Source organism: Oratosquilla oratoria, chromosome 22, assembly GCF_046742065.1.
Source record: "Oratosquilla oratoria isolate Oo_2021 chromosome 22, ASM4674206v1, whole genome shotgun sequence".
Lineage (NCBI taxonomy): Eukaryota > Metazoa > Arthropoda > Malacostraca > Stomatopoda > Squillidae > Oratosquilla > Oratosquilla oratoria.
Window position 1 is genome coordinate 58,324,080 of NC_134798.1, and position 55,000 is coordinate 58,379,079.

Below are 55,000 nucleotides of genomic sequence, written 5' to 3' on the forward strand. Positions count from 1 at the left end.
TCATTGACAAATTAATTTGTTACATAATCACTTTTTCGAATGGGGCAAACATAGTTCACTGAGCTGATCATGTCCACCTTATTGGTTAGCAACAAATCAAATTTTGTGGGAATGTCCTCTCCTCTTACCCGGGTCGCGTCCTTAACCCACTGAGTCATTGTATTCTCTATTGGTATACTTAACAGGGTATTTCCCTGGGAACCTGCTTTGTTGCTTACTTCCCATTCTTCCCAGTTGACCTCGCTGCAGTTAAAATCTCAAATAAGGACTAAGTTCCTACTTTATTCAATAGTTTTCTTTGAGAGAAGAACTGTGTCCAATAAAATTTCTTGATATTCAACTTTATCCCAAGTTCTTGTCGTAGGGGGTGGGGGGCCTGTGCTGCCATGAAGTCTCTTTTATTTTGCCCTTTAGTTCTAATTTTCAGGTTGATTGTTTCAGCCTTGTGTGTGTGTGTGTGTGTGTTGTTTGTGCACGTGTTGTTTGTGCACGTGTATGTGTGTGTGTTGTTTGTGCACGTGTGTGTGTGTTGTTTGTGCACGTGTGTGTGTGTGTGTTGTGTGTGTTGTTTGTGCACGTGTGTGTGTGTTGTTTGTGCACGTGTGTGTGTGTGTTGTGTGTGCACGTGTGTGTGTGTTGTTTGTGCACGTGTATGTGTTGTTTGTGCACGTGTGTGTTGTTTGTGCACGTGTGTGTGTGTTGTTTGTCCACGTGTGTGTGTGTGTTGTTTGTGCACGTGTGTGTGTTGTTTGTGCACGTGTGTGTGTTGTTTGTGCACGTGTGTGTGTTGTTTGTGCACGTGTGTGTGTTGTTTGTGCACGTGTGTGTGTTGTCTGTGCACGTGTGTGTTGTTTGTGCACGTGTGTGTGTGCTGTTTGTGCACGTGTGTGTATGTTGTTTGTGCACGTGTGTCGTTTGTGCACATGTGTGTGTTGTTTGTGCACGTGTGTGTGTGTGTGTTGTTTGTGCACGTGTGTGTGTGTGTGTGTGTTGTTTGTGCACGTGTGTGTTGTTTGTGCACGTGTGTGTGTATGTTGTTTGTGCACGTGTGTGTGTGTGTTGTTTGTGCACGTGTGTGTGTTGTTTGTGCACGTGTGTGTGTGGTTTGTGCACGTGTGTGTGTTGTTTGTGCACGTGTGTGTGTGTGTGTGTGTGTGTGTGTGTGTATACCTGCAATTATGTCCTGCAGGGGGGAGATCAATGATCTTGGCGCACCACCGCGTTCAACGGACGGTACTGCCTTGCATTTTAGTTTGTCGTCAATTTCCAAATTTGATCAGAAATTACTTCACTGGACTTGAACACTTTCCTACCTGTTCTATAATTGCATTCCATTTCTCTATTGCCCTTCCCGAAAATCACTCTGTATTTTAGTATTTTTCCCTTGATGTTTGTTTAAGTTGGGCCTAGTGTCCTTTTGTTGCAGTATGTGTGCATGTATACAAGCACGCACACACAGACACGCACGTACAAACACACAACCACATGGCATGTATGTAAAATGTCTGAAAATTGAAAGCAATGGACTTGTCATCATTGAAATAAAAAATAAGTTAAAGGAAGAAGTGACTTGACAGCAATATTCATGTCACTAAAGAGAAATATAAATCTGGTTTCAGAATAGAGAAAAACATGTGCTCATTAGAACAAACAAGGGAAAAAATCAATATGTCTTAAGAATGTAAAGCAATAGAGATTTTCATATAAATACATCAAATCCTGGAACAGTTTAGAAGTTGGAATATTCCAAGCAGAGTTCATTATCAAATTCGAAACTTAGTTGGAGAGAGAGAGAGAGAGAAAAAAAAAAAGACGATCAAATCTCATTTCCTGTATATAAATATGTAAATACCATTAGGTAAAAGACACATTATATATATATATATATATATATATATATATATATATATATATATATAAATATTTATATATATATATATATATATATATATATATATATATATATGCAAAAAGATCACAACACCACGTGATCCAAGAGATTCCCTGTGGTTATCAGCAATATATATATATATATATATATATATATATATATATATATATATATATATATATATATATATATATATATATATATATATATATATATATATATAAATTCTAATCCAGCCGAAATTGAAACATGCAACACTATTATGGTCCCTACACAGGGTGAAAGATATGAATAAGTTCAAGTGCATAGCCTACACCCGAAAGAATCGCCAGAGTTGCAGGTAAGTCGTACGGTAAGAGACAAAAATACAAAACATACCATCGTGAAAGCATCAAGGAGAAAGATGGTACTTGATTGTGATGTTCAGATCACTGAGAGGGGAAGGGAGCGTAAAAAAGAATAGGCATCATGAAACGATGGAAACAATTTGAAAAAGACCGGATAAAAAAAAAGAAGAAGAGGAAAACAGATTTCCATACAATTACTTGAATTCCTGGAATAACATAGAGGCTCTAGATAAAATAGCCCCAGCTGAAACCATAAAATAATTTAAAATGAGACATGGTAATTGGAGAATAAGAGACGGGGACATAATCACACGAACTTGTACTACAATTAGGTAATGTTAAGTAAAGACTCACGCATACACACAATAGCCGTCGATCACGAGTCCAACACGTGATCCAAGACCGTGGTGAATTATATATATATATATATATATATATATATATATATATATATATATATATATATATATATATATATATATCCAGTGTTTTGATAAAACAACGTCGTGGGAGTTATGTCACATTGACATATGTATTGATACTTACGTACATACAAATACATACTCGTGTATATATATATATATATATATATATATATATATATATATATATATATATATATATATATATATATATATATATGTGTGTGTGTGTGTGTGTGTGTGTGTGTGTGTGTGTGTGTGTGTGTATGTGTGTGTGTGTGTGTGTGTTTAGTACACGCATATATGAAAATACTGATACTTGTTTCACCCAATAACATTTTACTCGTATTTCTTTTGGATCAGGGCGTTTCCCTCACCTGGTGAAAAAAATCACTTGACGGTACTCAGAAAATACCTAGTATCAAGAAGTCAGTTTGCTCTGGTGGTTTAAATTTTACCAAAAGCGACTTTTCCCCTTTACCGATGGTCTCATCCTTATACGTATTTCAAAATCTGAGCAATGCGTCAAGATCCTCGAATCAACTTAAATGTTACTGGTTGGACGTAAAACCAGCCAATCACAACGCAGCTTACAAACGCCGGGTACACTGTTGTTCTCTCGCTTGTTGGCGGCATAAATTCGTGAGCGCTTAGAGAGAGTTGTTCAGAGTAAGTCGTGTTGCTGTTTTGACAGTGGGAACTGCACTTCTCCAGGTTTTGTCAAGTACCAAGTAAGTGTGATAGAAAACATGTTATTTGTGGACAAGACATGCACATATCCTAGGAAGGGATATGTTTAGTCCTGAGTTAGAAATTGTTCAAGGGAATGGTTCTTGTGGATTGATTTTTTGGAGGACATTTATCCTGACTTTTCATGTGTCTGGAGTTGATGGAAAGTATTGGATTCGTCCTTTCATTTCACACTAACGTTAACATTGAAGTGGTAGATATTGCTGTCGAGTATTCTAAAACATTTCTCTAACATATGGTGGCACTTGTCATTTGAAGATGAGTACAGGAACAAATCCAACTCGTTTAATCCTATCTTTTGTCGTCATTTTAAAACCAAAACTTGAGTTACTTTAAATATTCTTAGTTCACGCGATATTACACCATTGAAAGTGGTTTATATTGGATGTTACCAGATCTAAAATGCTTTTGGATATACATTTACTAAATGGCCATCGTAGACGTAGCCATCGAGATATGGTGGCGAATGCAGTGAACGTGAAATTTACGTGATCATTTGACTAAACCTACTGTAGAATAAACTATATTTACTGTTGGAACCTACCGTAGAATCAACTATATTCGTTGTTTGAGTCGTCTGAGAACGCAATAGTAAATGACTGAAGACGGATAAGTAATTTTCAGTAGTTTTAGTTTTTGTGCGCCTCTGCTGTGGCTGCGCTGCACCGGTAGGTAATTATTTTGACGTTGTCTTGTAAGTCTGTAAATAGTTAATTAGGTAATGATTCGTAAAGAAATAAGATGATTTGTTGCACTTAGCACCTAATGTTCACTGTAACGATTAAATTATTGCTAGTTTCCTGTTGTATTTGTATGTAAACTGCATATTAGTGACGATCAGGTTTCTGCCATAGGGGCAAGGTGAAGGTAAGCTTTATTCAGTGGAGATGGAAGACAAGGCAGGCTCTCGTCAATTAAGTGCCAGGACAATGTAACATATTTATTATTTTTATTTATTGATTTATTCTTAAAAGGGTGGGGGGATGGAAAATGGTGACTTGGTGAGTTCCCTCTCCACAGTAGGAAAAATGGTGACTTGGCGAGTTCCCTCTCCACAGTAGGAAAAATGGTGCATGATAAGACTCAAAGCTTTGTCCGAGGTATTAGTGGTTTTGCTGTCAAATGTGGAGGTGGCTTTTACAGTTATTTTCCTTATTTATGGGAGAATAATTTTCTTGTTTCTTGTAAGATATATTCCAATGACATTTCACTATAGAACTGCCTAGAATTATAATGGCCTCAATGCTAAGAATGGTAGAATGAAAGGGGACTTACCAGAATGGTATGGAACTTGTCAATAATATAGCAGTCTTAAGGATGTGCATGCAGCCATCTTAAATAGTCAAGTTTACTAATTTGTGGGTCTAGTAACTAGTAAATGTTTTCACATGGGAAGGTTAAAATTGATCTAATTGTGGACCAAGCACAATTTTCTGACATCTTGTGACATGCTTGAACAGTGATAAGTGCGTCAGATATAAATGTTGCTTGTGGAACCACTTGACTTCACTACTTTGATTGGTTTACACATATTCACTGGAGGTCCTCGCATATAACAAGTTTAATATAGTGAAATGAAATGGCACTTGCATCCAAGAGCAGTATTCTTCATACAACACCCATTAACTGAATACGGGTGAATGGCTCGGTCTTCAATGCTGGAGAAAAGCCGTCATCCTTTCTCTCTACAAATTGCCTTCGTAAACTCTTGGAAAATATGGCGTGGAGTACAGACTCCTGGCAACCAGAATGCCGTTCCCTCTCCTCCGGCTCTCCTCCCTCATCACTGTCTTCCACTGTCCTTTCTTCCCCAGGTCCTCTCTTTCTTTCCCTCCTTCACTCTCTTCTTCCCCCTTCCCCTGTATCTTCCTCTTTCCTCCCCTCTCTCTCCCCCCTCCCTCTCCTCTCGCTTCTCTTCTCTCCTGTCTCTCTCTCCCTTTCTTTCTTGTTCTTCTCTCCTCTTTTCTCTCCTTTCTTCTCTTCTATCTTTCTCTCTCTTCCTCCCTCCCCTCTCCCACTTTCCTTCCCATCTTTCTCTTTATTTTTCTTTCCTCCGTCCCTCTTTCCTCCTGTCTCTCTCTCCCTCCCTCCCTCTTTCCTACCCTGTCCCTTCTCTCCCTTTCCTCCCCCCCCCCCTCTCTCTCTCTCCCTCCCTCCCTCCCTCCCTCCCTTTCCTCCCCCTCTGTCTCTCTCCTTTTTATCCTCTCTCCCTCCCTCCCTCCCTCCCCCCTCTCTCTCTCTCTCTCTCTCTCTCTCTCTCTCTCTCTCTCTCTCTCTCTCTCTCTCTCTCTTTCTCTCTTTCTCTCTACTTTCCTCCTGTCTCACTTTCTTCCTTTACTCCCCCCTTTCTTCCCTTTACTCCCCCCTTTCTCTCCCTTTCTCTCCCTTTCTTCCCCCCTTTCTCTCCCTTTCCTCCCCCCCTTTCTCTCCCTTTCCTCCCCCCCTTTCTCTCTCTCTCCCTTTCCTCCCCCTCTCTCTCCCCCTTTCCTCCCTCTCTCTCTCCCTTTCCTCCCCCTCTCTCTCCCTTTCCTCCCCCCTTTCTCTCTCCCTTTCCTCCCCCCTTTCTTCCCTTTACTCCCCCCTTTCTCTCTCTCCCTTTCCTCCCCCTCTCTCTCCCTTTCCTCCCCCTCTCTCTCCCTTTCCTCCCCCTCTCTCTCCCTTTCCTCCCCCCTTTCTCTCTCCCTTTCCTCCTGTCTCTCCCCTTCTATCTCCCTTTCCTCCCCCCTTTCTTCCCTTTACTCCCCCCTTTCTTCCCCCCTTTCTCTCCCTTTCCTCCCCCCCTTTCTCTCCCTTTCCTCCCCCCCTTTCTCTCTCTCTCCCTTTCCTCCCCCTCTCTCTCCCCCTTTCCTCCCTCTCTCACACTCACTTTTCTCTCTCTCTCTCCCCCTCTTCTTTCCCCTGTCTTTTTCTTCTCCCCTCTTTCCTTCCCCATATATATTTCTCACCTTTTCCCTCTCCTTCCCTTCCTTGTGCAATGTTTCTCAGTTGTTCCTAACTCCTGTCATCACTATTCTTTTTCTCTGCCTTCCTAATTTTTACCTTTTATTTATGCCATAGCTCATCTATTAATGATTCAATTTATTCAAAATTGATGAATTTCATTGTATTTGTCATTATTTTACTGTATATTAATTTTACATTAGCCTTGTACTCAACAATATTCTCTTGCATTACAGATATCCTTGAAAACATGTCCTCCAAAACTGAGAACAAAGGTAAGAACATGCACATATTTTTGTAATCCATGCAGTTAGATTCAGGGAGTTTGTTTTTGCTTTATAGACTTGTTTGTGATCCATCTCAAACTGCTAATATATTTGGTATTCTTTGTTTAACCTGTAAGTGCAAAGTGGATCACAGAACTAAGAATCAGTCGATCAGTTGTTGTCTTGAGTTTCACTTAGTTGAAAGCCTGCAGCTCAATAGTTGCTGGTAACAGTCCTTGGAATGTCACAGATACCTCTGGGAAGAAACTCGGGACTGATTTCGGTGTTGTATATCGCTGTTAGAATGTTTTTAGGTCACTGACTGTAAGTTGTAAGCAGAAGAGAGCAGTTACTGGTTGTTAGTTTTCCATATATGAAAGTTTAAGAAATACAGACGAAGTTGATGTAGAGATCATGGGCCCAATCCAGAGACAATACATGCATCAAATGGAGGTGAAGATGTTGACTTTTCAGAAGTGTGTAGCTTTGCGGTCATCTTGGAGGACCACTTGCGGGTACCTTTCATACATTTATTCATTCCTTCACTATTCTTTGAATTGTCCTATGCCATATGAGAGGACTGTATATCCTTGGGAGATTAATTATTGTCTTGGGTTTCACCAAAAAATTTTCAGCTTGAGAAAGGTCCTCAGGCCCTCCTAAAAATCTCTCTGGGTTTTGTGGGTCTGTTTTTGTCACTGGCTGAAAGTGGTAGGGGCAGGGGAGCAGTTGTCAACTCGCCTTGTTTGAAAAAGTAAGAAATACAATTAAAGTTTAGAGACATTAGGGCCCAGTCAAGAGTGTCAGTACCTTAGGGCTATACCTCCTAATGGAGGTAAGGGTTGGCAAATTTTGACAGTGAGCAGTATCCATCTCTGCAGAATCACCACTTGCAAGTACCCGTCATTGGTCCCTCCTTAGAAGAACTCATGATTTGTGGTTGTCCTGCAAGATGGACAGCAAAGTTGTCCATTTTGAAACCACATCAGCCCCATGTTTCCTAAGGAGGTTCAGACTAGGCCCAAGATCTTCTGTATTTCATAAACTTTCCCACTTGTGGAGGACTGACAGCCAGCAACTGCTCTCCTCTTACATTTTTCTGCCGATGACAAATGGTCCCACACCAGTACAACACTGACAGTAGTTTAAAGTTTCTTCCTGGAGATGTCTGTAGGATAGCCTAAGGAATGAAACAGGCAATAATTATTGCCTTCAGGTTGCTTTACTCTATGCCACGTGACAGGCTGGTAAACTCTGAAGCCAGGTGTACTTAGAATCATAAAGCAATGGAAAATTCTCCAGGGTATGAGCCAAGGTGGAATTTTGACCAAAGAAATTGTGGAGGGGGTGGTGTTTAATGAACACATATTAGCTGAAGCCGGGCCAGAAGAGGTATCTGAATGAAGAAATGTATAACCTACACTGTAGATCCTACTATCAGAGAAAATGTATGAAGATGCATATATTATGATCGCTGATCAACTTCAGTGCTGAAGAAGATCACAGACAGTGATCATATATGAATCATCATACAACTTTTCTCCATCAGTGGGATCTACAGTTCACCTTACCAATGTATTAGAACATTTGACTTGCTTGTATATAACCTTAAGTTATTACCTTGCATGTGTTATGCTGAGTGACTGGTGGCAAAGTATAGGGTTATAACAAAAGAGGAGATAAATGTAACATTGAAAGAAGTGAAAGCTGGAAAGAAACCAGTTGGATGGTTGTCATGTGGAATAGACAAGGCTGTAGTAACTATAGTGGATCGGCTGGCGAAATTGCATGTGTAAGAAAAGAAACTGTTGATGGATAGGACTGCATGCATATATGTACTTGCAAGAAGGGAGACAAGAATGAATGTAGAAGTTTTAAAGAGGTCAGTATGTTGAGTGGTTGGTAAGTTGTATGAGCTTTTACTTATTGAGAGGGGAATGGAGTAATTGGGAAAGATCAATGTGGGTCGAGGGGTAGAGATTGCATAAATTGTTTGGTAAGGCAGGTATGCAAGAAGTTAAAAAATTTGGGGGTTTCTGTAATTGAAGTAGTACAATAGGGTAAGTAGGGAGGCTTAGTTGAGTGTTGTAGATGTAATAAGGGAAGTTTCAAAGGTTGTCGGATGTTTTTGAAGTTTTTACATTTGTAGGGCATGTGTGAGGGTTGGGAAAGGTTTATGGTGAATGTGGAGCTATGTTCAAACTGATGTCATGGTTGGTTTAGTGTATAGATGGGGTAGTAAAGATGATTAATACAAAAGTGCTTAGCAGAGGTTTGGGGTTGGTGCTTGAGGTTGGAATGATTATGGGATGTAAGCCAGCTGTTTGTGGACAACATTGACATTACACAAACCAGTTTTACAAAATAGCCCTTAAATTTGAGGTTGGAATGATTATGGGATGTAAGCCAGTTGTTTGTGGACAACATTGACATTACACAAACCAGTTTCACAAAATAGTCCTTAAATTTGACTGGAAGAGCATAAATAGGATATCTGAAATATGAATGGGAGGCATGCTTTACTTGTTCTTGTTTCACACATTTGACAAATTGTAACCTTTTTTAACTTCATTGGCATGGCATTAAGTCTCGTCTTTCTTGTTAGCCGAGATCCAGTGTGAGAAATCACGCGGTGGCATGAGCTATGAGGTAATTTTGGCTAAGCCTGTAGCAGAAAAGCCAGATTCTGCCAAGGAGTCCTCACCACGGCCAAAGAGTACAACTGCAGAGGAAATCCAGCTCAAACTCCAGCAGGCAGAAGAACGCAGGAAGGTAGGTGACTAATATCATTTCCTTTTACTTGGTAGACTGTGCAGATGAGATGTGTTGGATTGTATAAAAGGTAGTAGCAACAAGTAGAAATAAAGTGCATAGTGGGTTTTTGTGGGAAAGTCTCATGTTAACTTTGAACATTGTTGGCACAGAATTTGTCCAACTGTACATGTGTTCATATTCAGTTTTCAACCTTTATCTCATGCCACAGTGAGTCTGACAATAAAATGATTGAGGTGCACCATCACTATTTAAAGATGGATTTGCTAACTTAAAGGAAAGCCTTTGTACCTACCCTACTACTCTGTACTTGGATGTTGACTGCATGTTATCATGCAGTAATGATTGCATGGTAACCTGCAGTCAATGCTTTAGGGACTGTTATGGGGCACCCCTACAGACTGGAGCCACATATCATTTGTCTTCATTTGAGAATTCTTTTCTCGTTGAGGAATTATGCTACTTGGTATTATAGCTGCCCTTCCAAGATTAATGTGGGTGAAGGTGAAACTAATGTGGGTTTGTGAGTGCAGATGGACTTGTTAGTGAGAAAGGTTTGAGAAGTTGGGAGAAATGTGAATGTAATGGTGTTGGGAGATCTCGATGCTAGTTGGGGATGAGCCAATATATAGAGTAGTGGGAAAGTTTATGGTGCCAGAAAAGAATATTAGTGAAGAGACGTGTTGAGAAAGGGAGTTGATGACCGTAAATGTATATTTAAGAAGAGCCGAGCATAAGTATAGATTGGAAAGGGTTTTGTATGGAAATGTAGTTGATAGGACATTGACTATAGTGGTATCAAAAGGAAGGATAGGAAGAGTTCTGGGTGTTCCTATTTTCAGGGAAAGTAGGGGGGAAGGTTGTATTTTTGGTAGAAGGGAAATTGAGAGTGGAGGAAAGGGTGGGAGGTAGAAAGATGCTGAGTTACCAATTTGAATGAGAAGGAATACTAGTTTGAGCCAAGAGAGATGTAGAAGGTAGTGAGGGTGAGAGGAGGTAGGAGTAGAAGAATAAGTATGTTTTGGAGAAGTAGAAGAAAAATGGATGTGTTAGAGGAAGTGACTGTGTAAAGATGGTATGTGGAAAGAAAGATTGGAGGGAATAGAGGGAAGGGTAGTGAGTGATGGGATGGATATGCTAAGGCAGTAGTAGAAAAGAAAAAGCCAGCATGTGTGGATTGGTTGCAAGGTAGGACTAGGGGAGTATATGAGGTACAAGAAGGGAAAAGCAAAATATAGCGAGGGAGGTCAAGAGGAGAGCAGATGTGAAATGACAGATATTAAAAAGTTTTTTGTAAAGAAATGAAGAGTGAGGGGATTGATTGGGTAGAGAGGAAAAGTTAAAAAGTGCAAATGGATGTTAATGGAAGTGAGGGGAAGGTAGAGTATTTCAGAGACTTGTCAAATGTGGAGGAGGATGTGGAATAATTGATGTGTGGCAATGTGGAGGAGTTGGGAAGATGACTTAGGGAAATGAACTTGTAAGATCGTTAAAATAAAGATCTGGTAAAGCACCTGGGTTGGATGGGTGTCATGCAATGCAACATAAGGAGGAATGGTGATGGATTGGCTTGTATTTACCTAGTTGTATTTTACGGGAAGGAGAGCTATGCTCATGGTGTCCCGTCTTCATATCTGAGGTTTGATGTGTGCCAGAAGACTGGATGAATGTGTGTAGTTCCTTGTTTATAAAAGAAAAGGGGGACAGGTGTGAATGTAGTTCTAGAGGGATCAGTTTGAGTAGTTGAAGTCATATGGGAGGTTGTTAACTGAGTAATTAGTGAGGAACAGTCTGGGTTTAGAGAGTAATGAATGCGTGGATAAAAATTGTGGTAAAGCAGATTTGTGAAGTTTTTAGCAAAGGGTAAATATATTTTTTAAGCCTTCATAGATTTGGAGAAGGCTTATGTTAGGTAGAAAGTGATGGTGAGATTATGTGCAGATACATGGGGTAGGGGAAAAGTTGAGGGTAGTGGAAAGCTTTTGCATGACTATTAGTTTGTTAGAATTGGGAATAGAATGATGAGAGCAAGTGTATAAGGTGAAGTTGCTCCAAGATACCATGACTGTACAATGTATTCATAGATGGGGTGGTATGGGAGGTAGATGCAGATATGATGGGCAGAGGGTTGTAGATGGTTAGAGTGGAAGAAAGTAATTGCTTACTAATGATAGTGTGCTTGTGGCTGGGTCAGAATCTGAGGCAGTTTGTGTTTGGGAAAGTATGTAATAGGAGGAAGTTGAAAGTGTAAAAGTAAGATGAAAAGATGTACAAAGGGAGAAGGTAGTAGTAAGCCAGAGGCAAGTCTTAAGAGAGGTTACAGGAAGTGGATAGTTTTAGGTATTTGGGGTTACGTGTAGCAGGGGGATAGATGTAAACTGTAGAGAAAGGAAATAAGTAAATGTCTTGGGAGTGGGGGTGGAATGGAGAGTGTAATGAGAAATGGCTATATGAGGATGGATGTGCAGAGATGAAATGAAGGGGTGATTGTCCTAAAGTATACAGGTGGACCCAGCATTGTACAGATGGTGTCTCTTCCTTCCACAATGTCCATGCTGATGGAAAGATCAATTAATTGTTGCCACGAGTTTCTCTAAATGGAAAACCCGCAACCCCACAAGGGAAAGAAATTTCAGATTGTTGTCTCTTGTTTAATAAACATAGACACTAATAAACTGTCTATTAGTTTAGGATCTCTTGTCACTGAGAATGGTAGAGGGATGGGAGCAGTTGTCACCTCTCAATGTGTGAAAGTGTAAGAAATACAGACGAAGGTGATTGAGATAGATGTTGAGCCCAGTCTGGAGATGGTCAGTCTTTCAGGGCTGCACCCCCTAATGGAGATGAGCGATTAATATATTTTGAAAATGATCCAATGGAAAGACCCATCCTATTTTGCAAGTGTTGGATGGTTTCAACAAGAATTCTCCTCATAGAACATACAAGTGGCAGTGAACATAAAGCATTTGACAGTCCCAAGACATAACTTGTCAAAATGATTGTGACATATTCAGGAGAAAGAATGGGTATGTATGTATGTATAATGGGTGAGGATGGCAGTGAGATAGGTCTTGAAGGAGAGAAATTAGAGGGAGTGGATGATTTTAAGTATTTATCGGCACATGTAGCAGAGAATGAAGGATTTGGGGTGGAATGTGAGGGAGGATTGGGAAGTGTGGTTGGGGTCATGAAGATCAGTAGTGAGAATGGAGGTAAGGTGGAGAGGAAGCTCACATGTAGTGTTGATAAAAGAATACTACGATGGTTTGGGCACATGGAAAGAATGAATGAAAGAAAAATACCTTCCACACACTGCTAGTCATTTACTTGTTCTTTCCATACGCCCAAAATCATCCCCCGTATTCTTTGATGAACCCTATCTGCCAATTCCCAAGGTTTCTGGTGTGCAACAATTGGCATTTTTTGGAGACTGCATTGTACACAATCGTGCACACCGACAACACAATATACACTATAAGGGATTTATGGAAAACCCCCATTCCAGCCATGGCATTTCTCAGGGAGAAGGGGCTGCTTGGTCAGACAGTCTAGGAAATTACAACTCCCATTTCACCCCTTCTTTGCCTTCTCTCTTTCTTAATGTTCATCCTTGTAACCATCGTATATCCTGAACACGTTTCAATTTATTCTTGCTCCCCTTAAATTCAGTCTCTGCCCTGTACATTTTCATTGGCACAGTCACCTTGTTTAAGCAGAAACTGTTAATTGGCTAATTTTAATGCTGGTTTAAAGTTGTCAATATTACTTTTTGGACCTGCTTGAATGAACTAGGCCCTTTGTAAGGAAAACTTGGACATTTTGAGTGAGTAGTGTTGTTTCTTGCCCTCCATAGACACTGTCAGCAAGTCGTATGACCTTCATTACGGATCAGCTTGCCAAGCTGGAAGATGCCTCCAAGAAGAGAGAAGAGAAGACAGCAGCTTTCATCACCTCCACCCAACAAGCTCTTGAAGGAAAACTCGATACCTCGTCATCTAATCGTGAGGCCTACCTAAATGGTCTTAAGGCCAAAATTACTGATCACGTAAGTATTCGGATTTGTTCTAAATTGTTATCAGTCTATATACCAAGGGCTTTTTCCCCCTTATAAGGGAGGTAGCCAAGTCAGGCATGCACCCATTCAATTCCATCCACCACCCTTGTTTCCCTCTCATCTTAGCTCCTTGTGGATAAAGGATCATCTCTGTTAGATCATAAACTACAAAAACATGCACTATAGACTGTACAGTATATAGCATTGACAATATGCCCCAAAGCCACCCAAATGGGACACTTGCACTTGTACACCAAAATTCTCTCCATATCACATGAAAATGAAAAGCACAGTACAGTTCTAGAGCCATAAACCCCTCAATCATCTTGTTACATCACAAACAACAAACTTGAAGGGAAAAAATGGAGGGGGACAGCATACTGATCAAACACAATCAATGTACCACCTGTAGTACACAATGTATCAACCCAAATACACCTTCACACTTTTGACCACAAAACAAGTTCATCAAGACTGCACACCAAACTCACTGTTCCATCAACACCAGAAAAATGCCTTCAAAGAGAAGCATAAAACATACTATCACACTATTGTCACCATCCAGCATATCCGGCATAATTACATATCTGACACAGAATTGGCTTGGCAATATAATCACCAGGAAGTTCTTGGTCACTCTAATCCCATCCCATGATCCTTCCCAAACTGGCAAAATCATCAAAAACAAAGCCTGTTCAGCATGATAACTGTTAAAGAAATTGTAAACCATGATGTGGATAAACAAATGTAGAGTGACGGGTAATTGTGCAATTGTACTTTAGCTTTTTATTGTGGAAAAGATTTGTACAAGGATCAGGCTGCTGATCCTCTACAAATGTTGCTCCCAATTTAACTGACTTCATGACCAGCCAAAGCACAAGCAATCATCCTTCAGGATGGGTAGATACAACACTCGATCTTCCAATTCACACAAGACCTCCCTACCCTAACCTGAAGCTTATCATTAAGATGCATATGCAGGTGACATATCAATGAAAGACCTATGCCACAGCTACAAAAAAAGCTGCCAAACTAAAAGAAATTGGTGAATCAGGGTTGTGGTTATCAAAACAGGATGCCTGCATCCCCTTGGAAGTTCAAAGTAATCCTGCTTGTCCCAGACCATGAATCTAAGAAATGCCCAGTGGACATGCTCTTCCCTTGGTCAAAAATCTTAAAACACTGGCCATAATCTTGACACCCGCATGGCCTTCATCTCGCACAAAAAAACATACACTGATAGCAAACAAGAGACTGGTCATATTTTGAGATCTTGCATGTACTAATTGTATGAATAGTTTGTAAGAACAACAGTTTTACCATAAATCTACATTGTCAATTTCCTACAATAGAAACTATTTTTAACTTTCAAACAAGAGCAAATAAATAAGACAGAACAACAGGCTCCATGAAAAGCTTCAGTAAAAGTTTCATTCAAGAACCAAAATATTTCTGTTGCCTTTCAAGATATGCTCACGTGCCAGTGTATATGTACATGTCATTGCCGACAAATTTCAACTTCATAAGCCTATAATAGTTATGCAAGGACTTTTTAATGCATTTGCCCCAGTGTTGTAAAGAAATTAGTCCAACCGACTCCCTGCTTTTTATCCCAGTTCTTGATGCACACGTTTCCCAAACTTTCACAAGTGCGGGCCAACAATGGCTATTGCAAGTTTTGGTCCTGTGAAGTAGATGTTGGAGAAAATTATAGTCCTTCTGGCTGTCTTCAAAAATCTGTCAACACCCTCACCAACACCAGAGCTCCTCCTGAGAGGATAACCCTCCAGGCCCAAGATCTATTTTCAATGCCTTTTCACACACAAATGACAATTGTCTGTTCTCCCACTATTATAAAATGATGGCACAGAAATGGTCCTGTATTAATAAAACAAACGGATGACGGTTCATAGATTTTCAAAGAGTCCTAAGACCGTAGCCAACCACCATGGACTGCACATTTACAGTTGTTGAAACTTGAAACAGCAGTTACCTCATCAAGGGGTTATATTATTATACTCTCTTATTACTTTTTATTTATTTATTTATTTATTTTATATTTTTATTTTATTTTTTATTTGTTTATTTATTTGTTTTTTTGCTGTCAGTCTGTTTCTTCTGTCTTTACTAATACTGTATTTTTATAGTTGAACAATGTTGAGGGTGTGAGAAAGCAACTGGAGACCCAGACAGAGGAACTTCGTTCTGCCATCCACACAAAGCTGAAGTCTGCTGAAGAGAACCGTGATGAATGCTTGCGCAAGACTCTCGAGAAGATCAAGGAACATGTTAGTAATGTTGCAATTAACTGGTAATATGAAGCGAGTGATAATAATTGTCCTTTTTAATGAAATGGTTGGAGATAATACTGGACTTTGTTTGTTAGGAGGAAAAGGCACAGAAAGTCAGACTGGGGCATGAGGCAGCCATCCGGCAGCTGGAGGAGCGCATCCAGTCCAAACTGGAAGTAGCAGAAGCAAAGAGAGAATCCGAAATGCTCAAGAAGATTGAAAACCTTCGTGAACACGTGAGTAGTTTTAAGATGATAATTTTGGTGTTTAGGTCGTGGTGGTAATTGCCGAGGCACACGATTACGGTCTTCATTGGCATTGTAACCAAATGGAACCAAGCTTGATTTGCATTGAATTAGAAAAAGAAAATGCAAAAGTTGGGAGTGAATGGAGGAAAGGATGCTGCTACCCAAAGTCTTGGTTCATAAATGAAGTGGAGGAAGAAGGTAATCCCCATATGATGTGGGGATAAATAGATTCGGCTGTTGGGCCCTAACCTTTACCCCAGTGATGTAGCAGGGAATATGAATGCCCCTTCGTCCATAATGCTCTGGGATGGTAGGGGTGGTAAATGGATTGTGTGTGTAAAAGGGATGAAGAGAGAATTGTGGTACAATGGCTTGTACAGTAAGTCCTCATTATACGGTGCATATGCGTTCCTGAAAACCTTACCACAAATTGAAATTACAGTATACCAAACCCATTATAACGTGTAATAATAGGGATATGGCAGACGTACCTTCTCCCTGCTCTTTCCTCTTCAAAATATCTAGCGCATACCGTATCTGTGAATTTTTCTTACCGTAAATAGAATCGAGGGTAGTAATTACCAAATACAGTAACTGTGAATTTACTGGATAAAGAATTACTGTATAAGGAGGACTCACTGTACATGTATATGCTAAAAGGATCTTTCCCCAGTTAAGGGGAGGGCAAGGTCAAAGCACACATCCAGAAACCTTTTTGCCCCTTACATCTTAGCTCGTTTTGAGCAAATGCTGGTGAAATTGTCTAATGGAAGGATGTACACTGGTGGATTGTAGGAGTACATTTATAGTTGCCATCTCCAAGCACTGTCAAGATGGCATGTGCATGGATTATCGAATGGTATGGGTTTTGAAGTCACTGCTACAAGTTGCATCATGAGCTTCAACTGTGTTAATATAAAAAAGAAAAATTGGAAAACCCGCACTCATCCAGGAGGGTAATGGCTGTAGATCAAGAGTCCAACATATGATCCAAGATGGTGAAGAATTGCATACGAGCATACTAAAAGGCCTCTTTCCCCTGTACAATGGAGGTAGCCAGTGAAGGCAACCCATCCCACATCCATTTGTTTCTATCTTAGCTCTGTGGTTCTTGCTGCATTGCCGACTTGGGCAATGGGCAGGGGATGGAATGCCCTTGATCCACATGGAGCTACATGTATTGTTTATTTTTATTTGTTTTGTTTTGTTTTATTTTATTTCTTTACTTAACATTTGAAGGATGACCTTGTTCACCTTAAGTGAACGTATTTCAAATTTTGTTTATACACAAGTTTTTTGTTTGAATTTTGTTATCCATTATTTCCTTTTTTACATTAGCCCCTTAGTTTATTTCAATTTTATTTTTAAGTAGATTTTGATCCACATGGAGCTACATGTATTGTTTATTTTTTATTTGTTTTGTTTTATTTTATTTTATTTCTTTACTTAACATTTGAAGGATGACCTTGTTCACCTGAAGTGAAAGTATTTCAAATTTTGTTTATACACAAGTTTTTTGTTTGAATTTTGTTATCCATAATTTCCTTTTTTACATTAGCCCCTTTGTTAATTTCAATTTTATTTTTAAGTAGATTTTGAATTTTGAGTTTATTTTTTTTTGACAATAAAACAGTCAAGCAAGATTAACGAGGCACAAGAAATACTGACGAAAAAAGCCCAGGAGGAACAAGAAGCCAAGTTGGCAAGACAGAAATCTTATGAAGAAAAGGTTCGTAAGATTGACCAAGAGAAAGAAGCCCGCAGGCAAGAAATTTCCCTCAAGAACACCGAGAAACTAGAATCTGCCCAGGAGAACAGAGCCAAGGTTGAAGAGAAGTTCAAGAAGGAAGTTCTAGATAAGATGGAAGCGAAACTCGTTCTAGCGGATAAAAAGAGAGCGGAGAAGAAGGAACAGGAAATTAGAAATAAGCAAGAGCAAGTGAGTCGGAAATGGTTTTATAGTTGAGAGAATAACGGCTCGGTAATACAGGTCTCCCGTGCTGTGTTATTCTATATTATACAAAAGTTCGTGTATATGATTGCTATCTACTAATACCCTTGTGTTACTATACATTTAGCCAGTTAAACCTTTATGATTAGGTCATGCAGGTGTCTGGCAGTGGCCATTGCTCCTATTTTGCTAACAGGTTCATAAGCCTATTTTATTAAGGATTGTTAAATGATTGGGCTTTTAGGAATGTAACCCCTACAGTATAGTGAGTGAGACCAGTATGTGGTACCTGTATTGGGAGAAGTTGAGAGGACCTGGGAGTAGGACTCCAACCAGAAACCTAGTAATTGAGTCATTAAACATGCATAGATTTTTTGTGTAGAACAAAACGGAAGAGATTGGTAGTATATTTTTGAGAAGAAAGACGGAGGTTAGTGTTAGTGAAATGAAAATTAAAGAGGAAGGTGATTTGTAATTGGGAGCATTGTATGGTGTTTGGAGTAGCAAGAGGGGGACAGTGGGTTGTGGGTGGACGATGAACTGACAAAGCCAAAGGTGCCTACTTGTCTTCTCTATTTACTTAAGGGGTTGAAAAGGGAGGGTCACCATGTCAATGAAGTGGTAGGGGTACACCAGCATTGCTGTGGATGTACAGTTTTGTTGCATTGCTTCTGATCCAGGATGTGGATGAGGGGGCAACAATTGCCCTTCATTCATAAAGTTTTTAGATTATTTAAAAGGAAAATAAATAGATGTGGATTTAGCAGGTACTGGAGGAGTTGGGATGGAAATGAATTTTAGAATAAAGAAAGCCAAAAAGATGTCTTGAAGGGGGAATGTAAAGTGTCATGGAAAATAGTTATATAGGGATGAATGCAAATAGAAGATTGAATGATTGTGACCACAAAACTATAAAGTGGGGGCTAGGAATTTGAAGGAGTCCAAGGAAGTGCCTAATTGTATTTGAGATGAAGTATTTAAAAAGTCTGGGGTTTCCAAGGGTAGAAATGTGAAGCAAAGGTGGAAAGTGATGCTAGAGGGTTGATCAAAGAATGCCAAGGTGGTTTGTGCTTATGGAAAGAACAGACTCGTAAACTCTAATCTATTTATCTGTACAATAAAGCCTTCTCCCCCTTGTAAGAAAGGTAACCAGCCAAGGCAAACACTAATCAATCTGTCTCTACAAAGTGCTTCTTCCCAACCAAGACTTCACTACACTAATACAAATTAACATTCCTACCCAGAGATGTATGGGAGGTTCTGAGGACTACTGCTGGGTACTACATCAGTAACCTACCACATGCATCACACAGCACTTGTCAATATACCAAGGGCCTCTTCCTCTTTATAAGGGAGATAGCCAACCAAAGCACACCCCCATTCCACTCCCATTCTACCAAACTTTAGGGGCTCACACATGTCATAAAGTGCTTCAGTTTCAGGTTTCAAAACAAACATTACAGAATGAAACTCTCTTCTCAATCAAACCCTTTCATACATTAGCCCCAGAGAAAAAACCCTTTCAAAAGAAATGAGAACTATGATTGGCTCGCTGTTTAGCACCAAGATGGTACCAACACAGCATAGGCCCTGCCACAGAAAGAAACTGCCCCAGATGCAATTTTCACATAGAAGACACAAACTTTTCATACACTGTTTGACCTCAGCCACTCCTTGAACGTCTCATGGATGGTTGTTGTTGCTTATCACCTGGGAGCTATGAGGTCTCTTGCATGAAATATTGACTGCAGAGATGCAGGTTTCTGGTTGATAAAACAGTAGGCAGTTGTTCTTTATCGAAGTAAATGATAACTGAAATTTACTCAGATTCTGTGAACAATTGAATGACTGATGAATATTGTCAAATAACTTGCAAAACCTTTATGAAGAAAATGAGGTCCTAGAAGAGCTGTAATTTTGTCATGGTAAAGTTGGTCTCCCAATTCAGATTTATTTAGCTTAATTGCTACCTTGTACATGCTTTGTGCAATAAATTTTCAGACCATTTTCCATCAGCATTTCTTGTTACAATACATACGGTCAGAAGCAGTGTCGCAAGACACAGCACATCCACAGCAAGGCCGCTTCATTTGATCGGCGACCCCCCCCCCCTCTCCGTCCCCCCTTGCATATAAGGAGAGGACGGGGAGAAATCCCTTTGGGCTGCGTCAAAATTTACTCACACATACTACCCCACCCCCCTGCCCATTCCTCCTCATGCAATCACAACATCATCCATATACAACCATTCTCCACTCACCTCTGTCTTCCGTCCTCTCCCTTCCTTCCTCAACAGACATTCCCCTCTTCCCCAAAGCCCCCTTCACCCCATCCATCCACCTCATCCTAGGACGTCCCCTCATGTTCACTCCCTCCACATCTGCCTTCCATACCTCTTTTACTATTCTTTCTTCACTCATTCTTTCCATGTGTCCAAACCATCCTAATATTCTTTCATCAACCCTATCTCCCAGCTCCTTTTTCACCCCTGTTCTCCTCCTCACCTCCTCATTTCTCACTCTATCCAGCCTAGTAACCCCCACCATACTTCTCGGACACCTCATCTCAAACACATTCAAACTCCTTCTCTCTTCTTTTATGTTCCACGTTTCTGCCCCATACAGTGCTGTTGGCACAATCACTCCTTCATACAGTCTCCTCTTCGCATCCATTCCTAAATGTCTATTCCTCATTACACTCTTTAATCCACCAAGGCATTTACTCGCTTCTCTCAATCTACATTCTACCTCCACCTTCACTCCACCTTTTCCTGCTACACTTGCACCCAAGTATCTAAAACTATCCACTTCCTCCAGTCGCTCTCCCTTAATGTTCACTTCCAGTCTACTGCCACTTTCACCCCTTGTACATCTCATCACCTTATTTTTACCCACATTTATCTTTAGCTTTCTTCTATCACATACTCTCCCAAACTCTGCCTCCAGCTTCCTCAATCCCTCCTCCGACCCTGCCACAAGCGCAGTGTCATTACAATAGAAAGGATTTTTCATGACCTTGTATACAGTAGTTAAATGTAAGAATGGGATATATACTAATACAGACATTGTGTATTGGCAGGATCGTCGTGCAGAATTAGTGCGTGCCAACAAAGGGCGTCTTATGTCGGAGAAGAATGAAACAAACGCCTCTGTTTAATTGCTGTTCAACTACATCTGAAAACAGAGGTAACAAGAGTAGGTTATAGATCTGACTTGTTAGAACAGTGTATGAACAAGTAGCTACAAACCACATAGTAAGAATTGTAATAGAAAAAAAAATGTAAGTGGGGATTGAGAAATGGTGGAACCATGGATAGTCCAATTGTTTTAAATTTTATTTGCCTACATGTTGTTTTTTCAAAATGCCATTTCAGTTATGTCTGAAATGGGCTTGAACAGTGATAAACCACAGCTGCTAGAATCTTTTATAAACACTAGTTTTGTTTATGATTAACATCCAAAGTACCAGTACTCTGCAGTTTAGCATTATTGGAGGTGTTATTGTCATAGCCAAATTGAATAGCTAATTAATTTGAGCTAAATATTATTATTTTATCCCCCTCAGAATTATTTGGTATCCCTACGTGTGATGGAAATTCCCTCCTTATTAGGTGAAATTGATGTGCCTTGTATATTGAGGCAACACTTAAAGCCATAGTTTTCTAGCAAGTGAAGTAATGTTCAGATTTGGTTACCCTGATCAACATTTTCTAAATTCTGGCATACTGCTAAGGCTTTGTTGGTTAGAATACCATGGTGGTTTGGAAGCTAGTTGAATTGATACTTGCCAAAGTAGTTCGTATGTTATGTGTACACCTTCTTGAACTGTATTTTCTGTAAATCTTAAAAGATCTTGGTTCTTTCTTTCGCATCGCTGAGTGTTTATTTTATGAAAGTGTGTTTGCAATTCTTCTGATCCTGTGTGCTTGGACCATGGTTGGCAATCTTTTGATGTCGATGCCTTTGTCCGCTGGAACCATTTCATGTAATTTTTTTGTTTTTTCTGGCCTTCAGTTTGTATCTCATAGATGATTTTTTGTTAATGAGGATAAAAGGAAAGTAACATTTTAAATAATTTTACATGTGGTAGTCAGTGGAATGGCATTGGCAAGAGGTGCTTTGAACACTACTATCGTCTTTGTGTCTGAAGGGGGTGACCGTGTCGCTGATCTGAAAGACGTTTGGACCTTTAGAATTAGCTTCTGTGATCTTGATTAATTTTTAAGGATTTGTCCTGAATACAGACTACAAATGGACATTTTTCAAAACTCTTCTGCAATACTGTTTGTAATCTGTACAATCATGGCAACCCATACTACGTTCTTGTGTTAAAGTGTCCTGTTTAGACAGTGCAGCAAATTCCCTTTGTCTTTGTAATATCATTTGGAGTCATTTCAATTCACGTTGTTCCAGAAGGAAGGGGTAGAAACACCAGTGGCTTGGCAAACCTTGTTGAGGCTGTCTTAAGTTCTGCAAGTCTTAACTGCCTCTCGGGCTTTTTCATGGTACTTGCCCCAATTGTATGCTATTTATTTATTTATTTATAATTACTGGGAAGATTGGATCTGACTAAATTAGCACTTGGTTTGTGGGATAAAGGGAGATGATTAAAAGAAATGGGGGCTACCACATTTGTTTGTGGGGCTTGTGTAAGTTCAGCAGTCAGCTGTGTATGCATCTGAGTGGGCAGCAAAATTACTAATTAGATCTTTTACTGCACTGAATTTTTTTTATTAGTTTATTTTTTCATTAAATTCCAGTCATTGACTTAATTTTGAGGATGAGGAAGGTATCTGGTTCTCAAGACATCATCTTGTGACAGTGGTATAATGTTGGCTCCTTTCTTGAAATACCTCTTGATTTTTCTGTGACTAAACAAGTATTTTGCTCGGCACTTTAATGAATTTCCGCAGAAGGATTTGTAGTATGGATCCCAGCCTTCTAGTTACGTTACATGTACCAAGTGCTTAATAAATGGCACAATATTTATTATTTTTCTTTCAAACCTACCATTTTTCCAAGTGTCGATGACAGCAAGTTTTATCCAGATATGGTGTGGTATTCTCGAGTAAAAATTATAAAATTGTGACACCAATTCAGGTTTTCTAAGGCTACATGTATGGTGTAGCTACTGTTGTATTAAGAAATATGGGACTAAGTGGTAAAGAAACATAGAAGCAAGTAGGAAAGGAGTTGAATGGATGAAGAAGCTTGGAAACTGGGGATGTGGAAGAATGTTTACTGGTGTAACCCTCTCAGACTGGAAATCCACAGCCTCGTAATAGCAAGCAATGGTCTTCAGGCACTGGGAAAAAGCTTTGGACTTTAAATTTTAATTAACCCCTTCGATACGATGACGCCTACGTAGGCGTCATGAGGAGCAAGTGGGTACGCGAGGATGCCGATGTCGGCGTCTTGATTATATATATTGTAGTTGTACCTGCGTGACCCCCATACTCTGTAAACTGGCTTCATCATATTTTCTATGGTTACCAAAATTCACGGGTGAAAGAACGAGCAATACAGCGGTAACTTTATTTTTTATAATGCGAGTAGTATGACGCAACATTGCATGTCTGGCAGCTAATGCTGCCCGCGAGATTTTGGCCCGTATTGAAGTGGTTAATATGAATCTGTTTCTTGTCCAGCTAACACAGGGGTAACATTTGGCAGTTGTCAGCTCTGCAAAAGAAAAGTTGAGGGGAGGAGACGAAAGTCGAGTGATAATGTGCATAGTCCAGAGACTGAGTACATACATACCTATACCAAAGGCTTTTTCCCCCCCTTACACGGGGGGTAGCCAAAAAGAAAAGGCATAGAAACCACTCCCACCCATTCCATCCCTTGCGTATTCCACTCCCCTCCACCCTCCTTCCTCCCTCTCATCTTGGCACCTCCTGGATGATGGGTCATCCCTGCATCCTGTCCACTGCCCTGGGTCAGAAGCAGTGTTGTAAGACGCAGCACATCCACAGCAAGGCCACTTCTTTAATTTGGTGACCCCTCTCCCTCCCCTCATGCAGAAAAGGAGAAGACTGGGAGAAATCCCTTCGGGCTGTGTCAATTTATTTCTTATACGTACTTCCTCACACCCCACCCACTCCCTCTCATGCATCACAGCATCATCTATACACAATCCTTCTTCATATCTTGTCCTCTCCCATCCTTCCTCAGCAGACATTCCTCTTTTGTAATGCCCCTTTTACCCCATCCATCCATCTCATCCTAGGATGTCCCCTCATATTCACTCCTTCCACCTCTGCCTTTCACACACCTTTTACTAGTCTTTCTTCACTCATTCTTTCCATGTGTCCAAACCATCCTAATACTCTTTCATCAACCCTATCTCCCAGCTCCCTCTCCACCCGTTCTCCTCCTCACCTCCTCATTTCTCACTCTATCTTGCCTAGTAACCCCTATCATACTTCTTGGACACCTCATCTCAAACACATTCAAACTCCTCTCTTCCTCTTATGTTGCACGTTTCTGCCCCATACAGTGCTGTTGGCACAATCACTCCTTCATATAACCTCTTAGCATCCATTTCCAGATGTCTATTTCTCATTACACTTTTTAATCCACCAAGGCATTTACACGCTTCTCTCAATCCATATTCTACCACTCCTCCCTTTCCTGTCACATTCGTACCCAAGTATCTAAAACTATTCACTTCCTCCAGTCTCTCTTCCTTAATGCTCACCTCCAGCCTGCTGTCACACTCTCCCCTTGTACATGCCACCTTACTTTTGCCCACATTTATCTTTAGCTTCCCTCTTTCACACACCTTCTCAAACTGTCACTAACTTGCTCAATCCGTCCTCTGATCCTGCTACAAGTGCAGTGTCATCAGCAAACAACTGGCTTATTTCCCACTTTTCTCCATTTTCTTTTACCATGTCCAACCCCTGACCCACCACCCTTGCATTCATCTTTCGCACCATCCCATCCATGTATAGATTGAACAGCCAGGCTGACATAACACATCCCTAGCAAAGTCCCACCTTTATCTCAAACCATTCTTTCTCTCCATTTCTAATCATAACATAAGCTCTACTACATACATAAACCAAGGCTTTTTCCCACTTACAAGGGAGGTAGCCAAAAAGGGAAAAAGCCTAAAATCATTCCCACCCATTCCATCACTGAATACACTCCACACCCCTCCACCCTCCCTCTTATCTTAGCACCTCCTGAATGATGGGTCATCCCTGCACTTTGTCCACTGCCCTGGGTCAGAAGCAGTGTTGCCAGACACAGCACATCCACAGCAAGGCCGCTTCATTAAATCAGCGACCCGTCCCCCCATGCATAAAAGGAGAAGACGGGGAGAAATCCCCCCCATCCCCCCGCCCATTCCACCTCATGCATCACAACATCATCCATATACAACCATTCTCCATTCACCCCTGTCTTCTGTCCTCTCCCGTCCTTCCACAACAGACATTCCCCTCTTCCCCAAAGCCGCCTTCACCCCATCCATCCACCTCATCCTAGGACGTCCCCTCATGTTCAGTCCCTCCACATCTGCTTCCATACCTCTTTTACTAGTCTTTCTTCACTCATTCTTTCCATGTGTCCAAACCATATTAATACTCTTTCATCAACCCCATCTCCCAATTCCCTTTCCACCCCCGTTCTTCTCCTCACCTCATTTCTCACTCTATCCAGCCTAGTAACCCCCATTATACTTCTCGGACACCAAATATTTCCACTTGGATCGTAAGAGGCGAGAAGAGTGGGACTAGGCATCCTTCTCCTTGTTGCCCCACAGGGGACATTAAAAAAAAAAAAGTAAAGGCAAGCTCTACTACTCTCATAAAAACTCTTGACTGCTCTTAACACCTTTCCCCCTATCCCATATATCTGCAGTACCTCCCACAGGGCCTTTCTGTCTACCCTGTTGTAAGCCTTTTCCAAATCCATGAAAGCCCAAAAAACATCCTTGCCTTTTTTTATAGCTTTCTCACGTATGTCTTACCACAAAAGTCTGATCTACACAACCCCTACCTGTTCTAAAACCACACTGTTCCTCACCAATTACTCCCTCTGTTCCTCTCCTAATCCTCTCAATCTAGACCCTCCCATAAGCCTTCCCAACTACACTCAACAAGCTGATCCCTCTGAAACTACTACACTCCTATTTGTCCCCCTTTCCCTTGGAAAGTGGAACGATACAGGCACTCCTCCAGTCCTCTGGCACTCTATCCTCTCTTAAACATACATATACCAAAGGCTTTTTCCCCCTACATGGGGGGTAGCCAAAAAGAAAAAGGCATAGAAACCACTCCTACCCATTCCATTTCCTATATATTCCACTCCTCTCCACTCTCCTCCCTCCCTCTTATCTTGGCACCTCCTGGATGACAGGTCATCCCTGCATCTTGTCCACTGCCCTGCTCTCTTAAACAAACATTAAATATCCTCACCAGCTAGTCCACTATAACTGTACGTCCTTTCTTCAGACATTCTGCATGGCATCCATCCAACCCAGGTGCCTTACCTGCTCTCATCATCTTAACAGCTGCTTTCACTTCATCTTTCCCTATTTCTCCTGACTGAGTGATGTCATTTTAAAGAGGAGATGGTGTTTTCTGTTTTCCACGATTGCCAGTAGCAGGTATGTTGCTGAGCTTTAATTTAATGGATGGTATTTTTGACCCTCAACTCCCATTAGGGTCTAAAAAAATTTATGGTTAGGTTCTGTTGAGTATATGATATATATGCCAGTGGCTTTTTCCTTGTTTGTAAATGGAATGGAACAAGTCCGAGTATTCTGGGAGAAAATACAGAAAGGGTAAGCCCAAGTTTCCACACTTGGCCCTATTTAATTGCCTTTTAATCTCTTCAACAAGTCAAATATTCGTGTGCACAGGTTGCCTGATATACAATGATGGATTACAAAATGTATAGTTACTGCTGTTTTACTTATTCTCTTTCACAGAAAAGGTAATCGAGCCTGTTCACAAAATACAGAGGTCATTTGGTTACAACTACAAAACAGTTGTAATCAGGGAGCCGATGCTGGCATCCTTGTGTACTCCACTTGAGGCTTGTGATGTGTACATAGGCATTATCTTGTTCATGAGGTTAAGATATGTGTTGGTTCATGAAGAGCTAAAATCGGAAGGAAACGAGGGAGGTGCATGGGAGTGGTTGCATGCCTTGCTTGGATACCTCCTTTATATATACATATACCAAAGACTTTTTTCCCCCTTACACAGGGGATAGTTTTATAAGTGGGGAAAATACATTGGAAGAAGGGGGGGTGCATGTATGTGCTTCTGTTTGTATATATATAGATAATATGTGTACAAGACATTGAGGAATAGTGGCAGTGTTGTCCCCTCCACTACAGAAGGACAGGGATAGAAGAGTTGGTGTCCATAGAATGCTTCAGGAAAGATTTAAGGGTAGCAGAATCTAGTGATGACCTTCCATCCATAGGATGAAACAGTTTGGGTGATGGATGAGAGAGGGGTGAGTGGATGCCTTGGCTGGCAACCTTCCTTATAAGGAGAGCCTTTGATATATATGCTGTTATGCAAAGAGCTTATGCCCCTCGTATAGTAGGTAGTCGAGGCAAAGGCATGTGCCTACTCCCATAGCAGGTTGAAAATTTGCTCTAGATTCTAGTAAGTTGGGACTTGTTTCCATATTAAAGGGGTTAGGACTTTATCCTGACTTTTTTTTTTACTGAAGAAAGTCCAACTGTTGCCTCATCACCTCCTGGTGGTGACCCCTGGTTCAATTTCAACCAAGAAAGTTGATGTTAAAAATGAGGCAGTAGTGAAGACTTGACAGTATATTGTATCTAGAATGGATAATATTAACTATCCCAATATCCTATATTGGGGTATTGCCTGCATGGTAATGTGCTGTCAATATTAGGGATTTGTGGGGTGTCTTAACATTTATCAATTCATCTATGCACCAAAAGGGTTTTCTCCAGTCAAGACATTCACCCATCCATCATCTGTTTGTTTCTCTTGACTCTGTGGATGAAGGTATCCCTGTACTCAGTCCACTGCCTGAGTCTGAAACATATCAAGACTCGGCACATCCATAACAAGGCCCAACAGCCTAATCTGCTGTATCACCATGGCTTAATTCATAATCCTCCCCTCTAGTACCCTCATGCATAAATAAAAATGAGGAGAAATCCCTTCAGGCCGTGTCAATTTGCTGTCCATATACAGCCATTTTCCTGTCACACCCATCTCTTGTTTTCTCCCTTTTTGGTGTTGGGCTAGTCTCCACTCATAAATCCTGTTGGGTCTTGCAGCCCTCTGCCCTGTGCCCTACTTATGACGACAAGATACTGAAGTGGCACTCAAAAGCAGGCTGAAGGGGAATTAACTGCTACCTTGCTACCTCAATGTGTTCTGGCTTATACCGAGAGCAAGGAAGTGACAATTTTCTCTCCCACTTGTTAACAATGACTTAATTATTCCAAATAACAACCATAAGTCTGGCAGTGGTACTTGATGGTGGGGTGAGGGCAGGAGATTATCTCTGGAAGATCTTGGTCATAACTCATGACAGATGGCGTCAGTGGGTTTCAACTGTGATATTATCATGTGACTTATAGTTAGTGCGCCATATTGGACATCTAGCTTTCCCCACATTGTTAGTGTTTACATTGGAAGTGCCAAGATAAGAGGGTAGAGGGGAGTGGATTATGTAGGAGATGGAATGGGTGGGAGTGGTTTCTATGTTTTTGTTTTTGGCTACCTCCCATGTAAGGGGGAAGAAAGCCTTTGGTATATGTATGTTTAGCTTAACTTAGCACAGTTTATGTATAACAATAACAAGAGTTTTATGATTGAGATTAGTGAGGTAACAGGATGCTAGTAAAACCAGGTAGTTAGGTGTAGAAAAAAGAAAGTACCATACCCAGGCATCCACTGATAAGGCATGGAGATGGTTCATGTAGGCATTTTGTTCTGTTCGTAAGCCATCCCGAATGAAGTGATGGCTTCAGTCTAGAAAAACAAGAAAGTGAGAGGAACATGGGTGTGAATTTGGAGTTTCGGGGATATTGCCTAAGGAACTATTGACCAATTTATAGAAAAATGTGAACTGGAGGACTTCACTCAACAGTAAATTGTATGACATGTTATGCTTTCATTGACCCTGTCATTAGCAAAGGGGTGCCACCGAGTTATAGCTTGGTGACAAATGGCACAATAGTACATACATATACCAAGGCTTTTTTCCCCTTACAAAGGGGGTAGCCAAAAAGAAAAAGGCATAAAATCATTCCCACCCATTCCATCCCTAAATACACTCCACTCCCCTCCACCCTCCCTTCCATCTTAGCACCTCCTGGATGATGGGTCATCCCTGCACCTTGTCCATTGCCCTGGGTCAGAGGCAATGTCGCAAGTCACAGCACATCCACAGCAAGACCACTTCATTAAATCAGCGACCCCCCTCTGTCCCCCCATACATAAAAGAAGATGGGGAGAAATCCCTTTGGGCTGCATCAAATTTTGCTCACACATACTACCTCACCCTCCATACCCCTGCCCATTCCATCAATAGTAAATAGTAATAATAATAGTAAATAGTAATAATGATAGTGAAAGTATAAATAGGCATTGATGTACATATATGGAGTGGTGTGGTCCACCACAAGGCCTTCACTAGGCAGTTCTATGTCCATTACCACCTGTCATCCCCATCCATAAAGTTGTCTAACCTTTCCTTAAAACAAGAGTTTCAGTGCTTACCACATGGTTAATAAGTCTATTCTATTTGTTGACCACTTTATTGGTAAACTAGTTCTTCACTGTTTCCTTCTTAAAGCTAAATTTGTCCAATTTAATCATGTTATTTTTTATAATTACATGTTTAAGAGTAGTTTTATTTGTATGAATGATGCCCATTATGAGAGTATTCCAGTGAATACTTGAGATATGCAGTATTTGGCCATTTTTAGAGCTACTCAATAAAGGTTGAATTTATGTATCCTAGCCTGACCTAATTTTGTACACAACTTGTCTCTAGGACCTTGGGGGTTGTAGCTTTGAACTACCACAGTCTTGCCAGACAGCAAGAACCCTAGCTGGAAACTGTGCCTCCAGACACCCCCTATACACACAGTCAACTATTGTAGTGTATTAGCAATTGAATCTCACCCTAGAAATAAAATACCAACCTTATATGAAATGGGCACTGCAGTCTAGAATACTGAGTTGGCTCCCAGCTGCAATCCATCTCTCCCGTCTCTGTCTCTGCAGGGAAACAATAAAATGAGAAATGTGGACAATTCTCTTGTCTGTTATTACAGGCAACAGCTATGAACTCGATAATTATCCCTGTATTTGTAATGCACTGAACTTCCAAGATGGCCGACACCTCAGTGGGCATGTGACCTGTGACTTCACATGAAGCCCGTGAATATTGTAGGCTTGGTGGTCACCCTGTGGTAAGATTAATGTAGGCTGGCAGCAGCTTGCATGAATTATGCAGCACTATTCAGGATCTGCTCTGCTCACTCCACATGGGGGAAGGGGCTAAAACTGATGTCCTAAGCATAGCGTTCTTAAAGCTTAATCTGTTAAGATGGTTGGAGAAATGGCAAATGAACTTCAATATCTCTAAGTGTAGCGTGTTAAACGTAGGGCTACACAACCCCAAAAATAGATACATCTTAGATAACACGTTTTTAGAAAAATCTGAGTGCGAGAGGGACTTTGGAGTTCTGGTGAGTCCAGACCTTAAAACCAGGAAGCAGTGCATTAGCGTCAGAAATAAAGCTAACAGAGCATTAGGTTTCATTGCTAGGACGGTAATGAATAGAAGTGCAGAGGTAATTATTAAACTCTATCTAGCAATAGTTAGACCCATCCTTGACTATGTGGTACAGTTTTGGTCTCCGTCCTACAGAATGGACATCAATTTACTAGAATCAGCACAGAGAAGAATGACCAAAATGATACATGGACTCGGAAATTTGCCTTACGAAGAGAGGCTTAGGCACCTAAACTTACACTGGAAAGACGCAGAGTGCGGGGTGATCTAATAGAAGTGTTCAAGTGGATCAAAGGCTATAACAAGGGAGATGCAAACAAGGTCATCATAATAAAACAACAGGGCAGGACTCGCAGTAATGGGTATAAACTGGACAAATTTAGATTTAAGAAGGAAATAGGCAAGAATTGGTTTACTAATAGGGTGGTCGATGAATGGAATAAACTTTGTAACCATGTAGTAAGCGCTGAAACTATGTTGTTTTAAAAAACAATAAGACAACTTTATGGATAGGGATGGCAGGTGGTGATGGATATGGAGCTGCCTAGTGTAGGCCTTATGGTCTCTTGCAGTCTCCTTTATTCTTATGTTCATATGTACGCAGGGTTCATACAGGTCTTCAAAAACCTAAAAAGTTGTGAATATTTGTGTTGTAAAAATTCAATACTGAGAAGTCCTTGAATTCTTGAATTGTCAAAAGTAATGAAAAAAATAATAAGTTTTTCCATCAGAATGAAGTATGTGTTTTTTTATTCAATTGGCAATGAAAGCAGTTCCTCCAGGAAAGTATTGCATTTACAAAAATATTCTGGTTGCACAATGATCCACCAATCCCAAAATGATGTTTGAGGAATCTTCCTGCCCTTTTTCCGATGATTTCTGACAACATTAACAAATTGCAGCAGATGCCATTGCTGTTAGTAATGCTCATTGCAGCTGTCATCTGCCATTCATAAGGATTTCAATACATAATTGAGGACTGCTTCAGAAAGAGTAATGCCTAGACAATCCTTTTCAGTTGTGGCTGGATAATCCCACATTCTTGGATTGGTTACAAAAAGATTTGAATGGTGATTCCACAAGTGCTCATTGTAGTGTCTGTGCAAAACCAGTCTTGTTAAAAAATCAAGAAATTGCAGCACTGAAAATTCTTGCAATCAGTTTGCAATGAAAATAATTCACCCAGAAAACTGTGGCATTTAAAAAAGAAATCTGGTCACACAATGATCCACTGATCCTGAAATAATGTTTTGAGGTATCTTCCTGCCCTTTTTTCTAATGATTACTGAATGCCTTTCGGCAAATTCCGGCAGACATCATTGCTGTTAGTAACGCTAATTGCAGCTGTTGTATCATGCTGTGATATTTGTATGGCAATCATCATGTCATCTGCCATTCATAAGGATTTTTATACATGATTGAAGACCATTTCAGAAAGAATAATGCCTGGACAATGTCATTACCAGTCAGTGGCTGGATAATCCCAAATTCTTGGATTGGTTATGAAAAAGATGTGAAAGGTGATTCCACAAGTGCTCATTGTAGTGCAAGTGTGAAACTAATCTTGTTAAAAAAAAAGTCAAGGAATTATGGCACTGAAAATTCATGCAAAAGGCTTGAAATATAAAAAGTTGGTAAAAATATATTCCAGCAGAGTTAATATAATTTGTCACTTCATTCTTTACATCAATGGGTGATAGTACATTGACTGGGCCAACACTCTTCCCTATCTATCTGGCTTTTCCCCATGAATAAGGGAAAAGGTATGCATTCACTTCCACCACCACCCCCTCCTCCCTCTCACCTGGTCTTTCACCCACAGGCCTGGGTCAGAAGCAGTGCGGCAAGATACAGTACATCCACAGCAACACTCTTCCTAAAACAGGAAAAAAAATATACAAGGTGACAATCATCGCATCATGATTGAGTGATCAATAGCCATAGCTTAGCCATACAGGCATTGATAAACCTGCATGTAATCATAGCCTGTAACCCTTAGCATACGAGGTTGCCAACATCGGCTTTCTGAGGCATAAGTATACTAGGATGCCAGTGTTGGCATTCTGGTTATATTTAGCTTGTAGGTACAGCTGAGTGGTCCCGTATTGTGTTGGCCCATCCTGGAGATTCCATATAGTGTACGTGAGGTTCTGCTGTTCCAGCCACCATTCCTGTTCCCACCGATTATGTAAATCAGATAGATCATGCCCCATCCTCATTTTGTGTTGGGTTATTATACATCAGGAGCTGGTGTATTATTTCTTTTTTTCGCTTTTTTATTTACACAGAAATAGAGAAATAATTTATCATATGTACAGGTTTGTCATTTTGTGAACTAGTTCTTTTTTTTTTTACTTGGAAAGAAGTTGAATGTGAACAGGTTTGATCCTGTTTTCTGTGGTTATCCACATTCATGATGAAAGAATGATAGAGGAAAATATTACAACTGTAACTATATCATATAACATAATGTATTGTGATGCATCATCAAATCTTCAAAGACATTAAAAGGCATTCAGCACATCTGCCTACCATTTTGTGCTGTTCATAAGGCATATTTTTTCAGTATATATTTCCAAAATTAGGTACCTAGGCAGGCCTACGTAGCATATATAACGTGCATGTAATAGGGCACCTACCTATTTCCAGATAACATACACCATAGAAGTTTACTGTTTGATGTTGGGGCTCACCATGTGTAGTGTATATATTGCTATGCCATTTGATATCTATCATTTTCATGTACAATCCCACATGGGAGCAAAGTTTTGCATGGAGGTGCCAAGATGGGAGGGGAGTGAATGGGTGGGAGTGGTTTCTATGCCTTTTTCTTTTTGGCTACCCCCCATGTAGGGGAAAAAAAAGCCTTTGGTATGTGTGTGTATGTATATATGTATGAAAAATTTTATTTTTATCTTTTCAGCAATGGAAAACAAGTGAAAAATTGTACAATTTTTTTCTCCTCTCTCTCTCTCTCCTCTCTCTCTCTCCTCTCTCTCTCTCCTCTCTCTCTCTCCTCTCTCTCTCTCCTCTCTCTCCTCTCTCTCCTCTCTCTCCTCTCTCTCTCTCTCCTCTCTCTCTCTCTCCTCTCTCTCTCTCTCCTCTCTCTCTCTCTCCTCTCTCTCTCTCTCTCTCCTCTCTCTCTCTCCTCTCTCTCTCTCTCCTCTCTCTCTCTCCTCTCTCTCTCTCCTCTCTCTCTCTCTCCTCTCTCTCTCTCCTCTCTCTCTCTCTCCTCTCTCTCTCTCTCCTCTCTCTCTCTCCTCTCTCTCTCTCCTCTCTCTCTCCTCTCTCCTCTCTCTCTCTCTCCTCTCTCTCTCCTCTCTCTCTCTCTCCTCTCTCTCTCTCTGCCCTCTCTCTCTCTCTCTCTCTCTCTCTCTCTCTCTCTCTCTCTCTCTCTCTCTCTCTCTCTCTCTCTCTCGTACAGCTTCTACCTCTGATACCCTCTAGGCCTCCTACTGCTGTTGCCGCCAGACCTGTGTACACCAAAGATGCAACTGTAACCTCGAGAGGCTAAAGGAAATCGGACTTTAAAAGGAGAAATTTTATGGGAACTGAAATGTGTGGAAAGCCTCTATCCCTCTCACTCCTGCTAAGGAATAAAAAACTTTTCAAGGAAGTCTTTCCTGGAGACCCTGTTTCAGAAACATATGTAACGAGACTAAAATGCCACTACATGTGCCAATTTGGCATTGCATCATACTTCTCTGATCCCATAAAAGAGACTTCCAAGTCAGATGGGGATTATATGCTCCGCTATCCGAATAGAATCACCAGTGATGATGTCGATCAAATAATTCCAACAGTCCCCCGAATTCATAAGTCTTGGTTCGAACCCTAGGACGACTTTTGGAATTGTTTGATACTCCTCTATGATGAATCACTGAATAAGAAAACTAAGAACAAATAAATGGACGTCTTCATGAGACTGGAACTATGATTGAGTAAGGTCCAGGCACTACACCTCCAAATGTATTGGATATGCATCAGTACAGGATACTCTTGAATTGAACACTTCACTTCTGTGACAGAAGGTCTAAATCATCGCAGCCTCTTGCAGGTTTCGATGAATAGCCCAATTGTAAACTGGTCTTTTGTTGATAAATTGTCAAATCAGTTGAAATTATCATTAGGATGAAGAATTGACACACGCATACAACATTGGAATCTATGGCCTACATGTGTTGTATGGAGGCTTTCAGACCTGCATGAATGCTACTGGTTGGAAAGTTAATGGTGTTTTGTCCAAGTTTGCACCCCTTGTTGAAAGACTGCCCTGCTCGTAGGGAGGACTACATAACTGAAACAGAGTGCAGATTTCCCTCTAAAGTTTTGTTGTTGTTCCTTAGACTGTCTGTCTGAGCAGTCCTGTCTCCCCAAGGAATGCTACAACTGAAACAGGGTTTTCCCACAAATCTTTTATGGAGTGTATGTTGTGTTGTTTGTGTGCGTGATTGTGTATGATGCAGTCTTCCATAATGTGTTGAATAGTATGGGGTGAAGTGTTTTGTAGGTACAGGTGGTTAGAGAGTGGCCCCGTTTCTAGTTGTGCGGTCACCATGTGGAACAGTGTCAAACCTATGTAACAGCTTTTGAAAAAAAGGAAAAATGTCTTGTCCTGGTAATCATTCATACACAGTTTTGAGAGATCCCACAAAGGACCATTTAATTGGTAAAACTTTAATTTTTTTATTTCCTTAACAGAGAAATAATCCATTTCTTTTCCAGTACCAAATGGACCGAGTTGTGATACCATTTCTTGCCAGTGACCTTGAACATTTAATGAGAAACTTGATAGGTTCCTTAAAGATGATGTGTTAGAAGTAGCAAAAAGTGCTTATGATCTCCTAAAGGTGGGTTTGTCAAACAACTTTGGGGCCAGCAAAAAGATCCAAATTGGGTTCAAAGCAGAAACTTTTGTCTTCAGAGTTGATCAGTGAATGACAGGCTTTTGAATTTAGGGAGGATTGCAAGAAGTGAATGGTAAGGTTGGCTGAAAAACTTTGTGAGAGATCCCCATTGAAGTATCCTGTAGCCTATGCTTGGACTCTACAGCCATGGTTGGAAAGGCTGACATCTGCAAATTAAAAATGCAGTGCTTGTCAGAGTTAGTGGTGAATTTTTTTTTTTTTTTGTGAAGATGTTGATATGATTCACTTTTACAATGAATTTTTGAGGGATGTAGTTAGGGGTGATGATGTAGGAAAGTTTAGAGATTTTGATATAACTGACGACAGTGTTGACAAGCTATTGTATGAAACCTTGGGCTCTGACAAAAGGTTCAGTAGGTTGTGGAATGTGGTCAGGAAATTGTTGCATATATTCCATGGCCAGGCCTCTGTTGAGAGAGGGTTCTCCACAGACAGGCAGATTGAGAAGAAGAGTATATCAGAAGGGATGACTTGCACTTTGAGTAATCGCTGACTATTTATCCAGTTGTGATGGAATATTTAATGTAGACATAAACAAAGGGCTCCTCTTCTGTTTCTGAAGCATGCCAGAGATGCCACCAGTACTTAGAAGAAAATCCAAAACAAAATCTACTGAAAGGGTAAACCAAAAAAGAAAGGCAGCTATTGATGAGCTGAAGAAAAAAAAGGAAAACCTGGACTCTGACATCTATCTCTGTTCTTGAATGATCTGCAACCAATCACTGATTGTAAAGTCAAATGCAATGCGGTGCATAACAGAAGAAAGAAAGTCTGCCTTAAAAAAAACCTGTCTGAAATTGAACAGAAGACCAAAAAACTGCCTGGGACTTGTGACTGAGGCTTTTTGTGAACATATTGCATGGAACTTTGTGTTTATAGAATGAATCTAAGCAATGTAATGTAGTGGTGTTTGCCATGGACTTTTCAATTAGACCTGGATTGTCCAGAAGTCATGTGGTGTCTATGTTCTTTGAAACGTACTCCAGCCTACATATATGTTACCCAGATTACTTAAGAGTTAAATTACTGTATATATTTCCATCAAGTCAGGGATTTTTAACCTCTTAGCCAATTGATTTTTACTTGATATGTAACCAATAATGATATAGTATGGATAAGTGGTAGATATTATTTAAGTGATTGAATGATGGTAGTTGATGGGCAACAATATGACTCCTGCTCGGGGCGTCATTTCAGCACTCTCCTCCACTGGACAGAATTAAATTTATCTCTTCTTATTTAGTCAACAAATAATAATACTGTACATATAGTTGTTTCTCAAAGACTTAACAAATATTTTTCCAGTAAGCATGGTGAATAAGTTGCATAAAACAATAGAATATAAAACAATGTAATACATAAACATTGAAACCAGCAGATACTTATCAAGTGAAAGTCAATAAATACCATAGATGGTTTTGGGTTCTGACTGGTATCTTTGGTACCAAATCCCCATTGATAATGAGGGATTGTTTTACACTTCTTTCAATTGATGCTATTCTTTAATGATTTCCAGTCTATTATGGAGTAACTTACATATACCAAAGGCTTTTTTCCCCCTTATACGGGAGGTAGCCAAAAACCAAAGGCATAGAAACCACTCCTACCCATTCCATCCCCTACATACTCCACTCCCCTCTACCCTCTTCCCTCCCTCTCATCTTGGTTTGAATCTAGGGCTAGGTGTGTTCTGTGTTGTAACTGTTTAAATGTTGCATGGTATCCTGAGCACACACATGCCAGTGTGGTTATTATTAGGTGTGGGAGAATTATTTTCTGTAGGTCTTATGTCTGGGGGTTATAGTTATAGTATTAAATTGGCAATCTGTCATAAAGGAATTGGTTAGTGAAAGAAGGGTGTTTTTGTGTGGTGCAGGCTGTAGGTATTTATAGATGTTTGAATAGTATAATGTTGGTGTAGTTTTGTTGTTGTTGCATTCTGTACTAGTTCATGGGCTGATTATGCTCATCTTGCACACACACACCCCAAAAATTTATCAAAATTCATACAAGTTGTAGTATTTCATCTATAATTTCAATTTTTCATGTCGCCACTGAAAATATAGAAACACAACATCACCTGTGTGGTGTTAAAGTTGGGTGTGACTTCAATATTACTGCCACCGATTTGAGGGTTGGGGAAACCTAAATTGACGTAACTCTGGACTGTATGGTCACAAGAAAATGAATGACCTATCAAAATGTTTAACTTTGGCCACTCTATTAGTTGAATTGATTAACATGCAAATTGTATCAATAACACTGGCCAACAAAATTTATTAAGAGAATCAACACCGTGGGAGATCGAAACCTTTATTGGTATGACATTTCGCTTTTACAGCTTTTTCAAGTACTTGAAAAAGCTGTAACAAGCGAAACGTCTTACCAATAAAGGTTTCGATCTCGCACGGTGTTGATTCTCACAGTCTTGTCGGATTTTGCCTTTGTGTTTCAAAATTTATTAAAATGCCTGTCCCATAAGCAAAATGAGATGAAATTTATAGAATTTTTTCTGATGATTTCAAATATGTTTTCAGAATTTTTCTATCAGGCATAGTTTTTCTGTGATAGCATATTGAATTTTAGATAATTGTAACTAGCAAATGAGGCTGATATTTCAATGACACATACCTTTAAAATGTAGAAATGTATGATTTTCGAGTGTATTTTGCTTCTGGGAGATCCCTTTTTAATATCCAATAGTAATCGGCCAACATTGAAGAGCTCTGCCTCCCTTGATACCGGGTTTCCATGTTCAGAATGCCATAGTGAAACCTCTCGTCATGCTCGTCACTGATGGCGCCAAGATTTGCAGGAAAAGTCCAAGTGAGAGTCTAGGAAGTGGATTTTTAGGCTCATATTGTATCCCAAGGCCTTGTAGAATGTCAGTAGCTGTTTTATGATTTCAGGATAATTATTTGATTTGTGGTTCTCCCAAAACTGCTCAAACTTTCTTAAATGACAACCATGCAGCTTTTTCAAGATCCTTTAGCTCTTCATCAAAATTCTGGTCTCTCATCAGCTCCCTAATCTGTGGTCCAACAAAAATATCTTCTTTGATTTTTACATCACTTACTCTAAGAAACTTATTTTCCAAATATGTGAATCCCTTGCCAGTTCTATCCATACCTTTAACAAAAATTTTCATCACCTCTAGCTTAATATGCGAAGGAGGCAGATGAATTTTCTCTGAATTAACAAGAGGAGGATTGACAACATTCTTCTCTCCTGGGGTCAGAGATTGTTTCAGCATCACATTCTTTTCATAATGATGTTTCTTATCCCGACTGTCCCACTCACAGAGAAAGCAACAAAACTCTGTTTAACCCAACTGCATTCCAAGTAAAAGTGCCACAACCTTTAGGTTACCACAGGTATTCCATTTATGTTCTTCATACTTAATTTTTGCAATAGAAGCCTCATACTCTCATATGTTTACTTCATGTTAGCTGCATGGGCCAGAGGAACAGAAGGAAACTTATTTCCACTTTGGAGCAAAACAGCTTTCAGGCACACTTTTGAAGAGTCAATTAACAAGTGCCACTCATTCCTGTCACATTTATGGTTAAGTTCCTCCATAACAGAATATACATCATTGCAAAACACCACACCATCCTCAAGTGAGAAAAACTGTTAAAAATCACAATGTCGCTTACAATAAAAACTAACTTTGGATTCTTTCTAGAGAAGTTTCGAGCCCTTTAGCCTGGAAGCAAGAAGTTCAGATTGTGTTTTTGACAAGTTTAAGTCCTGCACAAGATCATTCAGATCTCCCTGACTCAATAAATGCGGTTCACTTGAAGAACAGATTGGTTGAAAGTGCATAACAATCTCATGCAGTGTTGCCAAACTCCGTGTTACCAACTGCTTGATTGAAATTTATCCCATGTAACACATGCAACATAGCATACCGTGGAGTACAAAAACTGTTGGTAATGGGAAAATTGGACATTTTTGGATTCTGCATGCAAAAACATACAAGATGCAGTTATTGTTTTCCTTGGGACAAATTCTTTGTTGACCAGTGTTAGTTTTACTCTATGGTGGTTTGAAGTATCATCTGATGTAAGGCAGGGTAGTGTAATATCACCACTTCTATTTATATCGCTGAAGGATCAAGTTGTAAAAGTAGTGTAGCAAAGAATTGTAAATGGGGAGAACTGTGCTACATTTATCTATTCTGACGATGTGAGATTGGTGGAAGAAGACCAGCAGGTTGCAAACATGATTAACCTCTGGAATAAGATATTAAAAGAACATGGTCTAAAATTAAACCTAGGGAAAACTGTTCTAATTGGAAGAGAACAGGAAGAGATTAACATGCAAATAGAAGATGTGAAACGGAAGCAAGTAACTAGTAAAGTATTTGGGGGTTGCATTTGAACAAGAAGCTAGAAATAAGAAGGCCATTAAAGATTGCATTTCCAGCTACAGCAAAAATGTTGATCATCTCTGATCCCCCTAATTGAAGACTGGCATGCCCTACAAAAAGTAAAGAAAATAGTATACAAAACCATCCTGATATATGGCTGTCTTGGACTCTTACAAGTAAAGCTAGAAGTAAAATTCAAGCTGCAGAAATGAGAGTATTGCATATTGTTAAAGGTGTTACCAGAAGAGAGAGAATGAGAAACGAGGACATCCAGAAAGAACTAGATATTGACACCATTATAGACTTTGTGGAAAGAGCACGGTTTCAGCTTCATTGGTATGGGCATGTCATGAGAATGGAAGAAAATAGAACACCAAAGCGATGATTGAGTTCGCATCCCAGAGGTAGAAACCACCAGGAAGACCACAGAAAAGATGGTGTGACAACATCAATGAAATAATGAGGAACCAAGGATCCTCCCTGTGACAAGTACTACAAGAGAGATAGTATGATGACTAGGCTGATGCAAATTGACAGGTGAACATGAGCTACCAGGCAGATGGTGAGGAAAGTAGTTCTTGATTCATGGTTCTCTGGTGTGAGGTTTTCATTCTGTTATTGTTGAGCCAATGTTCTAATTTATTCTAGTAGATTTGGGTGTTCTTTGCTACTGGATGGATTTAATAAAAATAAACCTCACTATGAACAACAGTTACAGTAACCAAAGATATAAAAAAGGCTTTTGACAAGGTCCAAAGAAATAATCAATCAATTGTTGCCATGTTTCACTAAGTGGAAAACCTGCAGCCCCACAGTGGCTGGCAATGATCCTAAGAACCTCCCACAGATCTCCCTGGGAGGAAACATTAGATTTTCTGTGTTGTATCAATGTGGGACTGTTTCTGTGTCAGTGGCTCAAAGGGGTATGGAGAAGAGAGGAGTTGCTTGTTTTCGGCTCACCATATGTGAAAAAGTGTAAGAAATCCAATTGAAGTTGATAAAGAGAATCTTGGGCTTATAGCCCAAACTGGAGACGGAGTGTCAGCCCCTCAGGGCAGCACCTCCTGATGGGAGTGACAGTGTTGACGGGTTTTGAGAATGGGGAGTTTTGTTGTCCATCTTGCTGGACCACCACATGCAGGTACCAGTCATGGGCCCTTCCCAAGACAGATTATCGGAAAAGATCATTGAGACAGACATTCATAACATTAAGAAATGGTTTACCATCCTCATAGTAGGGAGACTGCAAAGTAAATCCAAACAACCAAATCTCAAGAACAATATGTGTGTGTATATATATATATATATATATATATATATATATATATATATATATATATGAGAGAGAATGCGGGTGGGGAAGGGCAAACGAAGATGTGTTAGGGATAGAGTTTATTGCCCTAATGTTGCGACCAACTTGGTCTTCTTCAGAGGACTACAGCATTACAGACGGATCACAATTCTTATATTCGTAGTGAGAGGGAACCCGCCAAGGTATGAGCGTCGAGCGTCATGTTTTCCCTTTGGCTAACGATTTAATTATTAGGACACTTGCTGCTTTCGAGAGGCATTTAAATCCGTCTCTGTCGTTGTTGTTCTTGTTGGCAGCGATATGTGCAGCTTCCACAGTTTTTCTCATTTTCTTCTCAAATCCCTCGTGTAGAATTTCTGCGTTGTTCCAATCAGGTAGATGTCCACATTTGTCCAGGTGACGAACCAGGGAGTTAGATGTTCTATGAGCCCTGAGATCGTTTTTGTGCTCATTCAAGCGTTTATTGAACCCTCGACCTGACTCACCGAAATAAGATGATGGACAACCGTTGCATGGAATACGGTAAATGACACTGAGATTATTACGCATATTATTATGTTTCTTAAATATTTTTCCTATTTTATTGGAAGATATTTTTGCTATATTTGTTCCACCTTTTAACAAATAATCATCAATAGCTATGGTGTTTGTAGAATTAGGGACAGAAATAAAATGAGACTTATCCTTTCCCGGGGTCCGGACGTTTGAGCCATCGTAGATCTTCTTGGCTTTCCTCGTTGTCCTGGTGATCAAACCTCCGGGGTATTTCAGCTTCCTAAAGGTATTCTTGATGTAAGTTCATCCTCTAGGAATTCTTCACTGCAGATACGAAAAGCTCTGAGAAAGAAACCTATTAGAACACCCGTTTTAACACGTCTGCTGTGTGCTGAAAAATAATGGACAAAGTCGTCCCTATTGGTGGGTTTCCTGTACACCGAGAAACTTACCTGTTGAGAACCTCTGTGTATCAACGTGTCTAAAAATGGTAAATTACACTCTTTTTCTAGTTCAACTGTGAATTGAATGTCTTTATTCACAGCGTTGAGTCTTCTCAACTTATTTTCTATATTAGTTCTTTTTGGCATCACCACGATTATGTCATCCACGTACCTTAACCAAGTGGTACCTCTTCCCATGATGTTGATGTATTTGTCCATTTCTAATACTTCCATGAATAAACATGCCATGACAGCAGATAATGGACTCCCCATTGCGAGACCTCTAATCTGTTTAAATTCAATGTTGTTAAACATAAAATATCCTCTGAAGAAGACCAAGTTGGTCGCAACGTTAGGGCAATAAACTCTATTCCTAACACATCTTCGTTTGCCCTTCCCCACCCGCATTCTCTCTCATTTGTCTGAAATAATCTTAAATATATATATATATATATATATATATACATTTAGGTCTCTTAAGACTTGTGTGGACATTTGGGGCCAGGACATAAAACATCACCAATTCCTGAATTGGGTTTATGTCCTGGGTCCAAACATCTGCACAAATGGCAGTTGTTAAGTTGTGTTGGATTAAGGGACCTAGGTGTGTGTGTGTGTGTGTATATATTAATCATCTTTACTGTTCAATCTCTTCATGAGTAATTTCTTAACTCCAAAGTTTGAACCAAACTCCAATGCTACCTCATGTGCATGAGACCTGACAATAATAACCCAGCACAATAGATAAAAGATAGCAAGAAAGAACACCCAATCCTACATGAACAAACTAGAACTCTGGTCCAAAAATAATAGAATTGAAACATCACCCCAGTAATCAACGGTGACACTGCTCACATCAGACAACTGTGAATTAGTAAAATGAAATGTTCAAACACGTCATTGTAAAATAATCCCAAATTTCCAGGGTTCATGTTTGATACTTGCATGACTTTCAGCTCGCATATCAAGAACCTGTCAGCAAATATCAATAAGAAAACAAACTTTAATTCATCAGGAACATTGACTTCGGAAAACAAAAATAAACTAATAACTATCTTCAAGTAATTCATAAGAACTGCCTTCGACTATGCCACCACAGCATAGTCCTTAACAATCAGCAAGATGAAAAAAACAAATTACAAACACTAACAAATGGACCACTGAGAGTAATAACAGGATCCACCAAAACCGCCCCAATTGGACACCTACATACAAAAACCAAAGTCCTCCCAATAGAACATCACATAAAAATGACAGGAACACAGTTCTCTGCTAGAGCCCTAAACATTACGCACCCATCATACTATATTTCACAAGTGCCAACAACAGAATGCAACAAAAAACTACAACTACATCCTATTTAAAAGTTTATAACAACCTGTAACACACAGCATTCACACAAAAACGCCAATACAATTAGATCTCTAAACAAGCCCTTCGAGACAGACGACCAGAGTCAATACTCCACTAACACCCCACAGACATAGCTGTCTTTGCAATCAGTCTTCCATGCAGGCATCCTTCCCATTCCAAACAACTTACAACAGTGGTTCCCATCCTTTTCTGGCTTGAGGCACCCTTGCTAAGCCTCTCAGAAGTCCCCGGCACCCTTTTTAGAAAATCTAAATTCTAGTTTGTCAGTATTTTGTTGATTCAACATCAGTGTAAAAAAATTTTGGCCCTGGATAATATGAAAATACTCATATTTACACTGATGCTGCTTTAATGAACAAAAATGGATGACAGAGTCTGTAATACGAAAATTATTTTTGCCCTGAATTACAAAGGCGGAGCATGCCGACAGGAGACCTTTTGGTCCATATCTAGGTCGGATGCGAAAAAAATCATAATAAATTAATAAATTATAATATAAATAATTAGTGAAATAGATAGATGCACAGGTATAGTTAAATAATAAACAAATAGTTAAATAATGATAAATTGACTTATAACAATAAATGAGAATCAGACAAATGATAACAAAAATAATATAAAATTACAATCATTACAGCATCTTGCTTAGGTGTTTAAATGATTATTAAAGCTTCGAACTGAACTACATTGCACTACCTGTGCAGGAAGTTTATTCCATTCATTAACTACACCCTCAGTTGATCTCGCGGTTGGGAACCACTGCTTTGTAGGTTAACTTACCCAGGCCACGAGTTCTGTGAGCGTCCCTTTCGTCCCTTCCATCGAGGGCTGTCTTCCATTCCAATTTCACTTTCACATAATCCTTGAAGACACTTTACTTCACTCCACCACATACTCCTATCTCTTTACTTATCAGAGGAGTCACGCCATCCCTCCCTCGCCCATTTATCACTCCCAACATAATGATGGAGACTGCAAGAGACCATAAGGCCTACACTAGACAGTTCCATGTCCATTACCACCTGTCATCCCCATCCATAAAGTTGTATAACCGTTTCTTAACACAACTGATAGTTTCAGCACTTACTACATGGTTACTAAGTCTGTTCCATTCATTGACCACCCTATTAGTAAATAAATTTTTGCCTATTTCCTTAATTTAAATTTGTCCTGTTTAAATCGATTACTGCGAGTCCTGACCTGTTGTCTTAATATGATGACCTTGTTTGCGTCACCCTTGTTAAAGTCTTTGATCCACTTGAACACGACTTCCCCAAAGCACTCCCATACTCAAACGCGTCACTCCTTTCAACTTAGTTTCACTTAATGCTAACACATTCATCTTCCTTCGCACGGTCGAGCACTGTCCGCCGGGCACGAGGGCTTTGCTCGACAACGGGCAATTTCATCGGGCAAACCATCAAACTGTCCGTTCCCGGCGCCATTTGCGGGCAGTGGATGGAGGGCTGACATCGCTGCCAAACGCATGAGGTGAGGTGCGAGCAAAGTTAGCAAACCCGCTCAGTACAGACCGAAGTTACCTTACTACCATGTCCGCACCTAGTACTAGTGTGTACTGGTCTCGACAAGACGTGCTATTGGTGCTATGCTTTTCCTCATATTTGTCTCTTGCCTTTGTATATATGGCTCCACTTTCGAAAGGAGAAAAGAAAAGCTGCTTATGTTAATTCTCATGTAACTGCAAAACAATTGTTCATTTTCATCCTGCAATTCACGTAGGATTGTCACTGAGCTTCCCATTAAATCACGTCTTTGTAACCACTCCCGGCATCAGGCATGTCTCCGTGATTTCTTGTTTTTCTTTTTAATGCAGGCAGCAATTATAATGCTGTAAAGTGCTACCTTCTTTCCAAGTATGGCGGGAACCATGGTTATCGTACCGCACTGAATCACTCCCTCCCTGAACCTCTGCTTGCGGCCAACTAACCTCCAACCACCATCGTCAGTCGTGTGGACACTTTGCGGGCAGAGCCTGCGGACTTTGCCCGGTAAGGGCAAAGTCTGCCAGGCACAGCTCGACCGTGTGGACGCGGCATTACTCTCATTTGTGCAACAGCCATGCAAATCTAATGACATCGTAGTTTTCCTAAAGGATATTTCTCAGTTGAATAAATTGTGTATGTGTGTGTGCGCGCTTGCATGCGTGTGTATGTAAATATATATATGTAATACACCCCCCACACACATATATATACATATATATATATATATATATGATATACACACATTCATCCCTCGTTTTAACGGATAAAAAAAAGGGGGGGGGGACATCGGTCCGATAATGCCGATCGTCCGCAGTTACTGAGTCGGCTGCAACAAATTTTGTCCGTTGCTTCCGATATCCGTTAAGTGAAAGTCCGTTAAATCTACGAATGATTGTGTATGTGTGTATACACACACACATATATATATATATGTGTGTGTGTGTGGATGCTCTCTGGTCAAGTCGGCTGCAATAGATTTTGTCCGTTGCTTCCGATATCCGTTAAGTGGAGGTCCGTTAAAACGAGGGATGATCATACATATATATATATATATATATATACATATACATGTGTATAAACACACACACAATGTATATATATATATATATATATATATATGTATATTACAGGTGAAAAATGTAATCACACATTTGTCAATAACGTAGAAACCACTGTTGGAGTAGAAAAGACTGGAAACGGGGAATCTATATATTTCGATTGCAAACTGCAATCCTCTTCATATGTATATATGTATATATATACATTATATATATATATTGTGTGTGTGCGTAGATGTTGGGCGAGCGGGTTAGAATGTCTCTACTTGCAACGGAAATCGAGGTGATGGCGGTTCGTACCCTGCCACCGGCGGTAAGTTGAACTAAAGATACGTTTCATTAAATTCCACGCCACAAATCCTCTGTCAGGGGCATCCTCCTAGCCTGATAGGGGGAGTTTCACAACGTTGAACGAAAGCAATATACATATATGTATATAGTGTGTGTGTGTGCCTGTGTGTACACGAGCACACGTATATGTACACATGTATGTGTGTATACGTACGAGTATACGAGGGATGAGTATACGTACACATACCGATGTATCTACCCGTACAAGTATATATGTATATAAAGAGGGGTTAGCCTCTCCCACACTCCCAGAAGGCCTCTAACTCTTCCTCCACCACCTCCACATGGTGCCCCTTGCAACTGATTCCCTCAAGGGAAGTGGAAGTCAATGTTAAGTGCGAGATAGTGACTGGCAGTATAATCAGTGGCTGTAATACATTCCCTCCTCCTATCTAACAACACCATCGGCGAAGGTGGGTGACGGTGGGAGGAGGAGTAGGTGACCTCTGGAAGTTTGTCGTCACAACCTACGTAGACGACGCAGATCCAGCGACTGCTCTGTAGTGGGGTATGGTACAGTTCGGAATCGGTTATCAAGTCTGAGCAGCCCCTTTTAGGATCCGTTCTCCTCACCACACGTGACGAAGAGACTAGGGAATAGGTCTTAAACATTGATATCCCTTTTCCGTCCTTGACAAGGTCACCCAATATGCGTCTATCGTGGTGATATGGTTTAACGTCACAACCCACCCTTATCGGAAGGCTAGGACGGTGCCCCTTACAGAGGACTTTGTAGCATGGAATTTAATGAACCATGCCTTTGATTCAACTTCGCCGGTGGCAGGGTTCGAACCGCCATCCCGTCGACCTTCGCAGCAAGTAACGAAGTGCTTCACTCCCAGATTCATTAAGAAAAAAAAAAAAAATTCTGCCATCCCACCCTGGCTAGTAATAGCCTCACAACAGTTGGAGGATGAACCTCAAATCCCTATCCCCATGTACCTGTTTGGTCCAATGACGCATTGGTGGTTGTCTTCTACCCAAAGGAAGGGAACAGTAACAACCGTCGTCACCGCAACAGAACTGACATTTAGCGTCCATCATTAGCCGATTCTCAAGTTCCTTGGTCCCCAAATCCCCGTTTTCCTCCAGACGCCCACCCAAGACTTTTTCCCCCAAAACAATGATACACAGGCACACAAAGGTGAGAATTTACATTAACCACACACCTCAGACACCCAGCACTTACTAAAGAACACCCGTACAGTGGACATTCCTTGCAGAATCCCCCAACTCGTCACTAACCATCCTCACTGAGAAACTCGACAGCAACGACCTACCCTTCCTCCAGCAGCAGCCTCCCCCTAACACCCAACCTAAACCCAAATTCACCCAATATTACAATGGAAGTGTCGTGGATTCACTCCAGACTGGGAACTCCTACTTCTTCTCCAACAGTTCGAACCTAACCGCGTTTGTCTACAAGAAACACAACTGGGGACATTTACACTTCCCCACTTCAGGCTGTACCTCTTTTCTGTCCCTCCCTTCCGTTCAGGTGAAAAGAGGAGGAACAACAACCTGACATCCACCCTTCTGAATCCTCTCTCCCACGAAAGGACAGAGTCCACCTGGCCAGACTGCGGTGCGGCCACCACCCAGCACTTCTAAGCTACCAGAAGAGGCTGGATGACCGCATTGTGAACAGCTGCCCAGGATGTAACATTTCACCCCATACCATACAACACATAATGGAAGACTGCATTATACACAATCATGCACGCAAACAACACAACATACACTCTATAAAGGATTTGTGGGAAAACCCAGTTTTGGCTGTGGCATTCCTTGGGGAGACGGGACTGCTCGGACAGACAGTCTAGGGAACGACAACAACAACAACAACCTTAGTCATGACCTGGTATCTCATCTTGACCACTCACTATACCCACTTTCAAGTAATTGCAAGTAAACTTATACTCAATCATTCACTCACCCTCTGCTGTATATACCTTCCCTTCCAGAAGTCACTTTATAAAAATCTGGTACCCTTTCATGGTTATCTCCCCCTACCATCTTCGAGGGGACTCAAACGTCGAACACAACTTTTGGGGTGATATTGTCACAACTCCATGAGGTGGACTGATAACCTCAATTCTCACTCCTTATCTTTCCTGGTCACCGAACAACCCCACAGCCTTTCACCTCCATACTCCTTGTACTTCTCTAGACCCGTCTCTCTGTATACCTGACCTTCTTGATTTCAAATGGCCTGCAATACCAGACCTACACCCTAGTATCACTTTCTATTTGTCATTACATTCCTCACAAGTCCTTCTAATCCACATTATGGTCACCAAAAGAGCAGGAAACTTCTTAACAGTCATCTCAAGACTGATCTACAAAGGAACACAAAGGAAGAACAAACAACAGCAGGCCTGCTGGACCTAACGAGGCTGTTTGTGTTTACTATACTAAGCTACATTTAAGAAAACAGGGTAACTAGGTGATAGAAGGTGAACTAACACTACTGCTACCACTATAGGTTTGGTCAAAGAATCAAACTGTCCTAGATGTAACCACCACACATAAGATATTAAGCATCTCATGCTACACTGCCTTACACTAGCAACACCAAGACAACAGTACAATATTTATTCCCTGAGGGACCCATGGGCACGCCCAACGGTCCAAGTCTGTTACCTGGGAGTCGTTGCGAGAGAGACCTGGGGCAACGGATTGATTGATTGATTAACTCGACGCCTTGCTTTACCACCACACAACTCTGCAGTCTATTTATATCTATTTCTGAACCAGTGTAGTACTCTTAATGGTTTCAGTGACTGATATATTTTGTGTGTGGCCTTTTGCTTGCAATCCAAATAATTCGTCCTATTTGATTTACAGTGGTATTCTTAAAAAATCTTTCGTTTATAAATCTTATATAAATCCTTGGAAGGGAAAGATTTACATAAGGAAAGAGTTTCTTTTAAGAATACCACCGTGAGGTTCTCACGGTGGTATTTAAAAAAAAAAAATCCTTACATAAATCTTTTCCTTCCAAGGATTTAATAAGATTTATAAAGGAAATATTTTAAGAATACTACCGTTAGTCTCTTCACATCTTGAGTAAGAAAGTATTTTGAATTTGATGTTTATAGAAAACAATAATGTTGCATCACATGTTCATTCTTACTCTACATCATATTGAAACCAGAAGACCTATATTATCTTTCATGTTTCTTGAAGTTTTAAGGTCTATGATAATGTAATTATTAAGATTCAAGATATTGTCCTAACTTACAGCCTCCTGCGTGTTTTTGACCATGCTTTTCATTAAGCAAATCAAGTTCGATTATTTAATAAAAAACATTTTGTTTCTTTCATATAACAACTTTGTAGGTCTTCGCCATTTTTTGAAATAATTTTATAGCCATGTTAATCTTAACAACTTATGCAAAGACCTACATACATACATGTATACATACATACAGCTTCCCACACAGTGATAGATATATAGAACAAATTGGACGAAAAAATAGCGTGTGGCAAACAACATACAAGAATTTAAGAACAAACTTAACCTTGCGATATCTAAAAACGGGTCACACGAGCATAGCTCTCCTTCCCGTAAAATACAACTAGGTAAACACATAGTGAATGCAGGTACAGGCTCACTTGAAGACAAGTATAGATAAGATTCGGGAAGATGTGGTGGTCCCCTAGGCAGGCCAGGCTGCCCTGAGGCAACCTATCTACCTGGGATAGACCACAGGACTGACCTACAAGCTCGTCTTCCTTCCATTGTCCCTTCCTGTGTTTTAACTGCCCACCACCTTCCCTTTGCCAGTTCCTGAAGATGACCTGTGCAGGTGAACAGCTTGTGCAATAACACAGATAAGATAAATGTGTTTTTATGGCCTTTAGACAACTTTCTTTTTGGTGTTTAACACGTCAACTTTAGACAACTCTTATGATAGTTTAATTCCTGCTTGAGGCGACATCGCCAGGAAGATAGAAGGTATCAGCCGAAAACTCGTGAATACGCATACATACGTACATACACGTGCACACAAACACACACAGACATACATACATACATGTATAAGCAGACATGCAAACATACATATATGCAGACATACAGTGCATACATACACGAACATGCATACATACGTACATATATACAAATATACACACATACATACCCATCTACCTACATATATACCTACATGCATGCATACATACATATATGCAGACATACAGTGCATACACACACGAACATACATACATACATACGTACATATATACAAATATACACACATACATACCTATCTACCTTCAAATATACATACATGCATACATACATACATATACCTGTCATTAAAGATGGTAGGGCTTTTAGAGGTCATGGGAATAAATTAAGAAAGTCCACATGTTTAAAAGATGTGAAAAAATACGGTTTTCCATAGATACATAAATGCGTGGGATAACTTAGAAAGTAATATATCCCAGTTAAAGAAATACACGAATTCAAATCTAAATTTGATAATTGGAAATCAAGGATATAGATTAAGTTGAAACTGTACACGAATTTGAGGCAAGGTAGGATAGAAAAAAAAATAGAGAACAGGAGACGGGGTCCCACGAGCATTGCTCCTTTCCAGTATCCTACAATTAGATTTTTTTTTTTCATTGTTTTTGTCTCGACTTTTTTCTTTGTACTCATTTCTTTTATTTTCAATTTTATTATCCATCTTGGTGGGTTGTACAATTGAACGAAAAAGCATATCACAATTAATTGGATTTTTTTTTTTTTTTTTTTTAAATATAAGATCATGAGAGGGTGTCTGAAACGCAAAGTTTACAATCAGTGCTTCAGACCAGCTACGAGTATGATGTACGAATGTGAGACCTAGAGATTGACGAAGGAGATTGAGACAACTAAAGAGTACGTGAAGGAGAATCGAGAAATCTTTGCTCGTAATAACACTGGAAGACAAGGAGAGAGCAAATTAGGTCAGAGAGCAGACTTGAGTGAAAGACATTGTGGAGGCGGTAAAGAAGAGAAAATGGAATTGGGAAGGGAAGTTTGTGCAAAAGAATGATAGGCATTGGAGCAAATGTGTTACTGACTGGACGCCGCGAGGTAGGAAACGTGGAAGAGGAAGACCAGACAAAAGGTGGGGAGACGAAATAGAGAATTTTGCTGGAATGACGTAGCAGAAATTGGCGCTGTTGTATGAGGCCTATGTTCAACAGTGGACTCGAAATGGACAATTGATAATTGATTACGACACACTGAAAAATTAGGTCCTTTATCGAATCTCCATATAATTGTATACATTTTATTTTCTTCTGCAAATTGTACGTTTAGGTCTATTGTATTAAAACTTCTTGATTTGTTTTCCCTTTTTAGTGTTGTGTGAATAATTGCCAATACATCAGCTGTATACATTTGCCATCTTGCACCTCTGTCTATGATCTTGATATAATTACCAGCTTCTATTTTTTTTTTCATACATAAGTTTGCTACTTCTGCACTAAAGGGTGATCCTGGGGTAGACCTTTATGATGACTATATTCTTCTCCGCAAAACATGAATGCTCTATTACAGTATTAACACATTATTCCACAAATCTTAGTTATCTTTTGTCACTGGTAAGTTTTTTCGTATGTTGTCTACGGCCCTTCTAATTGTTTACTCTGCATCTGTAATTGCCGTAGAGAGTTCTGACATGGAAACCTTTTTATATATTTATATATATATTTTTTTCATCCCTTCTATAAGGTCAGAAAATTTGAGATTGCATTGTATGTAGAACCTAAGTAATTTTATAATGATTTAGATTTTTTTAGCACTTCTTATATAGGATGTTATTGGGTGTTCCTTGTTTGTGTAATTTTTTTATACCTCATTTGTGGTGACCGTGGATCTTCTATATATTTAAATATAATTTTCCATTATTCAACGTCTTTAGAATATATTTTACACCCTTCTATTGTTTTGCTTCAGTTTGTGTATTCATTTGTTATCGTAAATTACTGTATTATTTGAACTCATCATTTTAGCAACACAATATGTTTTGTGTGATATTACTAACCTCTACTCTTGATTGTGTTATCGCCAATTTTGTGTCTTCTTTTAAACCTCGCAAAAATGTCTATATCTGACACATCCAACCGTTATGCCTTGGCCACCTGCTTACCCCTGACCACTCGAAGCAATTGCATCCAATTTCTGCAGTCCTGTGCTGCTGTCATCCATTCACGCACAATTACTTCAACATTGCTCAGTTCCTTCTCCACATTATCAGTCCATCTTTTACGTGTTCTTCCCGTGAATCTTCTTCCTTCTACAATCACTCTCTTTGGTAATATTTCTTGATTCATTCTTGGAACGTGGCCGGCAGGCAATTAGAAATAATACAGAAATGGAAGTACTGTCTTTACGGAGACGGGAAATGTCGCACGGAGGACGAAAACAAAATGCAATCGAAAAGAAAGTGGAGCAGATAAGGTATTGTACCAGGAATGGTAGCATGTTGCAAAGCACCGCCTAACGATCAGATAAGCACAGGAACAAGAGATAGTGTGATAGGCGCCATTCTCAGGTACGAAAATAGTGCTTTCTGATACGAAAGGAGCAAAGTCTGGGTCAAGCATCTGAGCATCACAGTTAATGTCGATAGAACAAGATACGAAGGAGAGTAAAAGTTTATGAGGTGACTGGTCACACATTTCTTCTGCAGTTTAAGCTGTGATCTGTAAACTTGCGTTTACAGTAACTACACAATGGAAAAATATATTTTAGAAATTTGTTTACTGATTGTGGCGTCTCCATTTTGAAATGTCATGCCTATAGCGCAACTGCACTGGGGAAAAGTAGGGGTTTGCCTATTTGAAATGTAGTATTCGTTCCCACAAATTCGAATTTTTGGCGCGGTTTTCGAACAGTAACTTCCCGCTCGGTAACAGATATGATTATCATAATTATTTTTATCATTATTTTTATCATTATTGTCATTATTATCATAATTATTATCATTATTATTATTAATAATAATATTATTATTATTGTTATTATCATTATTTGTACTATCATTATTATTGTTATCATCGTTATTATTATTATCATTATTATTATTATTATTACTTTTACTATTTTTATCATTATTGTCATTATCATCATTGTTATCATTATTGTTATTGCTATATTTTTTATCATTGTTTTCATCGTTAGTATTAGTAATAGTAGCAGTAGTAGTAATAGGCAAAGGGATTCAACCTAAACAAGAAATATTATGGATGACATTGTCCAGAGGTATGGATGGCCATTGAATAGTCTGCCTAATAGATGCTCCTGTGGTGCACAGTTTGATCCAAATCTTGTGATGATATGCAAGCAGGGTGGATTTATCTGCATGAGACATAACGAGATAAGTGATCTCACTGCCCAAATGCTTCGGAAGGTGTGGAAGGATGTGACCATCGAACCAACAGTACTCCCCCTAAGAGGGGAGAACTTCAGGCATATCATATCCGACACATTGGATAAAACACGAGTGGACGTCAGCGCAAGAGGTTTTTGGACACGAGGACACGTGGCCTTCTTTGACATACGAATATTTGATCCAATGGTCCCCTGTTACAATGACCTAACTGTTGAGGCGTCCCACTCCCGAAATGAGAATGAGAAAATCAGGATGTACGAGGAACGTATACAGAATGTGGACCAGGGCTCATTCACTCCGATAACTTTCACGACTTCAGGCGGGATGGGTCCAAGGGCAAAGACATTCTACGCTCGTCTAGCAGAGGTGATGGCAGAAATGAAACACCAACCAAAGAGCAGTATTGTTGCTTGGAAGAGATGTAGACTATAATTTTCAATCTTAAAATCAGTTCTCCTATGCCTGAGAGGTAACAGGTCCCCACCCACTAAATCAGCACACATACAAAACCTTGATTTTGAGCATACAGTGGTAGAAAGTAGGATAAATGAACTTCTATATTAGGCTTCATTAAAGTTAAGTAATATAAGATATTAAAGGGTATATGTGTGTATGTATGTGCACGCGTGTGTGTGTGTGTATGTATGTATGTATATATATATATATGTATATGTATACATATATATATGTATATATATACATATATGTATATATATACGTATATATATATATGTATATTTTTACATATGTATATATATACATATATATACATATATATATATATACGTATATATATAGTGTATATATATGTGTATATATATATATATATATATATATATATATATATATATATATATTATAGTTGTTGTTTTTTTCAACCACATATCACTTTTAATTTCGTACCATTGCAAACGAGACTGAGAATCGCTCGATGGATGGATCCGTTTGAAATTAAAACGTAGACGAACCGAGGAATCGAACCCAGCTAACCCGTGACAAAGATACATTGACGTAACCCAATACGCTATCAATGTAACTTTGTTACGGGTTGGCTGGGTTCGAATTCTCGGCTCGTCTACGTTTC

At 39.9% G+C, this 55,000-nt stretch overlaps 2 protein-coding genes and 1 pseudogene across 8 annotated transcripts; 2 read left to right on the forward strand and 1 right to left on the reverse strand.

The window, feature by feature from the left end:
• Nucleotides 1-3,250: 3,250 nt before the first annotated feature.
• On the forward strand, nucleotides 3,251-22,918 carry LOC143037615 (uncharacterized). Of its 3 annotated transcripts, none has more exons than XM_076206128.1 (8): nucleotides 3,251-3,391; nucleotides 6,587-6,625; nucleotides 9,222-9,388; nucleotides 13,242-13,433; nucleotides 15,590-15,730; nucleotides 15,829-15,969; nucleotides 17,615-17,920; nucleotides 21,011-22,918. In XM_076206128.1, exons 2-8 carry the CDS (start codon nucleotides 6,601-6,603, stop codon nucleotides 21,086-21,088), a joined length of 1,050 nt encoding a protein of 349 aa, XP_076062243.1. In that variant the 5' UTR covers nucleotides 3,251-3,391; nucleotides 6,587-6,600; the 3' UTR covers nucleotides 21,089-22,918. The 3 variants fall into 3 exon arrangements, with proteins under 3 accessions (XP_076062243.1, XP_076062244.1, XP_076062245.1); XM_076206129.1 differs by having other exon boundaries at nucleotides 3,311-3,329; XM_076206130.1 differs by lacking the exon at nucleotides 3,251-3,391 and adding an exon at nucleotides 4,059-4,078.
• Nucleotides 22,634-50,352, reverse strand: LOC143037616 (uncharacterized). Of its 5 annotated transcripts, none has more exons than XR_012967490.1 (5): nucleotides 44,392-45,676; nucleotides 32,492-32,563; nucleotides 30,092-30,167; nucleotides 28,825-28,913; nucleotides 22,634-23,613 (listed from the first exon to the last, which is right to left on the reverse strand). XR_012967490.1 is itself a non-coding variant. In XM_076206131.1 (5 exons), exons 3-5 carry the CDS (start codon nucleotides 30,148-30,150, stop codon nucleotides 23,351-23,353), a joined length of 411 nt encoding a protein of 136 aa, XP_076062246.1. In that variant the 5' UTR covers nucleotides 30,151-30,167; nucleotides 32,492-32,563; nucleotides 50,248-50,352; the 3' UTR covers nucleotides 22,634-23,350. The 5 variants fall into 5 exon arrangements, 4 of the variants coding, with proteins under 4 accessions (XP_076062246.1, XP_076062247.1, XP_076062249.1 ...); XM_076206131.1 differs by lacking the exon at nucleotides 44,392-45,676 and adding an exon at nucleotides 50,248-50,352; XM_076206132.1 differs by lacking the exon at nucleotides 44,392-45,676 and adding an exon at nucleotides 38,247-40,035.
• Nucleotides 50,353-53,766: 3,414 nt separating this feature from the next.
• The window catches only part of LOC143037396 (uncharacterized), a 5,492-nt pseudogene continuing 4,258 nt past the window's right edge, over nucleotides 53,767-55,000 (forward strand).

What these genes read in the sequence shown, in the direction of transcription:
- LOC143037616 (XM_076206131.1), bottom strand. Translation starts at nt 30,150, where the DNA reads ATGGATTGCAGCTGGGAGCCAACTCAGTATTCTAGACTGCAGTGCCCA. An exon ending in CAGTGCCCATTTCATATAAG is followed by an intron (nt 28,914 to 30,091) that starts GTTGGTATTTTA and finishes TTGTTTTTCTAG; the next exon opens with ACTGAAGCCATCACTTCATT. An exon ending in CCTTATCAGTGGATGCCTGG is followed by an intron (nt 23,614 to 28,824) that starts GTATGGTACTTT and finishes TTTCTTTTGCAG; the next exon opens with AGCTGACAACTGCCAAATGT.
- LOC143037615 (XM_076206128.1), top strand. Translation starts at nt 6,601, where the DNA reads ATGTCCTCCAAAACTGAGAACAAAG. An exon ending in CTCCAAAACTGAGAACAAAG is followed by an intron (nt 6,626 to 9,221) that starts GTAAGAACATGC and finishes CTTTCTTGTTAG; the next exon opens with CCGAGATCCAGTGTGAGAAA. An exon ending in TTAGAAATAAGCAAGAGCAA is followed by an intron (nt 17,921 to 21,010) that starts GTGAGTCGGAAA and finishes GTGTATTGGCAG; the next exon opens with GATCGTCGTGCAGAATTAGT.